The sequence below is a fragment of the Coregonus clupeaformis genome, unplaced genomic scaffold (assembly GCF_020615455.1).
Source record: "Coregonus clupeaformis isolate EN_2021a unplaced genomic scaffold, ASM2061545v1 scaf1449, whole genome shotgun sequence".
In the NCBI taxonomy this organism is placed as follows: domain Eukaryota; kingdom Metazoa; phylum Chordata; class Actinopteri; order Salmoniformes; family Salmonidae; genus Coregonus; species Coregonus clupeaformis.
This window is the reverse complement of record NW_025534903.1, coordinates 83,389-139,653: the sequence shown is the minus strand read 5'-3', so window position 1 is coordinate 139,653 and position 56,265 is coordinate 83,389. Positions and strand designations below refer to the sequence as shown.

The 56,265-nt window shown below is 39.6% G+C and overlaps 1 long non-coding RNA gene and 12 other non-coding genes across 13 annotated transcripts; all 13 read right to left on the bottom strand.

Annotated features, from left to right (window-relative positions):
• Positions 1–3,326: 3,326 nt before the first annotated feature.
• Positions 3,327–3,399, bottom strand: trnav-cac. Its single transcript has one exon. It is a non-coding gene; the product is annotated as a tRNA-Val (tRNA).
• Positions 3,400–9,058: 5,659 nt separating this feature from the next.
• trnav-cac lies at positions 9,059–9,131 on the bottom strand. The gene has a single exon. It is a non-coding gene; the product is annotated as a tRNA-Val (tRNA).
• Positions 9,132–14,776: 5,645 nt separating this feature from the next.
• Positions 14,777–14,849, bottom strand: trnav-cac. The gene has a single exon. It is a non-coding gene; the product is annotated as a tRNA-Val (tRNA).
• A 5,654-nt stretch (positions 14,850–20,503) lies between these two features.
• Positions 20,504–20,576, bottom strand: trnav-cac. Its single transcript has one exon. It is a non-coding gene; the product is annotated as a tRNA-Val (tRNA).
• A 5,655-nt stretch (positions 20,577–26,231) lies between these two features.
• On the bottom strand, positions 26,232–26,304 carry trnav-cac. Its single transcript has one exon. It is a non-coding gene; the product is annotated as a tRNA-Val (tRNA).
• Positions 26,305–31,960: 5,656 nt separating this feature from the next.
• Positions 31,961–32,033, bottom strand: trnav-cac. Its single transcript has one exon. It is a non-coding gene; the product is annotated as a tRNA-Val (tRNA).
• Positions 32,034–36,146: 4,113 nt separating this feature from the next.
• Positions 36,147–38,195, bottom strand: LOC121534564. Its single transcript, XR_006659611.1, has 4 exons — positions 37,816–38,195; positions 37,332–37,538; positions 36,699–36,799; positions 36,147–36,575 (listed from the first exon to the last, which is right to left on the bottom strand). It is a non-coding gene; the product is annotated as an uncharacterized LOC121534564 (long non-coding RNA).
• Positions 38,196–41,865: 3,670 nt separating this feature from the next.
• trnav-cac lies at positions 41,866–41,938 on the bottom strand. Its single transcript has one exon. It is a non-coding gene; the product is annotated as a tRNA-Val (tRNA).
• A 2,397-nt stretch (positions 41,939–44,335) lies between these two features.
• On the bottom strand, positions 44,336–44,408 carry trnav-aac. The gene has a single exon. It is a non-coding gene; the product is annotated as a tRNA-Val (tRNA).
• A 3,203-nt stretch (positions 44,409–47,611) lies between these two features.
• Positions 47,612–47,684, bottom strand: trnav-cac. The gene has a single exon. It is a non-coding gene; the product is annotated as a tRNA-Val (tRNA).
• Positions 47,685–50,079: 2,395 nt separating this feature from the next.
• trnav-aac lies at positions 50,080–50,152 on the bottom strand. Its single transcript has one exon. It is a non-coding gene; the product is annotated as a tRNA-Val (tRNA).
• A 3,202-nt stretch (positions 50,153–53,354) lies between these two features.
• Positions 53,355–53,427, bottom strand: trnav-cac. The gene has a single exon. It is a non-coding gene; the product is annotated as a tRNA-Val (tRNA).
• A 2,394-nt stretch (positions 53,428–55,821) lies between these two features.
• trnav-aac lies at positions 55,822–55,894 on the bottom strand. Its single transcript has one exon. It is a non-coding gene; the product is annotated as a tRNA-Val (tRNA).
• Between the last annotated feature and the right edge of the window lie 371 nt (positions 55,895–56,265).

The window sequence follows — 56,265 nt, the reverse complement described above, 5'->3', positions numbered from 1 at the left end:
TATCTGACCCCGTTCTCTGAATGTCTTCTATTGAGTCTGTCAGCAAAATTCAAATTAAAAAGGCTCACCCTATTTAAAGGGATGGCTTAAGATAAATTACTGAAAAACCCTAAAAAATCCCAGAAAATCTGTTGACCAGCAAGTAGGAGAGTTTTCAGCGGTTTAATTGAATTTATTCAGGCGCTCAAGCGAAACACACCTGCAGAGTGCGTTATGTGACTGAAAAAACTCTTACCACATCTGAAAATGCATAGGGGCATAAATTCCTAAATCCAGGATTCGGCCCTAAGTAATACTCGATTTTCACTGTATTTTTCTGTCATTAGCTTACTATCTAATTTTTAAAATGTGTTTTCCTCGAAGTCTCGAGGGGCCTCTCTTGTGTTAGTACGTATAACCACTACACTCTACGTAACCTTAATTAGTCAAATACTCCAGGGTGTGAGTTTTTCCTGGGTGCATACATTTAGAACTCTCAGAACCTAATGAAGTCAGAAATTACTTAGTCCATTAATTAAGCATAAAAGGCTTGAACCCGGGAATTATCATTTTCCCAATAACTCCTGAATGCTGTTCTTAGGCCTGAGGAAAGCCAAGGGCCGGAAACAGCTCTTAGGACATTTATCATTCCTTTTATAATATTTGCCAACATATTTTTTACAAAGATTAACGACATATATTTCTAAAAACGTTATTGAGTAAATTAATTTAATTTTCATCCTTCCACCATACATTGTCCGCCAAACGGCAGTTGTTAGTTCTGAGATTTTGAAGTTGTTAGCCAAATGGGCTTATAGTTCGTTCTAACCATTGTATTTTTCAATGGTTGCTATACTAAACAAATCATTACCATTTACGAGTGCATTCGGAAAGTATTCAACCCCTTTGTCCACATTTTATGTTACTTACACCTTATTAAATAGTTGTTTTCCCTCATCAATCTACACACAATATCCCATAATGACAAATCCAAAACAGGTTTTTAGAATTTTTTGCTAATTCATTCAAAATAAAAAACTAAAAATCATATTTACATAAGTATTCAACCCTTTACTCAGTACTTTGTTGAAGCTCCTTTGGCTCGATTACACCTCATTCTTCTTGGGTATGATGCTAAAGCTTGGCATCACCTGTATTTGGAGTTTCTCCCATTCCTCTCTGCAGATTCTCTCAAGCTCTGTCAGATTGGATGGGAGCGTTGCTCCACAGCTATTTTCAGTCTCTCCAGGATGTTCGATCGGGATCAAATCCGGGCTCTGGCTGGGCCACTGAAGACATTCAGAGACTTGTCCCAGGACACTCCTGAAGTTGTCTTGGCTGTGTGCTTGGGGACGTTGTCCTGTTGGAGGGTACCTTTGCCCCAGTCTCAGGTCCTGAGCACTCTGGAAAGGTTTTCATCAAGGATTTCTCTGTACTTTGCTCCGTTCATCTTTCCCACGATCCTGTAGTCTCTCATCCCTGCCGCTGAAAAACCATCCCCACAGCATGATCTGCCACCACCATGATTCACCATAGGGGTGGTGCCAGGTTTCCTCCAGACCTACACTTGGCATTCAGGCCAAAGAGTTCAATCTTGGTTTCATCAGACAAAGAATCTTGTTTGTCATGAGTCTGAGAGTCCTTTAGGTGCCTTTTGGCAAACTCCAAGCGGGCTGTCATGTGCCTTTTACTGAGGATTGGCTTCCGTCTGCCACTCTACCATAAATCCTGATTGGTGGTGTGCTGCAGAGATGGTTGTCCTTCTGGAAATTCTCCCATTTCCCGAAACTCTGGAGATCTGTCAGAGTACCATCGGTTCTTTCCCTTCCTGCAGGCCCTTCTCCACCGATTGCTCAGTTTGGCTGGGCGGCCAGCTCTAGGAGGAGTCTTGGTGGTTCCAAACTTCTTCCTTTCAGAATGATGGAAGCCACTGTGTTCTTAGATTCAATCTCATATTTTTTTACCCTTCCCCAGATCTTCTTACACAATCCTGTCTCGGAGCTCTACACAATTCTTCGACCTCATCGCTTGGTTTATGCTCTCGACATGCACTGTCAACTGTGGGACGTATTAGAGCAGACAGGTGTGTGCCTTTCCAAATCATGTAATCATTTAATTTACCACAGGTGGACTCCAATCAGTTGTAGAAACATCTCAAGGATGAGCAATGAAAAATGATGCTCCACCTCCATTTCGAACCTCATAGCCAAGGGTCTGAATACTTATGTAAATAAGGTATTTCTGTTTTGTGTTTTTTATAATACATTTTTTTTTATTAAATGATTCTTGTCATTATACGTCTCGTGTTATTTTTTATTTTTATTTAATCCATTTTAAATAGTATAACTAACAAAATGTGGAAAAAGAAGGGGTCTGAATCTTTGCGATCACTGTAGCTATGCAGCTAGCTCCTTCTCCTTTGCTAGCCACCAACTAAATCTAAACACACAATCACATTTAGCAGCTGAAATGACAGAAAACTATGTGTACTTTCATTGGTTTTACCTTGGATTCTATTCCCATTTCTTTGGATATATCCATTATAATCCCTGATGATGGATTTTCTCAGAGAAGCTGTCAGTCTCTCACTTCATACCATTGCAGGGTGGAGATCACCAAAAATCACAACATTTTTCCACAGGTCAGAGAGGCAACAGCAAGTTTAACCAGACTCCCAACCCTGTTCCTGGAGCTTCTGTAGGTTTTGCTCCACCTTCTACACACCTATTCTTATTGGTTGATATGAATCGGTTATAACACCTGGGGTTGGGCGAAACCCTACGGATCTCTCACAAACCCTTTTAACAAACCCCCTGTTCAAACCATATGCTAGCCTAGTAGCATTGGGAAATATTATCAGCCTTATTTAAGTCGCGGGAACTACAGTGGGGTTATATATATTTATTTTTTATAAAAAATTATGAGTACAATTTTGTATGAACAATTGAAATGTTTGAGAAAATAAAAAATATTGTATTATATTAATGTTTTTGTTATTTTACCATTTTAAAGTTGTATTTGGGGTGGGATCACGAGAAAAAAAAGTCTACCAATTCTGGAGGAAAAAATGGGGTCCCTCTTTTGAATACCACTACCTTTTTTCCAGGAGTAGTTAATAAATTGACTGGCTGGGCTGTGGGACGTGGAAATGGCACCTTAAGCCGGAAATGCGGGGATTGTGGTGCTTTAACTCCCTGCTTCAACCAATCGCCAGGATCCAAACTACGGTTTTATAACATTGCATTGCCTCTGGTTATTGAATGTCCAAGACGTGTCTATTTATGTATGCTGTGGGCCTATCTATTTGTTTAGTTTTTTCGTTACAACATACCTGTTTGAATAAAACATGTTTCCGCCCGGTTTCGAACCGGGGACCTTTCACGTGTGAGGCGAACGTGATAACCACTACACTACGGAAACAGACAGAAAAGGATCAGAAGTCATGGAAATCATTAGGAATGCATACAAGTCTACCACCCATAATATTCCAACTGGATTACCATAGTAAGACTAATAACATCCATAAAAACTAGCGGTCGAACAGGGAAATGGTTCCAATTGTTTTTCCACCATTCATTTTCCCCATAGGTGATTTTAGAAACACTTAAAATAAGGGCTGTGTTTCTTGTAGGCTTACCCTGGCATGGTAACCGTGTAAATCTCTCTAGGACAAAGTTACTTTTATAAATATATTCGCCTGTATTTACCCCCCAAAAATGAAACGCTAATTAGCTGCTAATGTGGCTATCATAAAAAACTACAATTGCCATGATGATCTGGACAAGACTGCCGAATTGAGGCAAAGGTAAGAATCTCTGGATTAACTATCTAATGTTAGCTAAATGAAGTAATGACTCAATTGGCTACATTTCTTTAAATTGACAATTCTGTGAACTGTCTTGTACAAGTTTTAAATTGACACAATACCTGTTAGCAAATGTGTCAGCTAGATATGAAGTGCAGGAGCTTGCAGGGATTTGTAGTTTTGCATGATGTCTACTTTGATGCTCATTAGCATTTTCGAATCTGAGCATGAGAATAGCCTGCTATTCACCCACTATTCATTTGACGTGGAGCTCAAATAAATGAAGTTGTGGCAGAGGTTTGTCTACAGATTCGCTGTATTCTGACCTTGACTTAATTACGTCATAATTCCAACACCTTTACGCGTAAGGAAACCATCCATAAGGTTGAGCGAACATGCCGGTTCCAAGTGGAAAAAGCATCTACTTTCTTTTATCCAATAGAAATAACAGCATTCTCCATGCACTGTAATTTATAAATTGATAAGAGCTATTGATAAGAGCTAGATAAATGAGTTATCCGTTTGGAGAAGGGGATTGCAAATACACATAGCAATTGTTTTAGATAGTTTTTCCTTATGATCCCTGGTGACGAATGTGAAACCAGCCATATGGAAGCAAACTGAAATTCATATCAACATGACATGTATTGCGGCCCCTTTTCCACAGTTAAATTGGATATAAATAGCTTTGCAGGCGGCTCCCACCCGGTTACATAACCCTGCACCTTAGAGGCTGCTGCCCTATACACATAGATTTGAAATCACTGGCCACTTTAATAATGGAACACTAGTCTCTTTAATAATGTTTACATATTTTTGCTTTACTCATCTCATATGTATATACTGTATTATATTCTACTGTATTTTAGTCTATGCCACCTCCGACAATGCTCGTCCTAATATTTACATTTTTACATTAACATTTTAGTCATTTAGCAGACACTCTTATCCAGAGCAACATACACTTAGTGAGTGCATAAAAAAAAATTGTCATACTGATTTTGATTTGATTTGATTTATTTATATATTTCTTAATTCCATTCTTTTACTTTTATATTGTTGTGAATTGTTAGATATCACTGCACTGTTAGAGCTAGAAACACAAGCATTTCGCTACACCCGCAATAACATCTGCTAAACATGTGTATGTGACAAATACCATTTGATATGATTTGATTAGCTGGTTAGAAAGGAATTTTAATTGTGTGCCATCATAATTTGCATAGATGAAATTTGGAGACCCAATCTATAGGCTTCTGTAGGGCTGAACCTGCCGAGTTGATGTATGCGCTTTAAAATGTTTTGATTATATGCCCGGCTTTTCACAGTTTTATTTTACCATTTCTATCATGTTACATTTTAGCCACTATCGGGAGCCACGTCAGTAATTCCCACATACATTTATTATGGTTTGAACTTGAATATGACAACTTTCAGGATGAATCAAACCACTGTATTTTTTATTCATCAATATATGTTGTGTGTAAAGGCTCTCCAAACCATTTTTCATTATTCATACTTACTTTCCTAACCCTAAAATGTGAATATGCCTAAATAATCTACAAGGTCAAAGTATTTTGAAATCTACCAGTTGGTGCTAAAACGGAGACGAATATGCATAGATGGCTTTCCTTCATTGATCCCTATTATCTGACCCCGTTCTCTGAATGTCTTCTATTGAGTCTGTCAACAAAATTCAAATTAAAGGTACACCCTATTTAAAGGGATGGCTTAAGATAAATGTACTGAAAAACCCATTGAAGGAAAACTCCAAGAGAAAATCTGTTGACCAGCAAGTAGGAGAGTTTTCAGCGGTTTAATTGAATTTATTCAGAGCGCCCAAGCGAGCACACCTGCAGAGTGCGTTATGTGACTGAAAAAGGACAGTCTGAATACCAAATACTGAAAATGCATAGGAAAGGCATAAATTCCTAAATCAGGATCGGGCCCTAAGTGAATACTCGATTTTCACTGTATTTTCTGTCATTGGCTTACTGTCTAATTTGTTAAAATGTGTTTCCGCCCGGTCTCGAACCGGGGACCTTTCGCGTGTTAGGCGAACGTGATAACCACTACACTACGGTAACTTAATTAGTCAAATACTCAGGGTGTGAGTTTTCCTGGGTGCGACATTTAGTGCTCTCAGAACCTAATGAAGTCAGAAATTACTTAGTCCATTAATTAAGCAATAAGGCTTGAGAACCCGGGAATTATCGTGTGAATAACTCCTGAATAAGGGCTGTTCTTAGGCCTGAGGGGAAGCCAAGGGCCGGGGAAACAGCTCTTAGGACATTGTTATTCTAGATCATTCCCGGGTTTGAGGGCCTTATTGCTTTTAGAAAATGGTTGCCAACATATTTTTTAAAAAGATTAACGACATGTTTTCATAAAAACGTTATTGAGTAAATTAATTTAATTTCATCCTTCCACCATACAATATAGTCCGGGCAAACGGCAGTTGTTAGTTCTGAGATTTTGAAGTTGTTAGCCAAATGGGCTTATAGTTCGTTCTAACCATTGTATTTTCAATGGTTGCTATGCTAAACAAATCATTACCATTTACAGTGCATTCGGAAAGTATTCAGACCCCTTTGTCCACATTTTGTTACGTTACAGCCTTATTAAATAGTTGTTTTCCCTCATCAATCTACACACAATATCCCATAATGACAAATCCAAAACAGGTTTTTAGAATTTTTTGCTAATTCATTCAAAATAAAAAACTGAAAAATCATATTTACATAAGTATTCAGACCCTTTACTCAGTACTTTGTTGAAGCACCTTTGGCAGCGATTACAGCCTCGATTCTTCTTGGGTATGATGCTACAAGCTTGGCATACCTGTATTTGGGGAGTTTCTCCCATTCCTCTCTGCAGATTCTCTCAAACTCTGTCAGATTGGATGGGGAGCGTTGCTGCACAGCTATTTTCAGGTCTCTCCAGAGATGTTCGATCGGGATCAAATCCGGGCTCTGGCTGGGCCACTGAAGGACATTCAGAGACTTGTCCCGAAGACACTCCTGAGTTGTCTTGGCTGTGTGCTTAGGGACGTTGTCCTGTTGGAAGGTGAACCTTTGCCCCAGTCTGAGGTCCTGAGCACTCTGGAGAAGGTTTTCATCAAGGATTTCTCTGTACTTTGCTCCGTTCATCTTTCCCACGATCCTGACTAGTCTCTCAGTCCCTGCCGCTGAAAAACATCCCCACAGCATGATGCTGCCACCACCATGATTCACCATAGGGGTGGTGCCAGGTTTCCTACAGACCTGACACTTGGCATTCAGGCCAAAGAGTTCAATCTTGGTTTCATCAGACAAGAGAATCTTGTTTGTCATGGTCTGAGAGTCCTTTAGGTGCCTTTTGGCAAACTCCAAGCGGGCTGTCATGTGCCTTTTACTGAGGAGTGGCTTCCGTCTGGCCACTCTACCATAAAGTCCTGATTGGTGGTGTGCTGCAGAGATGGTTGTCCTTCTGGAAGATTCTCCCATTTCCACAGAGAAACTCTGGAGATCTGTCAGAGTGACCATCGGGTTCTTGGTCACCTTCCTGACCAAGGCCCTTCTCCACCGATTGCTCAGTTTGGCTGGGCGGCCAGCTCTAGGAAGAGTCTTGGTGGTTCCAAACTTCTTCCATTTCAGAATGATGGAAGCCACTGTGTTCTTGGGGACCTTCAATGCTGCAGATATTTTTTGGTACCCTTCCCCAGATCTGTGCCTTGACACAATCCTGTCTCGGAGCTCTACGGACAATTCCTTCGACCTCATGGCTTGGTTTATGCTCTGACATGCACTGTCAACTGTGGGACGTATATAGACAGACAGGTGTGTGCCTTTCCAAATCATGTCCAATCAATTTAATTTACCACAGGTGGACTCCAATCAAGTTGTAGAAACATCTCAAGGATGAGCAATGGAAAAATGATGCTCCAGAGCTCCATTTCGAGCCTCATAGCAAAGGGTCTGAATACTTATGTAAATAAGGTATTTCTGTTTTGTGTTTTTATAAATACATTTTTTTTTTATTAAATGATTGCGTTGTCATTATAGCGTATCGTGTGTAGATTTTTTATTTTTATTTAATCCATTTTAGAATAAGGCTGTAACGTAACAAAATGTGGAAAAAAGGAAGGGGTCTGAATACTTTGCGAATGCACTGTAGCTATGCAGGCTAGCTCCTTCTCCTTTGCTAGCCAGCCAACTAAATCTAAACACACAATCACATTTAGCAGCTGAAATGACAGAAAACTATGTGTACTTTCATTGGTTTTACCTTGGATTCTATTGCCATTTCTTTGGATATATCCATTATAATGACCCTGATAGATGAATTTGCCTGGCTCAGAGAAGCTGTCAGTCTCGTCACGTTCATACGCATTGCAGGGTGGAGATCACCAAAAATCAGCAACATTTTTCCACAGGTCAGAGAGGCAGACAGCAAGGTTTAGACCAGGACTGCCCAACCCTGTTCCTGGAGAGCTACCGTCCTGTAGGTTTTTGCTCCAACCCTAATCTAGCACACCTGATTCTAATAATTAGCAGGTTGATAAGATGAATCAGGTTAGTAACACCTGGGGTTGGAGCGAAAACCTACAGGAGGGTAGCTCTCAGGAACAGGGTTTGACAACCCTGGTTTAGACAAACCCCAACTGTTGCAAACCATATGCTAGCCTAGTAGCATTGGGAAATATTGTCTAGACCAGTGGTATTTAAAGTCAGCGGGAACTACAGTGGGGTTATATATATTTATTTTTTTAGGATAAAAAAATTATGAGTACAGATTATTGTATGAGACAATATAGAAATGTTTGAGAAAGAATTAGAAAAAATAATTGTATTGAGTAATTAAATGTTATTTGTTGATTTTACCGATTTTAAAGTTGTATTTGGGGGTGGGATCACGAGAAAAAAAGTCTACCAATTCTGGAGGAAAAAATGGGGTCCCTGCTGAAAAGGTTTGAATACCATTGGCCTAGACGCTTTTTTCCAGGGGAGATTAAGTTAATAAATTGACTGGCTGGGCTGTGGGACAGTGGATGCGCATTTATACATCTAATGGCACCGTTAACAGGCACTACCCGGAGAATGCGGGGAATTGTGGTGCTTTAACTCCCTGCTATCAACCAATTAGCAGCCAGGATCCAAACTACCGGTTTTATAACATTGCATTGCCTCTGGTTATTGAAAGAAATGTCCAAGACGTGTCTATTTATGTATGCTGTAGGCCTATCTATTTGTTTAGTTTTTTTTCAGTTATCAACATACCTGTTTGAATAAAACATGTTTCCGCCCGGTTTCGAACCGGGGACCTTTCGCGTGTGAGGCGAACGTGATAACCACTACACTACGGAAACAGACAGAAAAGGATCGAAGTCATGGAAATCATTAGGAATGCATTCAAGTCTACCACCCATAATATTCCAACTGGATTACCATAGTAAGACTAATAACATCCATAAAAACTAGCGGTCGAACAGGGAAATGGTTCCAATTGTTTTTCCACCATTCATTTTCCCCATAGGTGATTTTAGAAACACTTAAAATAAGGGCTGTGTTTCTTGTAGGCTTACCCTGGCATGGTAACCGTGTAAATCTCTCTAGGACAAAGTTACTTTTATAAATATATTCGCCTGTATTTACCCCCAAAATGAAACGCTAATTAGCTGCTAATGTGGCTATCATAAAAAACTACAATTGCCATGATGATCTGGACAAGACTGCCGAATTGAGGCAAAGGTAAGAATCTCTGGATTAACTATCTAATGTTAGCTAAATGAAGTAATGACTCAATTGGCTACATTTCTTTAAATTGACAATTCTGTGAACTGTCTTGTACAAGTTTTAAATTGACACAATACCTGTTAGCAAATGTGTCAGCTAGATATGAAGTGCAGGAGCTTGCAGGGATTTGTAGTTTTGCATGATGTCTACTTTGATGCTCATTAGCATTTTCGAATCTGAGCATGAGAATAGCCTGCTATTCACCCACTATTCATTTGACGTGGAGCTCAAATAAATGAAGTTGTGGCAGAGGTTTGTCTACAGATTCGCTGTATTCTGACCTTGACTTAATTACGTCATAATTCCAACACCTTTACGCGTAAGGAAACCATCCATAAGGTTGAGCGAACATGCCGGTTCCAAGTGGAAAAAGCATCTACTTTCTTTTATCCAATAGAAATAACAGCATTCTCCATGCACTGTAATTTATAAATTGATAAGAGCTATTGATAAGAGCTAGATAAATGAGTTATCCGTTTGGAGAAGGGGATTGCAAATACACATAGCAATTGTTTTAGATAGTTTTTCCTTATGATCCCTGGTGACGAATGTGAAACCAGCCATATGGAAGCAAACTGAAATTCATATCAACATGACATGTATTGCGGCCCCTTTTCCACAGTTAAATTGGATATAAATAGCTTTGCAGGCGGCTCCCACCCGGTTACATAACCCTGCACCTTAGAGGCTGCTGCCCTATACACATAGATTTGAAATCACTGGCCACTTTAATAATGGAACACTAGTCTCTTTAATAATGTTTACATATTTTTGCTTTACTCATCTCATATGTATATACTGTATTATATTCTACTGTATTTTAGTCTATGCCACCTCCGACAATGCTCGTCCTAATATTTACATTTTTACATTAACATTTTAGTCATTTAGCAGACACTCTTATCCAGAGCAACATACACTTAGTGAGTGCATAAAAAAACTGATTTTGATTTGATTTGATTTATTTATATATTTCTTAATTCCATTCTTTTACTTTTATATTGTTGTGAATTGTTAGATATCACTGCACTGTTAGAGCTAGAAACACAAGCATTTCGCTACACCCGCAATAACATCTGCTAAACATGTGTATGTGACAAATACCATTTGATATGATTTGATTAGCTGGTTAGAAAGGAATTTTAATTGTGTGCCATCATAATTTGCATAGATGAAATTTGGAGACCCAATCTATAGGCTTCTGTAGGGCTGAACCTGCCGAGTTGATGTATGCGCTTTAAAATGTTTTGATTATATGCCCGGCTTTTCACAGTTTTATTTTACCATTTCTATCATGTTACATTTTAGCCACTATCGGGAGCCACGTCAGTAATTCCCACATACATTTATTATGGTTTGAACTTGAATATGACAACTTTCAGGATGAATCAAACCACTGTATTTTTTATTCATCAATATATGTTGTGTGTAAAGGCTCTCCAAACCATTTTTCATTATTCATACTTACTTTCCTAACCCTAAAATGTGAATATGCCTAAATAATCTACAAGGTCAAAGTATTTTGAAATCTACCAGTTGGTGCTAAAACGGAGACGAATATGCATAGATGGCTTTCCTTCATTGATCCCTATTATCTGACCCCGTTCTCTGAATGTCTTCTATTGAGTCTGTCAACAAAATTCAAATTAAAGGTACACCCTATTTAAAGGGATGGCTTAAGATAAATGTACTGAAAAACCCATTGAAGGAAAACTCCAAGAGAAAATCTGTTGACCAGCAAGTAGGAGAGTTTTCAGCGGTTTAATTGAATTTATTCAGAGCGCCAAGCGAGCACACCTGCAGAGTGCGTTATGTGACTGAAAAAGGACAGTCTGAATACCAAATACTGAAAATGCATAGGAAAGGCATAAATTCCTAAATCAGGATCGGGCCCTAAGTGAATACTCGATTTTCACTGTATTTTCTGTCATTGGCTTACTGTCTAATTTGTTAAAATGTGTTTCCGCCCGGTCTCGAACCGGGGACCTTTCGCGTGTTAGGCGAACGTGATAACCACTACACTACGGTAACTTAATTAGTCAAATACTCAGGGTGTGAGTTTTCCTGGGTGCGACATTTAGTGCTCTCAGAACCTAATGAAGTCAGAAATTACTTAGTCCATTAATTAAGCAATAAGGCTTGAGAACCCGGGAATTATCGTGTGAATAACTCCTGAATAAGGGCTGTTCTTAGGCCTGAGGGGAAGCCAAGGGCCGGGGAAACAGCTCTTAGGACATTGTTATTCTAGATCATTCCCGGGTTTGAGGGCCTTATTGCTTTTAGAAAATGGTTGCCAACATATTTTTAAAAAGATTAACGACATGTTTTCATAAAAACGTTATTGAGTAAATTAATTTAATTTCATCCTTCCACCATACAATATAGTCCGGGCAAACGGCAGTTGTTAGTTCTGAGATTTTGAAGTTGTTAGCCAAATGGGCTTATAGTTCGTTCTAACCATTGTATTTTCAATGGTTGCTATGCTAAACAAATCATTACCATTTACAGTGCATTCGGAAAGTATTCAGACCCCTTTGTCCACATTTTGTTACGTTACAGCCTTATTAAATAGTTGTTTTCCCTCATCAATCTACACACAATATCCCATAATGACAAATCCAAAACAGGTTTTTAGAATTTTTTGCTAATTCATTCAAAATAAAAAACTGAAAAATCATATTTACATAAGTATTCAGACCCTTTACTCAGTACTTTGTTGAAGCACCTTTGGCAGCGATTACAGCCTCGATTCTTCTTGGGTATGATGCTACAAGCTTGGCATACCTGTATTTGGGGGAGTTTCTCCCATTCCTCTCTGCAGATTCTCTCAAACTCTGTCAGATTGGATGGGGAGCGTTGCTGCACAGCTATTTTCAGGTCTCTCCAGAGATGTTCGATCGGGGATCAAATCCGGGCTCTGGCTGGGCCACTGAAGGACATTCAGAGACTTGTCCCGAAGACACTCCTGAGTTGTCTTGGCTGTGTGCTTAGGGACGTTGTCCTGTTGGAAGGTGAACCTTTGCCCCAGTCTGAGGTCCTGAGCACTCTGGAGAAGGTTTTCATCAAGGATTTCTCTGTACTTTGCTCCGTTCATCTTTCCCACGATCCTGACTAGTCTCTCAGTCCCTGCCGCTGAAAAACATCCCCACAGCATGATGCTGCCACCACCATGATTCACCATAGGGGTGGTGCCAGGTTTCCTACAGACCTGACACTTGGCATTCAGGCCAAAGAGTTCAATCTTGGTTTCATCAGACAAGAGAATCTTGTTTGTCATGGTCTGAGAGTCCTTTAGGTGCCTTTTGGCAAACTCCAAGCGGGCTGTCATGTGCCTTTTACTGAGGAGTGGCTTCCGTCTGGCCACTCTACCATAAAGTCCTGATTGGTGGTGTGCTGCAGAGATGGTTGTCCTTCTGGAAGATTCTCCCATTTCCACAGAGAAACTCTGGAGATCTGTCAGAGTGACCATCGGGTTCTTGGTCACCTTCCTGACCAAGGCCCTTCTCCACCGATTGCTCAGTTTGGCTGGGCGGCCAGCTCTAGGAAGAGTCTTGGTGGTTCCAAACTTCTTCCATTTCAGAATGATGGAAGCCACTGTGTTCTTGGGGACCTTCAATGCTGCAGATATTTTTTGGTACCCTTCCCCAGATCTGTGCCTTGACACAATCCTGTCTCGGAGCTCTACGGACAATTCCTTCGACCTCATGGCTTGGTTTATGCTCTGACATGCACTGTCAACTGTGGGACGTATATAGACAGACAGGTGTGTGCCTTTCCAAATCATGTCCAATCAATTTAATTTACCACAGGTGGACTCCAATCAAGTTGTAGAAACATCTCAAGGATGAGCAATGGAAAAATGATGCTCCAGAGCTCCATTTCGAGCCTCATAGCAAAGGGTCTGAATACTTATGTAAATAAGGTATTTCTGTTTTGTGTTTTTATAAATACATTTTTTTTTTATTAAATGATTGCGTTGTCATTATAGCGTATCGTGTGTAGATTTTTTATTTTTATTTAATCCATTTTAGAATAAGGCTGTAACGTAACAAAATGTGGAAAAAAGGAAGGGGTCTGAATACTTTGCGAATGCACTGTAGCTATGCAGGCTAGCTCCTTCTCCTTTGCTAGCCAGCCAACTAAATCTAAACACACAATCACATTTAGCAGCTGAAATGACAGAAAACTATGTGTACTTTCATTGGTTTTACCTTGGATTCTATTGCCATTTCTTTGGATATATCCATTATAATGACCCTGATAGATGAATTTGCCTGGCTCAGAGAAGCTGTCAGTCTCGTCACGTTCATACGCATTGCAGGGTGGAGATCACCAAAAATCAGCAACATTTTTCCACAGGTCAGAGAGGCAGACAGCAAGGTTTAGACCAGGACTGCCCAACCCTGTTCCTGGAGAGCTACCGTCCTGTAGGTTTTTGCTCCAACCCTAATCTAGCACACCTGATTCTAATAATTAGCAGGTTGATAAGATGAATCAGGTTAGTAACACCTGGGGTTGGAGCGAAAACCTACAGGAGGGTAGCTCTCCAGGAACAGGGTTTGACAACCCTGGTTTAGACAAACCCCAACTGTTGCAAACCATATGCTAGCCTAGTAGCATTGGGAAATATTGTCTAGACCAGTGGTATTTAAAGTCAGCGGGAACTACAGTGGGGTTATATATATTTATTTTTTAGGATAAAAAAATTATGAGTACAGATTATTGTATGAGACAATATAGAAATGTTTGAGAAAGAATTAGAAAAAAATAATTGTATTGAGTAATTAAATGTTATTTGTTGATTTTACCGATTTTAAAGTTGTATTTGGGGTGGGATCACGAGAAAAAAAGTCTACCAATTCTGGAGGAAAAAATGGGGTCCCTGCTGAAAAGGTTTGAATACCATTGGCCTAGACGCTTTTTTCCAGGGGAGATTAAGTTAATAAATTGACTGGCTGGGCTGTGGGACAGTGGATGCGCATTTATACATCTAATGGCACCGTTAACAGGCACTACCCGGAGAATGCGGGGATTGTGGTGCTTTAACTCCCTGCTATCAACCAATTAGCAGCCAGGATCCAAACTACCGGTTTTATAACATTGCATTGCCTCTGGTTATTGAAAGAAATGTCCAAGACGTGTCTATTTATGTATGCTGTAGGCCTATCTATTTGTTTAGTTTTTTTTCAGTTATCAACATACCTGTTTGAATAAAACATGTTTCCGCCCGGTTTCGAACCGGGGACCTTTCGCGTGTGAGGCGAACGTGATAACCACTACACTACGGAAACAGACAGAAAAGATCGAAGTCATGGAAATCATTAGGAATGCATACAAGTCTACCACCCATAATATTCCAACTGGATTACCATAGTAAGACTAATAACATCCATAAAAACTAGCGGTCGAACAGGGAAATGGTTCCAATTGTTTTTCCACCATTCATTTTCCCCATAGGTGATTTTAGAAACACTTAAAATAAGGGCTGTGTTTCTTGTAGGCTTACCCTGGCATGGTAACCGTGTAAATCTCTCTAGGACAAAGTTACTTTTATAAATATATTCGCCTGTATTTACCCCCCCCAAAATGAAACGCTAATTAGCTGCTAATGTGGCTATCATAAAAAACTACAATTGCCATGATGATCTGGACAAGACTGCCGAATTGAGGCAAAGGTAAGAATCTCTGGATTAACTATCTAATGTTAGCTAAATGAAGTAATGACTCAATTGGCTACATTTCTTTAAATTGACAATTCTGTGAACTGTCTTGTACAAGTTTTAAATTGACACAATACCTGTTAGCAAATGTGTCAGCTAGATATGAAGTGCAGGAGCTTGCAGGGATTTGTAGTTTTGCATGATGTCTACTTTGATGCTCATTAGCATTTTCGAATCTGAGCATGAGAATAGCCTGCTATTCACCCACTATTCATTTGACGTGGAGCTCAAATAAATGAAGTTGTGGCAGAGGTTTGTCTACAGATTCGCTGTATTCTGACCTTGACTTAATTACGTCATAATTCCAACACCTTTACGCGTAAGGGAAACCATCCATAAGGTTGAGCGAACATGCCGGTTCCAAGTGGAAAAAGCATCTACTTTCTTTTATCCAATAGAAATAACAGCATTCTCCATGCACTGTAATTTATAAATTGATAAGAGCTATTGATAAGAGCTAGATAAATGAGTTATCCGTTTGGAGAAGGGGATTGCAAATACACATAGCAATTGTTTTAGATAGTTTTTCCTTATGATCCCTGGTGACGAATGTGAAACCAGCCATATGGAAGCAAACTGAAATTCATATCAACATGACATGTATTGCGGCCCCTTTTCCACAGTTAAATTGGATATAAATAGCTTTGCAGGCGGCTCCCACCCGGTTACATAACCCTGCACCTTAGAGGCTGCTGCCCTATACACATAGATTTGAAATCACTGGCCACTTTAATAATGGAACACTAGTCTCTTTAATAATGTTTACATATTTTTGCTTTACTCATCTCATATGTATATACTGTATTATATTCTACTGTATTTTAGTCTATGCCACCTCCGACAATGCTCGTCCTAATATTTACATTTTTACATTAACATTTTAGTCATTTAGCAGACACTCTTATCCAGAGCAACATACACTTAGTGAGTGCATAAAAAAAAATTTCATACTGATTTTGATTTGATTTGATTTATTTATATATTTCTTAATTCCATTCTTTTACTTTTATATTGTTGTGAATTGTTAGATATCACTGCACTGTTAGAGCTAGAAACACAAGCATTTCGCTACACCCGCAATAACATCTGCTAAACATGTGTATGTGACAAATACCATTTGATATGATTTGATTAGCTGGTTAGAAAGGAATTTTAATTGTGTGCCATCATAATTTGCATAGATGAAATTTGGAGACCCAATCTATAGGCTTCTGTAGGGCTGAACCTGCCGAGTTGATGTATGCGCTTTAAAATGTTTTGATTATATGCCCGGCTTTTCACAGTTTTATTTTACCATTTCTATCATGTTACATTTTAGCCACTATCGGGAGCCACGTCAGTAATTCCCACATACATTTATTATGGTTTGAACTTGAATATGACAACTTTCAGGATGAATCAAACCACTGTATTTTTTATTCATCAATATATGTTGTGTGTAAAGGCTCTCCAAACCATTTTTCATTATTCATACTTACTTTCCTAACCCTAAAATGTGAATATGCCTAAATAATCTACAAGGTCAAAGTATTTTGAAATCTACCAGTTGGTGCTAAAACCGAGACGAATATGCATAGATGGCTTTCCTTCATTGATCCCTATTATCTGACCCCGTTCTCTGAATGTCTTCTATTGAGTCTGTCAACAAAATTCAAATTAAAGGTACACCCTATTTAAAGGGATGGCTTAAGATAAATGTACTGAAAAACCCATTGAAGGAAAACTCCAAGAGAAAATCTGTTGACCAGCAAGTAGGAGAGTTTTCAGCGGTTTAATTGAATTTATTCAGAGCGCCCAAGCGAGCACACCTGCAGAGTGCGTTATGTGACTGAAAAAGGACAGTCTGAATACCAAATACTGAAAATGCATAGGAAAGGCATAAATTCCTAAATCAGGATCGGGCCCTAAGTGAATACTCGATTTTCACTGTATTTTCTGTCATTGGCTTACTGTCTAATTTGTTAAAATGTGTTTCCGCCCGGTCTCGAACCGGGGACCTTTCGCGTGTTAGGCGAACGTGATAACCACTACACTACGGTAACTTAATTAGTCAAATACTCAGGGTGTGAGTTTTCCTGGGTGCGACATTTAGTGCTCTCAGAACCTAATGAAGTCAGAAATTACTTAGTCCATTAATTAAGCAATAAGGCTTGAGAACCCGGGAATTATTGTGTGAATAACTCCTGAATAAGGGCTGTTCTTAGGCCTGAGGGGGAAGCCAAGGGCCGGGAAACAGCTCTTAGGACATTGTTATTCTAGATCATTCCCGGGTTTGAGGGCCTTATTGCTTTTAGAAAAATGGTTGCCAACATATTTTTTAAAAGATTAACGACATGTTTTCATAAAAACGTTATTGAGTAAATTAATTTAATTTCATCCTTCCACCATACAATATAGTCCGGGCAAACGGCAGTTGTTAGTTCTGAGATTTTGAAGTTGTTAGCCAAATGGGCTTATAGTTCGTTCTAACCATTGTATTTTCAATGGTTGCTATGCTAAACAAATCATTACCATTTACAGTGCATTCGGAAAGTATTCAGACCCCTTTGTCCACATTTTGTTACGTTACAGCCTTATTAAATAGTTGTTTTCCCTCATCAATCTACACACAATATCCCATAATGACAAATCCAAAACAGGTTTTTAGAATTTTTGCTAATTCATTCAAAATAAAAAACTGAAAAAATCATATTTACATAAGTATTCAGACCCTTTACTCAGTACTTTGTTGAAGCACCTTTGGCAGCGATTACAGCCTCGATTCTTCTTGGGTATGATGCTACAAGCTTGGCATACCTGTATTTGGGGGAGTTTCTCCCATTCCTCTCTGCAGATTCTCTCAAACTCTGTCAGATTGGATGGGGAGCGTTGCTGCACAGCTATTTTCAGGTCTCTCCAGAGATGTTCGATCGGGATCAAATCCGGGCTCTGGCTGGGCCACTGAAGGACATTCAGAGACTTGTCCCGAAGACACTCCTGAGTTGTCTTGGCTGTGTGCTTAGGGACGTTGTCCTGTTGGAAGGTGAACCTTTGCCCCAGTCTGAGGTCCTGAGCACTCTGGAGAAGGTTTTCATCAAGGATTTCTCTGTACTTTGCTCCGTTCATCTTTCCCACGATCCTGACTAGTCTCTCAGTCCCTGCCGCTGAAAAACATCCCCACAGCATGATGCTGCCACCACCATGATTCACCATAGGGGTGGTGCCAGGTTTCCTACAGACCTGACACTTGGCATTCAGGCCAAAGAGTTCAATCTTGGTTTCATCAGACAAGAGAATCTTGTTTGTCATGGTCTGAGAGTCCTTTAGGTGCCTTTTGGCAAACTCCAAGCGGGCTGTCATGTGCCTTTTACTGAGGAGTGGCTTCCGTCTGGCCACTCTACCATAAAGTCCTGATTGGTGGTGTGCTGCAGAGATGGTTGTCCTTCTGGAAGATTCTCCCATTTCCACAGAGAAACTCTGGAGATCTGTCAGAGTGACCATCGGGTTCTTGGTCACCTTCCTGACCAAGGCCCTTCTCCACCGATTGCTCAGTTTGGCTGGGCGGCCAGCTCTAGGAAGAGTCTTGGTGGTTCCAAACTTCTTCCATTTCAGAATGATGGAAGCCACTGTGTTCTTGGGGACCTTCAATGCTGCAGATATTTTTGGTACCCTTCCCCAGATCTGTGCCTTGACACAATCCTGTCTCGGAGCTCTACGGACAATTCCTTCGACCTCATGGCTTGGTTTATGCTCTGACATGCACTGTCAACTGTGGGACGTATATAGACAGACAGGTGTGTGCCTTTCCAAATCATGTCCAATCAATTTAATTTACCACAGGTGGACTCCAATCAAGTTGTAGAAACATCTCAAGGATGAGCAATGGAAAAATGATGCTCCAGAGCTCCATTTCGAGCCTCATAGCAAAGGGTCTGAATACTTATGTAAATAAGGTATTTCTGTTTTGTGTTTTTATAAATACATTTTTTTTTTATTAAATGATTGCGTTGTCATTATAGCGTATCGTGTGTAGATTTTTTATTTTTATTTAATCCATTTTAGAATAAGGCTGTAACGTAACAAAATGTGGAAAAAGGAAGGGGTCTGAATACTTTGCGAATGCACTGTAGCTATGCAGGCTAGCTCCTTCTCCTTTGCTAGCCAGCCAACTAAATCTAAACACACAATCACATTTAGCAGCTGAAATGACAGAAAACTATGTGTACTTTCATTGGTTTTACCTTGGATTCTATTGCCATTTCTTTGGATATATCCATTATAATGACCCTGATAGATGAATTTGCCTGGCTCAGAGAAGCTGTCAGTCTCGTCACGTTCATACGCATTGCAGGGTGGAGATCACCAAAAATCAGCAACATTTTTCCACAGGTCAGAGAGGCAGACAGCAAGGTTTAGACCAGGACTGCCCAACCCTGTTCCTGGAGAGCTACCGTCCTGTAGGTTTTGCTCCAACCCTAATCTAGCACACCTGATTCTAATAATTAGCAGGTTGATAAGATGAATCAGGTTAGTAACACCTGGGGTTGGAGCGAAAACCTACAGGAGGGTAGCTCTCCAGGAACAGGGTTTGACAACCCTGGTTTAGACAAACCCCAACTGTTGCAAACCATATGCTAGCCTAGTAGCATTGGGAAATATTGTCTAGACCAGTGGTATTTAAAGTCAGCGGGAACTACAGTGGGGTTATATATATTTATTTTTTAGGATAAAAAAATTATGAGTACAGATTATTGTATGAGACAATATAGAAATGTTTGAGAAAGAATTAGAAAAAAATAATTGTATTGAGTAATTAAATGTTATTTGTTGATTTTACCGATTTTAAAGTTGTATTTGGGGTGGGATCACGAGAAAAAAAGTCTACCAATTCTGGAGGAAAAAATGGGGTCCCTGCTGAAAAGGTTTGAATACCATTGGCCTAGACGCTTTTTCCAGGGGAGATTAAGTTAATAAATTGACTGGCTGGGCTGTGGGACAGTGGATGCGCATTTATACATCTAATGGCACCGTTAACAGGCACTACCCGGAGAATGCGGGGATTGTGGTGCTTTAACTCCCTGCTATCAACCAATTAGCAGCCAGGATCCAAACTACCGGTTTTATAACATTGCATTGCCTCTGGTTATTGAAAGAAATGTCCAAGACGTGTCTATTTATGTATGCTGTAGGCCTATCTATTTGTTTAGTTTTTTTTCAGTTATCAACATACCTGTTTGAATAAAACATGTTTCCGCCCGGTTTCGAACCGGGGACCTTTCGCGTGTGAGGCGAACGTGATAACCACTACACTACGGAAACAGACAGAAAAGATCGAAGTCATGGAAATCGTTAGGAATGCATACAAGTCTACCACCCATAATATTCCAACTGGATTACCATAGTAAGACTAATAACATCCATAAAAACTAGCGGTCGAACAGGGAAATGGTTCCAATTGTTTTTCCACCATTCATTTTCCCCATAGGTGATTTTAGAAACACTTAAAATAAGGGCTGTGTTTCTTGTAGGCTTACCCTGGCATGGTAACCGTGTAAATCTCTCTAGGACAAAGTTACTTTTATAAATATATTCGCCTGTATTTACCCCCCCCAAAATGAAACGCTAATTAGCTGCTAATGTGGCTATCATAAAAAACTACAATTGCCATGATGATCTGGACAAGACTGCCGAATTGAGGCAAAGGTAAGAATCTCTGGATTAACTATCTAATGTTAGCTAAATGAAGTAATGACTCAATTGGCTACATTTCTTTAAATTGACAATTCTGTGAACTGTCTTGTACAAGTTTTAAATTGACACAATACCTGTTAGCAAATGTGTCAGCTAGATATGAAGTGCAGGAGCTTGCAGGGATTTGTAGTTTTGCATGATGTCTACTTTGATGCTCATTAGCATTTTCGAATCTGAGCATGAGAATAGCCTGCTATTCACCCACTATTCATTTGACGTGGAGCTCAAATAAATGAAGTTGTGGCAGAGGTTTGTCTACAGATTCGCTGTATTCTGACCTTGACTTAATTACGTCATAATTCCAACACCTTTACGCGTAAGGAAACCATCCATAAGGTTGAGCGAACATGCCGGTTCCAAGTGGAAAAAGCATCTACTTTCTTTTATCCAATAGAAATAACAGCATTCTCCATGCACTGTAATTTATAAATTGATAAGAGCTATTGATAAGAGCTAGATAAATGAGTTATCCGTTTGGAGAAGGGGATTGCAAATACACATAGCAATTGTTTTAGATAGTTTTTCCTTATGATCCCTGGTGACGAATGTGAAACCAGCCATATGGAAGCAAACTGAAATTCATATCAACATGACATGTATTGCGGCCCCTTTTCCACAGTTAAATTGGATATAAATAGCTTTGCAGGCGGCTCCCACCCGGTTACATAACCCTGCACCTTAGAGGCTGCTGCCCTATACACATAGATTTGAAATCACTGGCCACTTTAATAATGGAACACTAGTCACTTTAATAATGTTTACATATTTTTGCTTTACTCATCTCATATGTATATACTGTATTATATTCTACTGTATTTTAGTCTATGCCACCTCCGACAATGCTCGTCCTAATATTTACATTTTTACATTAACATTTTAGTCATTTAGCAGACACTCTTATCCAGAGCAACATACACTTAGTGAGTGCATAAAAAAAAATGTCATACTGATTTTGATTTGATTTGATTTATTTATATATTTCTTAATTCCATTCTTTTACTTTTATATTGTTGTGAATTGTTAGATATCACTGCACTGTTAGAGCTAGAAACACAAGCATTTCGCTACACCCGCAATAACATCTGCTAAACATGTGTATGTGACAAATACCATTTGATATGATTTGATTAGCTGGTTAGAAAGGAATTTTAATTGTGTGCCATCATAATTTGCATAGATGAAATTTGGAGACCCAATCTATAGGCTTCTGTAGGGCTGAACCTGCCGAGTTGATGTATGCGCTTTAAAATGTTTTGATTATATGCCCGGCTTTTCACAGTTTTATTTTACCATTTCTATCATGTTACATTTTAGCCACTATCGGGAGCCACGTCAGTAATTCCCACATACATTTATTATGGTTTGAACTTGAATATGACAACTTTCAGGATGAATCAAACCACTGTATTTTTTATTCATCAATATATGTTGTGTGTAAAGGCTCTCCAAACCATTTTTCATTATTCATACTTACTTTCCTAACCCTAAAATGTGAATATGCCTAAATAATCTACAAGGTCAAAGTATTTTGAAATCTACCAGTTGGTGCTAAAACGGAGACGAATATGCATAGATGGCTTTCCTTCATTGATCCCTATTATCTGACCCCGTTCTCTGAATGTCTTCTATTGAGTCTGTCAACAAAATTCAAATTAAAGGTACACCCTATTTAAAGGGATGGCTTAAGATAAATGTACTGAAAAACCCATTGAAGGAAAACTCCAAGAGAAAATCTGTTGACCAGCAAGTAGGAGAGTTTTCAGCGGTTTAATTGAATTTATTCAGAGCGCCCAAGCGAGCACACCTGCAGAGTGCGTTATGTGACTGAAAAAGGACAGTCTGAATACCAAATACTGAAAATGCATAGGAAAGGCATAAATTCCTAAATCAGGATCGGGCCCTAAGTGAATACTCGATTTTCACTGTATTTTCTGTCATTGGCTTACTGTCTAATTTGTTAAAATGTGTTTCCGCCCGGTCTCGAACCGGGGACCTTTCGCGTGTTAGGCGAACGTGATAACCACTACACTACGGTAACTTAATTAGTCAAATACTCAGGGTGTGAGTTTTCCTGGGTGCGACATTTAGTGCTCTCAGAACCTAATGAAGTCAGAAATTACTTAGTCCATTAATTAAGCAATAAGGCTTGAGAACCCGGGAATTATCGTGTGAATAACTCCTGAATAAGGGCTGTTCTTAGGCCTGAGGGGGAAGCCAAGGGCCGGGAAACAGCTCTTAGGACATTGTTATTCTAGATCATTCCCGGGTTTGAGGGCCTTATTGCTTTTAGAAAAATGGTTGCCAACATATTTTTAAAAAGATTAACGACATGTTTTCATAAAAACGTTATTGAGTAAATTAATTTAATTTCATCCTTCCACCATACAATATAGTCCGGGCAAACGGCAGTTGTTAGTTCTGAGATTTTGAAGTTGTTAGCCAAATGGGCTTATAGTTCGTTCTAACCATTGTATTTTCAATGGTTGCTATGCTAAACAAATCATTACCATTTACAGTGCATTCGGAAAGTATTCAGACCCCTTTGTCCACATTTTGTTACGTTACAGCCTTATTAAATAGTTGTTTTCCCTCATCAATCTACACACAATATCCCATAATGACAAATCCAAAACAGGTTTTTAGAATTTTTTGCTAATTCATTCAAAATAAAAACTGAAAAATCATATTTACATAAGTATTCAGACCCTTTACTCAGTACTTTGTTGAAGCACCTTTGGCAGCGATTACAGCCTCGATTCTTCTTGGGTATGATGCTACAAGCTTGGCATACCTGTATTTGGGGAGTTTCTCCCATTCCTCTCTGCAGATTCTCTCAAACTCTGTCAGATTGGATGGGGAGCGTTGCTGCACAGCTATTTTCAGGTCTCTCCAGAGATGTTCGATCGGGATCAAATCCGGGCTCTGGCTGGGCCACTGAAGGACATTCAGAGACTTGTCCCGAAGACACTCCTGAGTTGTCTTGGCTGTGTGCTTAGGGACGTTGTCCTGTTGGAAGGTGAACCTTTGCCCCAGTCTGAGGTCCTGAGCACTCTGGAGAAGGTTTTCATCAAGGATTTCTCTGTACTTTGCTCCGTTCATCTTTCCCACGATCCTGACTAGTCTCTCAGTCCCTGCCGCTGAAAAACATCCCCACAGCATGATGCTGCCACCACCATGATTCACCATAGGGGTGGTGCCAGGTTTCCTACAGACCTGACACTTGGCATTCAGGCCAAAGAGTTCAATCTTGGTTTCATCAGACAAGAGAATCTTGTTTGTCATGGTCTGAGAGTCCTTTAGGTGCCTTTTGGCAAACTCCAAGCGGGCTGTCATGTGCCTTTTACTGAGGAGTGGCTTCCGTCTGGCCACTCTACCATAAAGTCCTGATTGGTGGTGTGCTGCAGAGATGGTTGTCCTTCTGGAAGATTCTCCCATTTCCACAGAGAAACTCTGGAGATCTGTCAGAGTGACCATCGGGTTCTTGGTCACCTTCCTGACCAAGGCCCTTCTCCACCAATTGCTCAGTTTGGCTGGGCGGCCAGCTCTAGGAAGAGTCTTGGTGGTTCCAAACTTCTTCCATTTCAGAATGATGGAAGCCACTGTGTTCTTGGGGACCTTCAATGCTGCAGATATTTTTTGGTACCCTTCCCCAGATCTGTGCCTTGACACAATCCTGTCTCGGAGCTCTACGGACAATTCCTTCGACCTCATGGCTTGGTTTATGCTCTGACATGCACTGTCAACTGTGGGACGTATATAGACAGACAGGTGTGTGCCTTTCCAAATCATGTCCAATCAATTTAATTTACCACAGGTGGACTCCAATCAAGTTGTAGAAACATCTCAAGGATGAGCAATGGAAAAATGATGCTCCAGAGCTCCATTTCGAGCCTCATAGCAAAGGGTCTGAATACTTATGTAAATAAGGTATTTCTGTTTTGTGTTTTTATAAATACATTTTTTTTTTTATTAAATGATTGCGTTGTCATTATAGCGTATCGTGTGTAGATTTTTTATTTTTATTTAATCCATTTTAGAATAAGGCTGTAACGTAACAAAATGTGGAAAAAAGGAAGGGGTCTGAATACTTTGCGAATGCACTGTAGCTATGCAGGCTAGCTCCTTCTCCTTTGCTAGCCAGCCAACTAAATCTAAACACACAATCACATTTAGCAGCTGAAATGACAGAAAACTATGTGTACTTTCATTGGTTTTACCTTGGATTCTATTGCCATTTCTTTGGATATATCCATTATAATGACCCTGATAGATGAATTTGCCTGGCTCAGAGAAGCTGTCAGTCTCGTCACGTTCATACGCATTGCAGGGTGGAGATCACCAAAAATCAGCAACATTTTTCCACAGGTCAGAGAGGCAGACAGCAAGGTTTAGACCAGGACTGCCCAACCCTGTTCCTGGAGAGCTACCGTCCTGTAGGTTTTTGCTCCAACCCTAATCTAGCACACCTGATTCTAATAATTAGCAGGTTGATAAGATGAATCAGGTTAGTAACACCTGGGGTTGGAGCGAAAACCTACAGGAGGGTAGCTCTCCAGGAACTGGGTTTGACAACCCTGGTTTAGACAAACCCCAACTGTTGCAAACCATATGCTAGCCTAGTAGCATTGGGAAATATTGTCTAGACCAGTGGTATTTAAAGTCAGCGGGAACTACAGTGGGGTTATATATATTTATTTTTTAGGATAAAAAAATTATGAGTACAGATTATTGTATGAGACAATATAGAAATGTTTGAGAAAGAATTAGAAAAAAATAATTGTATTGAGTAATTAAATGTTATTTGTTGATTTTACCGATTTTAAAGTTGTATTTGGGGTGGGATCACGAGAAAAAAGTCTACCAATTCTGGAGGAAAAAATGGGGTCCCTGCTGAAAAGGTTTGAATACCATTGGCCTAGACGCTTTTTTCCAGGGGAGATTAAGTTAATAAATTGACTGGCTGGGCTGTGGGACAGTGGATGCGCATTTATACATCTAATGGCACCGTTAACAGGCACTACCCGGAGAATGCGGGGATTGTGGTGCTTTAACTCCCTGCTATCAACCAATTAGCAGCCAGGATCCAAACTACCGGTTTTATAACATTGCATTGCCTCTGGTTATTGAAAGAAATGTCCAAGACGTGTCTATTTATGTATGCTGTAGGCCTATCTATTTGTTTAGTTTTTTTTCAGTTATCAACATACCTGTTTGAATAAAACATGTTTCCGCCCGGTTTCGAACCGGGGACCTTTCGCGTGTGAGGCGAACGTGATAACCACTACACTACGGAAACAGACAGAAAAGATCGAAGTCATGGAAATCATTAGGAATGCATACAAGTCTACCACCCATAATATTCCAACTGGATTACCATAGTAAGACTAATAACATCCATAAAAACTAAGCGGTCGAACAGGGAAATGGTTCCAATTGTTTTTCCACCATTCATTTTCCCCATAGGTGATTTTAGAAACACTTAAAATAAGGGCTGTGTTTCTTGTAGGCTTACCCTGGCATGGTAACCGTGTAAATCTCTCTAGGACAAAGTTACTTTTATAAATATATTCGCCTGTATTTACCCCCCCCAAAATGAAACGCTAATTAGCTGCTAATGTGGCTATCATAAAAAACTACAATTGCCATGATGATCTGGACAAGACTGCCGAATTGAGGCAAAGGTAAGAATCTCTGGATTAACTATCTAATGTTAGCTAAATGAAGTAATGACTCAATTGGCTACATTTCTTTAAATTGACAATTCTGTGAACTGTCTTGTACAAGTTTTAAATTGACACAATACCTGTTAGCAAATGTGTCAGCTAGATATGAAGTGCAGGAGCTTGCAGGGATTTGTAGTTTTGCATGATGTCTACTTTGATGCTCATTAGCATTTTCGAATCTGAGCATGAGAATAGCCTGCTATTCACCCACTATTCATTTGACGTGGAGCTCAAATAAATGAAGTTGTGGCAGAGGTTTGTCTACAGATTCGCTGTATTCTGACCTTGACTTAATTACGTCATAATTCCAACACCTTTACGCGTAAGGAAACCATCCATAAGGTTGAGCGAACATGCCGGTTCCAAGTGGAAAAAGCATCTACTTTCTTTTATCCAATAGAAATAACAGCATTCTCCATGCACTGTAATTTATAAATTGATAAGAGCTATTGATAAGAGCTAGATAAATGAGTTATCCGTTTGGAGAAGGGGATTGCAAATACACATAGCAATTGTTTTAGATAGTTTTTCCTTATGATCCCTGGTGACGAATGTGAAACCAGCCATATGGAAGCAAACTGAAATTCATATCAACATGACATGTATTGCGGCCCCTTTTCCACAGTTAAATTGGATATAAATAGCTTTGCAGGCGGCTCCCACCCGGTTACATAACCCTGCACCTTAGAGGCTGCTGCCCTATACACATAGATTTGAAATCACTGGCCACTTTAATAATGGAACACTAGTCTCTTTAATAATGTTTACATATTTTTGCTTTACTCATCTCATATGTATATACTGTATTATATTCTACTGTATTTTAGTCTATGCCACCTCCGACAATGCTCGTCCTAATATTTACATTTTTACATTAACATTTTAGTCATTTAGCAGACACTCTTATCCAGAGCAACATACACTTAGTGAGTGCATAAAAAAAAATGTCATACTGATTTTGATTTGATTTGATTTATTTATATATTTCTTAATTCCATTCTTTTACTTTTATATTGTTGTGAATTGTTAGATATCACTGCACTGTTAGAGCTAGAAACACAAGCATTTCGCTACACCCGCAATAACATCTGCTAAACATGTGTATGTGACAAATACCATTTGATATGATTTGATTAGCTGGTTAGAAAGGAATTTTAATTGTGTGCCATCATAATTTGCATAGATGAAATTTGGAGACCCAATCTATAGGCTTCTGTAGGGCTGAACCTGCCGAGTTGATGTATGCGCTTTAAAATGTTTTGATTATATGCCCGGCTTTTCACAGTTTTATTTTACCATTTCTATCATGTTACATTTTAGCCACTATCGGGAGCCACGTCAGTAATTCCCACATACATTTATTATGGTTTGAACTTGAATATGACAACTTTCAGGATGAATCAAACCACTGTATTTTTTATTCATCAATATATGTTGTGTGTAAAGGCTCTCCAAACCATTTTTCATTATTCATACTTACTTTCCTAACCCTAAAATGTGAATATGCCTAAATAATCTACAAGGTCAAAGTATTTTGAAATCTACCAGTTGGTGCTAAAACGGAGACGAATATGCATAGATGGCTTTCCTTCATTGATCCCTATTATCTGACCCCGTTCTCTGAATGTCTTCTATTGAGTCTGTCAACAAAATTCAAATTAAAGGTACACCCTATTTAAAGGGATGGCTTAAGATAAATGTACTGAAAAACCCATTGAAGGAAAACTCCAAGAGAAAATCTGTTGACCAGCAAGTAGGAGAGTTTTCAGCGGTTTAATTGAATTTATTCAGAGCGCCCAAGCGAGCACACCTGCAGAGTGCGTTATGTGACTGAAAAAGGACAGTCTGAATACCAAATACTGAAAATGCATAGGAAAGGCATAAATTCCTAAATCAGGATCGGGCCCTAAGTGAATACTCGATTTTCACTGTATTTTCTGTCATTGGCTTACTGTCTAATTTGTTAAAATGTGTTTCCGCCCGGTCTCGAACCGGGGACCTTTCGCGTGTTAGGCGAACGTGATAACCACTACACTACGGTAACCAATTAGTCAAATACTCAGGGTGTGAGTTTTCCTGGGTGCGACATTTAGTGCTCTCAGAACCTAATGAAGTCAGAAATTACTTAGTCCATTAATTAAGCAATAAGGCTTGAGAACCCGGGAATTATCGTGTGAATAACTCCTGAATAAGGGCTGTTCTTAGGCCTGAGGGGGAAGCCAAGGGCCGGGAAACAGCTCTTAGGACATTGTTATTCTAGATCATTCCCGGGTTTGAGGGCCTTATTGCTTTCAGAAAAATGGTTGCCAACATATTTTTAAAAAGATTAACGACATGTTTTCATAAAAACGTTATTGAGTAAATTAATTTAATTTCATCCTTCCACCATACAATATAGTCCGGGCAAACGGCAGTTGTTAGTTCTGAGATTTTGAAGTTGTTAGCCAAATGGGCTTATAGTTCGTTCTAACCATTGTATTTTCAATGGTTGCTATGCTAAACAAATCATTACCATTTACAGTGCATTCGGAAAGTATTCAGACCCCTTTGTCCACATTTTGTTACGTTACAGCCTTATTAAATAGTTGTTTTCCCTCATCAATCTACACACAATATCCCATAATGACAAATCCAAAACAGGTTTTTAGAATTTTTGCTAATTCATTCAAAATAAAAAACTGAAAAATCATATTTACATAAGTATTCAGACCCTTTACTCAGTACTTTGTTGAAGCACCTTTGGCAGCGATTACAGCCTCGATTCTTCTTGGGTATGATGCTACAAGCTTGGCATACCTGTATTTGGGGAGTTTCTCCCATTCCTCTCTGCAGATTCTCTCAAACTCTGTCAGATTGGATGGGGGAGCGTTGCTGCACAGCTATTTTCAGGTCTCTCCAGAGATGTTCGATCGGGGATCAAATCCGGGCTCTGGCTGGGCCACTGAAGGACATTCAGAGACTTGTCCCGAAGACACTCCTGAGTTGTCTTGGCTGTGTGCTTAGGGACGTTGTCCTGTTGGAAGGTGAACCTTTGCCCCAGTCTGAGGTCCTGAGCACTCTGGAGAAGGTTTTCATCAAGGATTTCTCTGTACTTTGCTCCGTTCATCTTTCCCACGATCCTGACTAGTCTCTCAGTCCCTGCCGCTGAAAAACATCCCCACAGCATGATGCTGCCACCACCATGATTCACCATAGGGGTGGTGCCAGGTTTCCTACAGACCTGACACTTGGCATTCAGGCCAAAGAGTTCAATCTTGGTTTCATCAGACAAGAGAATCTTGTTTGTCATGGTCTGAGAGTCCTTTAGGTGCCTTTTGGCAAACTCCAAGCGGGCTGTCATGTGCCTTTTACTGAGGAGTGGCTTCCGTCTGGCCACTCTACCATAAAGTCCTGATTGGTGGTGTGCTGCAGAGATGGTTGTCCTTCTGGAAGATTCTCCCATTTCCACAGAGAAACTCTGGAGATCTGTCAGAGTGACCATCGGGTTCTTGGTCACCTTCCTGACCAAGGCCCTTCTCCACCAATTGCTCAGTTTGGCTGGGCGGCCAGCTCTAGGAAGAGTCTTGGTGGTTCCAAACTTCTTCCATTTCAGAATGATGGAAGCCACTGTGTTCTTGGGGACCTTCAATGCTGCAGATATTTTTTGGTACCCTTCCCCAGATCTGTGCCTTGACACAATCCTGTCTCGGAGCTCTACGGACAATTCCTTCGACCTCATGGCTTGGTTTATGCTCTGACATGCACTGTCAACTGTGGGACGTATATAGACAGACAGGTGTGTGCCTTTCCAAATCATGTCCAATCAATTTAATTTACCACAGGTGGACTCCAATCAAGTTGTAGAAACATCTCAAGGATGAGCAATGGAAAAATGATGCTCCAGAGCTCCATTTCGAGCCTCATAGCAAAGGGTCTGAATACTTATGTAAATAAGGTATTTCTGTTTTGTGTTTTTATAAATACATTTTTTTTTTATTAAATGATTGCGTTGTCATTATAGCGTATCGTGTGTAGATTTTTTATTTTTATTTAATCCATTTTAGAATAAGGCTGTAACGTAACAAAATGTGGAAAAAAGGAAGGGGTCTGAATACTTTGCGAATGCACTGTAGCTATGCAGGCTAGCTCCTTCTCCTTTGCTAGCCAGCCAACTAAATCTAAACACACAATCACATTTAGCAGCTGAAATGACAGAAAACTATGTGTACTTTCATTGGTTTTACCTTGGATTCTATTGCCATTTCTTTGGATATATCCATTATAATGACCCTGATAGATGAATTTGCCTGGCTCAGAGAAGCTGTCAGTCTCGTCACGTTCATACGCATTGCAGGGTGGAGATCACCAAAAATCAGCAACATTTTTCCACAGGTCAGAGAGGCAGACAGCAAGGTTTAGACCAGGACTGCCCAACCCTGTTCCTGAGAGCTACCGTCCTGTAGGTTTTTGCTCCAACCCTAATCTAGCACACCTGATTCTAATAATTAGCAGGTTGATAAGATGAATCAGGTTAGTAACACCTGGGGTTGGAGCGAAAACCTACAGGAGGGTAGCTCTCCAGGAACAGGGTTTGACAACCCTGGTTTAGACAAACCCCAACTGTTGCAAACCATATGCTAGCCTAGTAGCATTGGGAAATATTGTCTAGACCAGTGGTATTTAAAGTCAGCGGGAACTACAGTGGGGTTATATATATTTATTTTTTAGGATAAAAAAATTATGAGTACAGATTATTGTATGAGACAATATAGAAATGTTTGAGAAAGAATTAGAAAAAAATAATTGTATTGAGTAATTAAATGTTATTTGTTGATTTTACCGATTTTAAAGTTGTATTTGGGGTGGGATCACGAGAAAAAAAGTCTACCAATTCTGGAGGAAAAAATGGGGTCCCTGCTGAAAAGGTTTGAATACCATTGGCCTAGACGCTTTTTTTCCAGGGGAGATTAAGTTAATAAATTGACTGGCTGGGCTGTGGGACAGTGGATGCGCATTTATACATCTAATGGCACCGTTAACAGGCACTACCCGAGAATGCGGGGATTGTGGTGCTTTAACTCCCTGCTATCAACCAATTAGCAGCCAGGATCCAAACTACCGGTTTTATAACATTGCATTGCCTCTGGTTATTGAAAGAAATGTCCAAGACGTGTCTATTTATGTATGCTGTAGGCCTATCTATTTGTTTAGTTTTTTTTCAGTTATCAACATACCTGTTTGAATAAAACATGTTTCCGCCCGGTTTCGAACCGGGGACCTTTCGCGTGTGAGGCGAACGTGATAACCACTACACTACGGAAACAGACAGAAAAGATCGAAGTCATGGAAATCATTAGGAATGCATACAAGTCTACCACCCATAATATTCCAACTGGATTACCATAGTAAGACTAATAACATCCATAAAAACTAGCGGTCGAACAGGGAAATGGTTCCAATTGTTTTTCCACCATTCATTTTCCCCATAGGTGATTTTAGAAACACTTAAAATAAGGGCTGTGTTTCTTGTAGGCTTACCCTGGCATGGTAACCGTGTAAATCTCTCTAGGACAAAGTTACTTTTATAAATATATTCGCCTGTATTTACCCCCAAAATGAAACGCTAATTAGCTGCTAATGTGGCTATCATAAAAAACTACAATTGCCATGATGATCTGGACAAGACTGCCGAATTGAGGCAAAGGTAAGAATCTCTGGATTAACTATCTAATGTTAGCTAAATGAAGTAATGACTCAATTGGCTACATTTCTTTAAATTGACAATTCTGTGAACTGTCTTGTACAAGTTTTAAATTGACACAATACCTGTTAGCAAATGTGTCAGCTAGATATGAAGTGCAGGAGCTTGCAGGGATTTGTAGTTTTGCATGATGTCTACTTTGATGCTCATTAGCATTTTCGAATCTGAGCATGAGAATAGCCTGCTATTCACCCACTATTCATTTGACGTGGAGCTCAAATAAATGAAGTTGTGGCAGAGGTTTGTCTACAGATTCGCTGTATTCTGACCTTGACTTAATTACGTCATAATTCCAACACCTTTGCGCGTAAAGGAAACCATCCATAAGGTTGAGCGAACATGCCGGTTCCAAGTGGAAAAAGCATCTACTTTCTTTTATCCAATAGAAATAACAGCATTCTCCATGCACTGTAATTTATAAATTGATAAGAGCTATTGATAAGAGCTAGATAAATGAGTTATCCGTTTGGAGAAGGGGATTGCAAATACACATAGCAATTGTTTTAGATAGTTTTTCCTTATGATCCCTGGTGACGAATGTGAAACCAGCCATATGGAAGCAAACTGAAATTCATATCAACATGACATGTATTGCGGCCCCTTTTCCACAGTTAAATTGGATATAAATAGCTTTGCAGGCGGCTCCCACCCGGTTACATAACCCTGCACCTTAGAGGCTGCTGCCCTATACACATAGATTTGAAATCACTGGCCACTTTAATAATGGAACACTAGTCACTTTAATAATGTTTACATATTTTTGCTTTACTCATCTCATATGTATATACTGTATTATATTCTACTGTATTTTAGTCTATGCCACCTCCGACAATGCTCGTCCTAATATTTACATTTTTACATTAACATTTTAGTCATTTAGCAGACACTCTTATCCAGAGCAACATACACTTAGTGAGTGCATAAAAAAATGTTTCATACTGATTTTGATTTGATTTGATTTATTTATATATTTCTTAATTCCATTCTTTTACTTTTATATTGTTGTGAATTGTTAGATATCACTGCACTGTTAGAGCTAGAAACACAAGCATTTCGCTACACCCGCAATAACATCTGCTAAACATGTGTATGTGACAAATACCATTTGATATGATTTGATTAGCTGGTTAGAAAGGAATTTTAATTGTGTGCCATCATAATTTGCATAGATGAAATTTGGAGACCCAATCTATAGGCTTCTGTAGGGCTGAACCTGCCGAGTTGATGTATGCGCTTTAAAATGTTTTGATTATATGCCCGGCTTTTCACAGTTTTATTTTACCATTTCTATCATGTTACATTTTAGCCACTATCGGGAGCCACGTCAGTAATTCCCACATACATTTATTATGGTTTGAACTTGAATATGACAACTTTCAGGATGAATCAAACCACTGTATTTTTTATTCATCAATATATGTTGTGTGTAAAGGCTCTCCAAACCATTTTTCATTATTCATACTTACTTTCCTAACCCTAAAATGTGAATATGCCTAAATAATCTACAAGGTCAAAGTATTTTGAAATCTACCAGTTGGTGCTAAAACGGAGACGAATATGCATAGATGGCTTTCCTTCATTGATCCCAATTATCTGACCCCGTTCTCTGAATGTCTTCTATTGAGTCTGTCAACAAAATTCAAATTAAAGGTACACCCTATTTAAAGGGATGGCTTAAGATAAATGTACTGAAAAACCCATTGAAGGAAAACTCCAAGAGAAAATCTGTTGACCAGCAAGTAGGAGAGTTTTCAGCGGTTTAATTGAATTTATTCAGAGCGCCCAAGCGAGCACACCTGTATGGAGGACTAAAAGTGCCACAATTAAATAAATAAATACACCATTAAATAATTACTTAAATGTGTCATTAATTAATTAAATGTGTCATTAATTAATTAAAATTAGAATTAAATACATAAATGTGTAATTAAATGTATCATTAATTAATTCAAATACCGATTCATTTTATGTAAAATACATATATAATTATTTCACTATTTACATTTACATTTCATGATCCTGCATTGCAGTGATTCATGAATTACTTAAAACTGTCAAACTGACCCATCAAAGTCAGTGGGCGGGGCTAACGCGAATCTAGTCTGATCCATTGCTTTGGTCTGAAGTAGAGTAGGCCAACCTGGATAGAGACAATGGAGGATCTCCGTGAACTTTCCAGGGAGTTGGTTAGAGACATTTTAAACTTAGCAGAGGATGTAGAAGCAGGACCTGCTGACCCAGAGCATGTAGCTAGTAAAGCAGAGGAACTTATTGAAGTTGTTGGAGTCATTTCCGCACTTTCCGACGAAGATATCGACCACAGAGTGATTGCAAATCTAGAAGAAGTTGTCCACCGCTTCTCTGGTACCAGGGCACTTCAGGCCCAACACACACAGGGACCGGGGCGTTTGGCGTTTGACATACCGGAGTGCAGTTCTGGAGCATCAACTTCTTTGTGGAGTTCCCGCAGTTCAAATTGCAGCGATGTTCGGTGTGTCAAAGAGGACCATCAGGAGGCGCATGCAACAATACAGTTTAAGGTATTTACACTAAATTCATGAGTTTTCTGTTTATGAATTGCTGCTCTCATACACTCGGAAAGAATATGACGTTTAAGGTAACATTACTTGATGTTGTGTTTTTCTTGTTTGTACAGAAAGACAGATCTCTATTCAGCTGTGAATGATGAGGAGTTAGACCCGTATTGTAAGTGAAATTCACAGAAGTCATCCAAACACCGGCTACAAGCTAATGCGTGGTCACCTGAATGCAAGAGGTGTGCATGTTCCAAGTGAGTAGATAATAATATGGGCATTATTTAAATGTATTTTTAATTTGGAGCTCTGCCCCTTTGAAAGGTGAAGGAAGCCCGCTTATGGAAAGACATCGCCTCTGAGATGTAGAATGTGATGGTGCTAAATGTGATACTTTAAATGAAACATTTACTATAGATTATTGTCTCTTTAAAATCTCCCGAGCTTTTAAAGATCAACCTGTGAGCTGTAGTTTCTACAGTGCATACTATGCAAAGCTGTATTATTTTAAAAAACTGAATAAGTAACATTTCATTTCTCACTGCCTTGGTGACCAAAAATAACAATCTTGTGTAAGGACATGTCAAACTAGTTTTAAGTACAAGACTGATTATGCTTGTCATCCATTCAGGTTCCTGAAGAATATGGGATCGATTGGAACGGACCTCACTGCCTTCATCGAGGCACTGTGTCAGTCCCCGAGGTTCAGCTGGCCCGTGAGCTCTCAGATGAAGAGGTTGCAATTTTGCCAGCTCCAGGAGTTTCTGTTACTGATGCACTTAGACTATATGTAGAGACTGTGGAAGTGTTATCAAGAATCTTAGACTGATGTCCAACCCATGTTTTTATTTGTTGTGTTAGAACAAGCAAGGAAAAACTGAAAGTTTACTTTCCTTTTAAAAGAAAGGAAAAAAAGCTGTTTCTTTGAAGCTTCCTGTCTCATTATGGTCCACAGAATGACTAACATGAATGCTGTACTGTTAGCACTGAAGGTGCAGAACAGTTTGATTTTAGTAAATGGAAGAAAAAAAGTCAACTACTGCACAGTGTGTTAATGTTTTCAAAGACACTGAACTTGTGTCAATTCATCTGAACTGTGTATGCATTGACATTAGGGCTGGGCAATATGGAGAAAATCAAATATCACATTTTTGACCTAACACCTTGATGTCGATATTGCAACGATATTGTAAGGTTGACAATTGGTGCATTCACAAAATATCTTCCACATTTAGATTTCGGATAAATAACTATCATATTGTGGATATAATGACTAAGTGGTTAGTTGTCTGTAACTGTATTATCTTATCTAATTATATCCTACAGGTGTTATCTTTCTATTAACTTTTCAGTTACACACAATCTTATAGCAACACTATTGTGATGACACAAACCACTGTCTGTTTCTTTGCGATCCAACTCCTCGTTGACAATCACTGCCGGTACTACTGCACTCTCAGCTGATGTTTCAGGCCTCACTGGAACACTGTCACTGACTAGGGCTGTCTCACTATCATTTTCTTCACTTTGGCCTCCCTCTTGTTCTCTTTCTGATTCCTGCATGGGTGTCCTTGAAGTTAACACAATTGAAATGATGGTCATACTCGCTTATTTGTGTGCACAACAATAAGAGAGACATATTCCCAAAGAAAATAAATTATGCTACCCTTGCATTGCTTTAAGAAGTACATACCCATTGCAGCTCAATCTGTGCAGCTTCATCTCTGAAAAGGGAACTTCCTTCTGACAAGTGATGCAGGGGATGACTGGACCAGAGGCAGGACGTGAGCTCTCCTAACAACAACAACAAATGGCTTTTAATTAATGATTAAAAGTCACCAGTAATCTTTGTTTTGATTATGTATTAAACTAAGTCTCTGTAAATGTATGTACACAATCTAAGGGTAGATCCTGTTGAAGTGGACGTATGTAGATTGTAGCCTGTCCAATCATCGCCGATGGATCTTTCAGATAGGCAAGGGTGTATCCAGTGCTGGGACACTGAAGCAACGCAAGATTTCGACTGCAGTAGATCCTACAAGTTTTAGAAATTCAAAGCCTCCCCCTTGTTGGAGCTTCGGAAACACTTCCATCAGTTTATTTGTTATAACCATGGGATCGTGGTCATTCCCTGGAGAAAAAAACAAAACAAAATCATAACTCACCTCACCTTAAATTAAGCAAATAAGCCTGTGATAACTATTATTGACACTATGAACACCAATTAAGTTTGAGTCACTATAAAAAGAAATGCAAATAATTTCAACAAGCCACAGACAGTACAAACTTTTTTTTACTTTTGGTAAATGCCTAGTTTCGCACTGACCTGAAAATGTTACTTTTTGCTCTCCAAGTCCTGAAGTAAGAAGTTCAGCTTTAAACAGTACGCTTGGAATTTTATCCGCATTGTGGTCAGCCAAACAACAGACAGTGTGTGTGTAGCTTCTTCGGCTAACTTGGACTTGTGCTGGTCGTCTCGTCATATTCCTTCTGGCTCCAATGTTATATGGCGCAAAGAGCCTTGCTACCTCCGCTGCAACACAGAAAAACGTAACAGCTCAATGGTCACCAGTCAGCTAAAACAGCCTCTACTTCTATCTTGGGATGCTCAAGCCAGCTAACACCATTTAGCCGATTAGCGAACTAGCTAGGTTTATGCTTCCCCCCCCATTAACAATAAACGTGTCACGCACGAAGCATCATAATACCGCATGCAAATACATGTTCGAGTCGATCTAATTTAACCTACACGTGTGTCCCGAATCATTAAATAGTAGCACACCTGGCTAACATGAAATTACTTAGCTTACCTTGGACAGGTGTACGTGATTGAGCGGCCGGTATCTGCTGTGACTGAGCTGCCGGAGTCACCGGTGCCGCGGGAGCCGTTGGACTTCTGCTCAGAGCTTCCTCAATCAAATTCCCGGGCAACTTTTAGACATTTTGTCCTGCACCTCACACAGCGTCTCAACATTGGGGCTAGCAGGACCGAGTCTTCTCTTGATGTTTAGCCGTTGCAATGAAAGTTCTGTTTAACCGTGTAACTAAACCAACGTAGAGGTGAATAGCGCCACCCAGTGTATTGGAATGTGTTCAGTAGCTCTGCATCAATCCATTATCCGGAATTGATTTGTCTTGGCTTGATGCAGAGGGTAACCAATCAGGCGTTAGGTTCCGCCTACCAACTTTTGATGGGTCAGTTTGACAGTTTTAAGTAATTCATGAATCACTCCAACGCAGGACCATGAAATGTAAATGTAAATAGTGAAATAATTATATATGTATTTTACATAAAATGAATCGGTATTTGAATTAATTAATGACACATTTAATAACACATTTATGTATTTAATTCTAATTTTAATTAATTAATGACACATTTAAGTAATTATTTAATGGTGTATTTATTTATTTAATTGTGGCACTTTTAGTCCTCCATACACCTGCAGAGTGCGTTATGTGACTGAAAAAGGACAGTCTGAATACCAAATACTGAAAATGCATAGGAAAGGCATAAATTCCTAAATCAGGATCGGGCCCTAAGTGAATACTCGATTTTCACTGTATTTTCTGTCATTGGCTTACTGTCTAATTTGTTAAAATGTGTTTCCGCCCGGTCTCGAACCGGGGACCTTTCGCGTGTTAGGCGAACGTGATAACCACTACACTACGGTAACTTAATTAGTCAAATACTCAGGGTGTGAGTTTTCCTGGGTACGACATTTAGTGCTCTCAGAACCTAATGAAGTCAGAAATTACTTAGTCCATTAATTAAGCAATAAGGCTTGAGAACCCGGGAATTATCGTGTGAATAACTCCTGAATAAGGGCTGTTCTTAGGCCTGAGGGGAAGCCAAGGGCGGGAAACAGCTCTTAGGACATTGTTATTCTAGATCATTCCCGGGTTTGAGGGCCTTATTGCTTTTAGAAAATGGTTGCCAACATATTTTTAAAAAGATTAACGACATGTTTTCATAAAAACGTTATTGAGTAAATTAATTTAATTTCATCCTTCCACCATACAATATAGTCCGGGCAAACGGCAGTTGTTAGTTCTGAGATTTTGAAGTTGTTAGCCAAATGGGCTTATAGTTCGTTCTAACCATTGTATTTTCAATGGTTGCTATGCTAAACAAATCATTACCATTTACAGTGCATTCGGAAAGTATTCAGACCCCTTTGTCCACATTTTGTTACGTTACAGCCTTATTAAATAGTTGTTTTCCCTCATCAATCTACACACAATATCCCATAATGACAAATCCAAAACAGGTTTTTAGAATTTTTTGCTAATTCATTCAAAATAAAAAACTGAAAAATCATATTTACATAAGTATTCAGACCCCTTTACTCAGTACTTTGTTGAAGCACCTTTGGCAGCGATTACAGCCTCGATTCTTCTTGGGTATGATGCTACAAGCTTGGCATACCTGTATTTGGGGAGTTTCTCCCATTCCTCTCTGCAGATTCTCTCAAACTCTGTCAGATTGGATGGGGAGCGTTGCTGCACAGCTATTTTCAGGTCTCTCCAGAGATGTTCGATCGGGATCAAATCCGGGCTCTGGCTGGGCCACTGAAGGACATTCAGAGACTTGTCCCGAAGACACTCCTGAGTTGTCTTGGCTGTGTGCTTAGGGGACGTTGTCCTGTTGGAAGGTGAACCTTTGCCCCAGTCTGAGGTCCTGAGCACTCTGGAGAAGGTTTTCATCAAGGATTTCTCTGTACTTTGCTCCGTTCATCTTTCCCACGATCCTGACTAGTCTCTCAGTCCCTGCCGCTGAAAAACATCCCCACAGCATGATGCTGCCACCACCATGATTCACCATAGGGGTGGTGCCAGGTTTCCTACAGACCTGACACTTGGCATTCAGGCCAAAGAGTTCAATCTTGGTTTCATCAGACAAGAGAATCTTGTTTGTCATGGTCTGAGAGTCCTTTAGGTGCCTTTTGGCAAACTCCAAGCGGGCTGTCATGTGCCTTTTACTGAGGAGTGGCTTCCGTCTGGCCACTCTACCATAAAGTCCTGATTGGTGGTGTGCTGCAGAGATGGTTGTCCTTCTGGAAGATTCTCCCATTTCCACAGAGAAACTCTGGAGATCTGTCAGAGTGACCATCGGGTTCTTGGTCACCTTCCTGACCAAGGCCCTTCTCCACCGATTGCTCAGTTTGGCTGGGCGGCCAGCTCTAGGAAGAGTCTTGGTGGTTCCAAACTTCTTCCATTTCAGAATGATGGAAGCCACTGTGTTCTTGGGGACCTTCAATGCTGCAGATATTTTTTTGGTACCCTTCCCCAGATCTGTGCCTTGACACAATCCTGTCTCGGAGCTCTACGGACAATTCCTTCGACCTCATGGCTTGGTTTATGCTCTGACATGCACTGTCAACTGTGGGACGTATATAGACAGACAGGTGTGTGCCTTTCCAAATCATGTCCAATCAATTTAATTTACCACAGGTGGACTCCAATCAAGTTGTAGAAACATCTCAAGGATGAGCAATGGAAAAATGATGCTCCAGAGCTCCATTTCGAGCCTCATAGCAAAGGGTCTGAATACTTATGTAAATAAGGTATTTCTGTTTTGTGTTTTTATAAATACATTTTTTTTTTATTAAAATGATTGCGTTGTCATTATAGCGTATCGTGTGTAGATTTTTTATTTTTATTTAATCCATTTTAGAATAAGGCTGTAACGTAACAAAATGTGGAAAAAGGAAGGGGTCTGAATACTTTGCGAATGCACTGTAGCTATGCAGGCTAGCTCCTTCTCCTTTGCTAGCCAGCCAACTAAATCTAAACACACAATCACATTTAGCAGCTGAAATGACAGAAAACTATGTGTACTTTCATTGGTTTTACCTTGGATTCTATTGCCATTTCTTTGGATATATCCATTATAATGACCCTGATAGATGAATTTGCCTGGCTCAGAGAAGCTGTCAGTCTCGTCACGTTCATACGCATTGCAGGGTGGAGATCACCAAAAATCAGCAACATTTTTCCACAGGTCAGAGAGGCAGACAGCAGGTTTAGACCAGGACTGCCCAACCCTGTTCCTGGAGAGCTACCGTCCTGTAGGTTTTTGCTCCAACCCTAATCTAGCACACCTGATTCTAATAATTAGCAGGTTGATAAGATGAATCAGGTTAGTAACACCTGGGGTTGGGCGAAAACCTACAGGAGGGTAGCTCTCAAGAACAGGGGTTTGACAACCCTGGTTTAGACAAACCCCAACTGTTGCAAACCATATGCTAGCCTAGTAGCATTGGGAAATATTGTCTAGACCAGTGGTATTTAAAGTCAGCGGGAACTACAGTGGGGTTATATATATTTATTTTTTAGGATTAAAAAATTATGAGTACAGATTATTGTATGAGACAATATAGAAATGTTTGAGAAAGAATTAGAAAAAAATAATTGTATTGAGTAATTAAATGTTATTTGTTGATTTTACCGATTTTAAAGTTGTATTTGGGGTGGGATCACGAGAAAAAAGTCTACCAATTCTGGAGGAAAAAATGGGGTCCCTGCTGAAAAGGTTTGAATACCATTGGCCTAGACGCTTTTTTCCAGGGGAGATTAAGTTAATAAATTGACTGGCTGGGCTGTGGGACAGTGGATGCGCATTTATACATCTAATGGCACCGTTAACAGGCATTACCCGGAGAATGCGGGGATTGTGGTGCTTTAACTCCCTGCTATCAACCAATTAGCAGCCAGGATCCAAACTACCGGTTTTATAACATTGCATTGCCTCTGGTTATTGAAAGAAATGTCCAAGACGTGTCTATTTATGTATGCTGTAGGCCTATCTATTTGTTTAGTTTTTTTTCAGTTATCAACATACCTGTTTGAATAAAACATGTTTCCGCCCGGTTTCGAACCGGGGACCTTTCGCGTGTGAGGCGAACGTGATAACCACTACACTACGGAAACAGACAGAAAAGATCGAAGTCATGGAAATCGTTAGGAATGCATACAAGTCTACCACCCATAATATTCCAACTGGATTACCATAGTAAGACTAATAACATCCATAAAAACTAGCGGTCGAACAGGGAAATGGTTCCAATTGTTTTTCCACCATTCATTTTCCCCATAGGTGATTTTAGAAACACTTAAAATAAGGGCTGTGTTTCTTGTAGGCTTACCCTGGCATGGTAACCGTGTAAATCTCTCTAGGACAAAGTTACTTTTATAAATATATTCGCCTGTATTTACCCCCCCCAAAATGAAACGCTAATTAGCTGCTAATGTGGCTATCATAAAAAACTACAATTGCCATGATGATCTGGACAAGACTGCCGAATTGAGGCAAAGGTAAGAATCTCTGGATTAACTATCTAATGTTAGCTAAATGAAGTAATGACTCAATTGGCTACATTTCTTTAAATTGACAATTCTGTGAACTGTCTTGTACAAGTTTTAAATTGACACAATACCTGTTAGCAAATGTGTCAGCTAGATATGAAGTGCAGGAGCTTGCAGGGATTTGTAGTTTTGCATGATGTCTACTTTGATGCTCATTAGCATTTTCGAATCTGAGCATGAGAATAGCCTGCTATTCACCCACTATTCATTTGACGTGGAGCTCAAATAAATGAAGTTGTGGCAGAGGTTTGTCTACAGATTCGCTGTATTCTGACCTTGACTTAATTACGTCATAATTCCAACACCTTTACGCGTAAGGAAACCATCCATAAGGTTGAGCGAACATGCCGGTTCCAAGTGGAAAAAGCATCTACTTTCTTTTATCCAATAGAAATAACAGCATTCTCCATGCACTGTAATTTATAAATTGATAAGAGCTATTGATAAGAGCTAGATAAATGAGTTATCCGTTTGGAGAAGGGGGATTGCAAATACACATAGCAATTGTTTTAGATAGTTTTTCCTTATGATCCCTGGTGACGAATGTGAAACCAGCCATATGGAAGCAAACTGAAATTCATATCAACATGACATGTATTGCGGCCCCTTTTCCACAGTTAAATTGGATATAAATAGCTTTGCAGGCGGCTCCCACCCGGTTACATAACCCTGCACCTTAGAGGCTGCTGCCCTATACACATAGATTTGAAATCACTGGCCACTTTAATAATGGAACACTAGTCACTTTAATAATGTTTACATATTTTTGCTTTACTCATCTCATATGTATATACTGTATTATATTCTACTGTATTTTAGTCTATGCCACCTCCGACAATGCTCGTCCTAATATTTACATTTTTACATTAACATTTTAGTCATTTAGCAGACACTCTTATCCAGAGCAACATACACTTAGTGAGTGCATAAAAAAATTTTCATACTGATTTTGATTTGATTTGATTTATTTATATATTTCTTAATTCCATTCTTTTACTTTTATATTGTTGTGAATTGTTAGATATCACTGCACTGTTAGAGCTAGAAACACAAGCATTTCGCTACACCCGCAATAACATCTGCTAAACATGTGTATGTGACCAATACCATTTGATATGATTTGATTAGCTGGTTAGAAAGGAATTTTAATTGTGTGCCATCATAATTTGCATAGATGAAATTTGGAGACCCAATCTATAGGCTTCTGTAGGGCTGAACCTGCCGAGTTGACGTATGCGCTTTAACATGTTTTGATTATATGCCCGGCTTTTCACAGTTTTATTTTACCATTTCTATCATGTTACATTTTAGCCACTACCGGGAGCCACGTCAGTAATTCCCACATACATTTATTATGGTTTGAACTTGAATATGACAACTTCCAGGACGAATCAAACCACTGTATTTTTTATTCATCAATATATGTTGTGCGTAAAGGCTCTCCAAAACATTTTTCATTATTCATACTTACTTTCCTAACCCTAAAATGTGAATATGCCTAAATAATCTACAAGGTCAAAGTATTTTGAAATCTACCGGTTGGTGCTAAAACGGAGACGAATATGCATAGATGGCTTTCCTTCATTGATCCCTATTATCTGACCCCGTTCTCTGAATGTCTTCTATTGAGTATGTCAACAAAATTCAAATTAAAGTTACACCCTATTTAAAGGGATGGCTTAAGATAAATGTACTGAAAAACCCATTGAAGGAAAACTCCAAGAGAAAATCTGTTGACCAGCAAGTAGGAGAGTTTTCAGCGGTTTAATTGAGTTTATTCAGAGCGCCCAAGCGAGCACACCTGCAGAGTGCGTTATGTGACTGAAAAAGGACAGTCTGAATACCAAATACTGAAAATGCAAAGGAAAGGCACAAATTCATAAATCAGGATCGGGACCTAAGTGAATACTCGATTTTTACTGTATTTTCTGTCATTGGCTTACTGTCTAATTTGTTAAAATGTGTTTCCGCCCGGTCTCGAACCGGGGACCTTTCGCGTGTTAGGCGAACGTGATAACCACTACACTACGGAAACTTAATTAGTCGAATACTCAGGGTGTGAGTTTTCCTGGGTGCGACATTTAGTGCTCTCAGAACCTAATGAAGTCAGAAATTACTTAGTCCATTAATTAAGCAATAAGGCTTGAGAACCCGGGAATTATCGTGTGAATAACTCCTGAATAAGGGCTGTTCTTAGGCCTGAGGGGAAGCCAAGGGCCGGGGAAACAGCTCTTAGGACATTGTTATTCTAGATCATTCCCGGGTTTGAGGGCCTTATTGCTTTTTAGAAAATGGTTGCCAACATATTTTTAAAAAGATTAACGACATGTTTTCATAAAAACGTTATTGAGTAAATTAATTTAATTTCATCCTTCCACCATACAATATAGTCCGGGCAAACGGCAGTTGTTAGTTCTGAGATTTTGAAGTTGTTAGCCAAATGGGCTTATAGTTCGTTCTAACCATTGTATTTTCAATGGTTGCTATGCTAAACAAATCATTACCATTTACAGTGCATTCGGAAAGTATTCAGACCCCTTTGTCCACATTTTGTTACGTTACAGCCTTATTAAATAGTTTTTTTCCCTCATCAATCTACACAATATCCCATAATGACAAATCCAAAACAGGTTTTTAGAATTTTTTGCTAATTCATTCAAAATAAAAAAACTGAAAAATCATATTTACATAAGTATTCAGACCCTTTACTCAGTACTTTGTTGAAGCACCTTTGGCAGCGATTACAGCCTCGATTCTTCTTGGGTATGATGCTACAAGCTTGGCATACCTGTATTTGGGGAGTTTCTCCCATTCCTCTCTGCAGATTCTCTCAAACTCTGTCAGATTGGATGGGGAGCGTTGCTGCACAGCTATTTTCAGGTCTCTCCAGAGATGTTCGATCGGGATCAAATCCGGGCTCTGGCTGGGCCACTGAAGGACATTCAGAGACTTGTCCCGAAGACACTCCTGAGTTGTCTTGGCTGTGTGCTTAGGGACGTTGTCCTGTTGGAAGGTGAACCTTTGCCCCAGTCTGAGGTCCTGAGCACTCTGGAGAAGGTTTTCATCAAGGATTTCTCTGTACTTTGCTCCGTTCATCTTTCCCACGATCCTGACTAGTCTCTCAGTCCCTGCCGCTGAAAAACATCCCCACAGCATGATGCTGCCACCACCATGATTCACCATAGGGGTGGTGCCAGGTTTCCTACAGACCTGACACTTGGCATTCAGGCCAAAGAGTTCAATCTTGGTTTCATCAGACAAGAGAATCTTGTTTGTCATGGTCTGAGAGTCCTTTAGGTGCCTTTTGGAAAACTCCAAGCGGGCTGTCATGTGCCTTTTACTGAGGAGTGGCTTCCGTCTGGCCACTCTACCATAAAGTCCTGATTGGTGGCGTGCTGCAGAGATGGTTGTCCTTCTGGAAGATTCTCCCATTTCCACAGAGAAACTCTGGAGATCTGTCAGAGTGACCATCGGGTTCTTGGTCACCTTCCTGACCAAGGCCCTTCTCCACCGATTGCTCAGTTTGGCTGGGCGGCCAGCTCTAGGAAGAGTCTTGGTGGTTCCAAACTTCTTCCATTTCAGAATGATGGAAGCCACTGTGTTCTTGGGGACCTTCAATGCTGCAGATATTTTTTGGTACCCTTCCCCAGATCTGTGCCTTGACACAATCCTGTCTCGGAGCTCTACGGACAATTCCTTCGACCTCATGGCTTGGTTTATGCTCTGACATGCACTGTCAACTGTGGGACGTATATAGACAGACAGGTGTGTGCCTTTCCAAATCATGTCCAATCAATTTAATTTACCACAGGTGGACTCCAATCAAGTTGTAGAAACATCTCAAGGATGAGCAATGGAAAAATGATGCTCCAGAGCTCCATTTCGAGCCTCATAGCAAAGGGTCTGAATACTTATGTAAATAAGGTATTTCTGTTTTGTGTTTTTATAAATACATTTTTTTTTTATTAAATGATTGCGTTGTCATTATAGCGTATCGTGTGTAGATTTTTTATTTTTATTTAATCCATTTTAGAATAAGGCTGTAACGTAACAAAATGTGGAAAAAAGGAAGGGGTCTGAATACTTTGCGAATGCACTGTAGCTATGCAGGCTAGCTCCTTCTCCTTTGCTAGCCAGCCAACTAAATCTAAACACACAATCACATTTAGCAGCTGAAATGACAGAAAACTATGTGTACTTTCATTGGTTTTACCTTGGATTCTATTGCCATTTCTTTGGATATATCCATTATAATGACCCTGATAGATGAATTTGCCTGGCTCAGAGAAGCGGTCAGTCTCGTCACGTTCATACGCATTGCAGGGTGGAGATCACCAAAAATCAGCAACATTTTTCCACAGGTCAGAGAGGCAGACAGCAAGGTTTAGACCAGGACTGCCCAACCCTGTTCCTGGAGAGCTACCGTCCTGTAGGTTTTTTGCTCCAACCCTAATCTAGCGCACCTGATTCTAATAATTAGCAGGTTGATAAGATGAATCAGGTTAGTAACACCTGGGGTTGGAGCGAAAACCTACAGGAGGGTAGCTCTCCAGGAACAGGGTTTGACAACCCTGGTTTAGACAAACCCCAACTGTTGCAAACCATATGCTAGCCTAGTAGCATTGGGAAATATTGTCTAGACCAGTGGTATTTAAAGTCAGCGGGAACTACAGTGGGGTTATATATATTTATTTTTAGGATAAAATAATTATGAGTACAGATTATTGTATGAGACAATATAGAAATGTTTGAGAAAGAATTAGAAAAAAATAATTGTATTGAGTAATTAAATGTTATTTGTTGATTTTACCGATTTTAAAGTTGTATTTGGGGTGGGATCACGAGAAAAAAAGTCTACCAATTCTGGAGGAAAAAATGGGGTCCCTGCTGAAAAGGTTTGGAATATCATTGGCCTAGACGCTTTTTTCCAGGGGAGATTAAGTTAATAAATTGACTGGCTGGGCTGTGGGACAGTGGATGCGCATTTATACATCTAATGGCACCGTTAACAGGCACTACCCGGAGAATGCGGGGATTGTGGTGCTTTAACTCCCTGCTATCAACCAATTAGCAGCCAGGATCCAAACTACCGGTTTTATAACATTGCATTGCCTCTGGTTATTGAAATAAATGTCCAAGACATTTTTATGTATGCTGTAGGCCTATTTATGTATGCTGTAGGCCTATATATTTGTTTAGTTTTATTTCAGTTATCAACATACCTGTTTGAATAAAACATGTTTCCGCCCGGTTTCGAACCGGGGACCTTTCGCGTGTGAGGCGAACGTGATAACCACTACACTACGGAAACAGACAGAAAAGGGACGAAGTCATGGAAATCATTAGGAATGCATACAAGTCTACCACCCATAATATTCCAACTGGAGTACCATAGTAAGACTAATAACATCCATAAAAACTAGCGGTCGAACAGGGAAATGGTTCCAATTGTTTTTCCACCATTCATTTTCCCCATAGGTGATTTTAGAAACACTTAAAATAAGGGCTGTGTTTCTTGTAGGCTTACCCTGGCATGGTAACCGTGTAAATCTCTCTAGGACAAAGTTACTTTTATAAATATATTCGCCTGTATTTACCCCCCCAAAATGAAACGCTAATTAGCTGCTAATGTGGCTATCATAAAGAACTACAATTGCCATGATGATCTGGACAAGACTGCCGAATTGAGGCAAAGGTAAGAATCTCTGGATTAACTATCTAATGTTAGCTAAATGAAGTAATGACTCAATTGGCTACATTTCTTTAAATTGACAATTCTGTGAACTGTCTTGTACAAGTTTTAAATTGACACAATACCTGTTAGCAAATGTGTCAGCTAGATATGAAGTGCAGGAGCTTGCAGGGATTTGTAGTTTTGCATGATGTCTACTTTGATGCTCATTAGCATTTTCGAATCTGAGCATGAGAATAGCCTGCTATTCACCCACTATTCATTTGACGTGGAGCTCAAATAAATGAAGTTGTGGCAGAGGTTTGTCTACAGATTCGCTGTATTCTGACCTTGACTTAATTCCGTCATAATTCCAACACCTTTACGCGTAAGGAAACCATCCATAAGGTTGAGCGAACATGCCGGTTCCAAGTGGAAAAAGCATCTACTTTCTTTTATCCAATAGAAATAACAGCATTCTCCATGCACTGTAATTTATAAATTGATAAGAGCTATTGATAAGAGCTAGATAAATGAGTTATCCGTTTGGAGAAGGGGATTGCAAATACACATAGCAATTGTTTTAGATAGTTTTTCCTTATGATCCCTGGTGACGAATGTGAAACCAGCCATATGGAAGCAAACTGAAATTCATATCAACATGACATGTATTGCGGCCCCCTTTTCCACAGTTAAATTGGATATAAATAGCTGTGCAGGCGGCTCCCACCCGGTTACATAACCCTGCACCTTAGAGGCTGCTGCCCTATACACATAGATTTGAAATCACTGGCCACTTTAATAATGGAACACTAGTCACTTTAATAATGTTTACATCTTTTTGCTTTACTCATCTCATATGTATATACTGTATTCTATTCTACTGTATTTTAGTCTATGCCACCTCCGACAATGCTCGTCCTAATATTTACATTTTTACATTTACATTTTAGTCATTTAGCAGACACTCTTATCCAGAGCAACATACACTTAGTGAGTGCATACCTTTTTTTTTCATACTGATTTTGATTTGATTTGATTTATTTATATATTTCTTAATTCCATTATTTTACTTTTATATTGTTGTGAATTGTTAGATATCACTGCACTGTTAGAGCTAGAAACACAAGCATTTCGCTACAACCGCAATAACATCTGCTAAACATGTGTATGTGACCACCATTTGATATGATTTGATTAGCTGGTTAGAAAGGAATTTTAATTGTGTGCCATCATAATTTGCATAGATGAAATTTGGAGACCCAATCTATAGGCTTCTGTAGGGCTGAACCTGCCGAGTTGATGTATGCGCTTTAACATGTTTTGATTATATGCCCGGCTTTTCACAGTTTTATTTTACCATTTCTATCATGTTACATTTTAGCCGCTACCGGGAGCCACGTCAGTAATTCCCACATACATTTATTATGGTTTGAACTTGAATATGACAACTTTCAGGACGAATCAAACCACTGTATTTTTTATTCATCAATATATGTTGTGCGTAAAGGCTCTCCAAACCATTTTTCATTATTCATACTTACTTTCCTAACCCTAAAATGTGAATATGCCTAAATAATCTACAAGGTCAAAGTATTTTGAAATCTACCAGTTGGTGCTAAAACGGAGACGAATATGCATAGATGGCTTTCCTTCATTGATCCCTATTATCTGACCCCGTTCTCTGAATGTCTTCGATTGAGTATGTCAACAAAATTCAAATTAAAGTTACACCCTATTTAAAGGGATGGCTTAAGATAAATGTACTGAAAAACCCATTGAAGGAAAACTCCAAGAGAAAATCTGTTGACCAGCAAGTAGGAGAGTTTTCAGCGGTTTAATTGAGTTTATTCAGAGCGCCCAAGCGAGCACACCTGCAGAGTGCGTTATGTGACTGAAAAAGGACAGTCTGAATACCAAATACTGAAAATGCAAAGGAAAGGCACAAATTCCTAAATCAGGATCGGGCCCTAAGTGAATACTCGATTTTCACTGTATTTTCTGTCATTGGCTTACTGTCTAATTTGTTAAAATGTGTTTCCGCCCGGTCTCGAACCGGGGACCTTTCGCGTGTTAGGCGAACGTGATAACCACTACACTACGGAAACTTAATCAGTCAAATACTCAGGGTGTGAGTTTTCCTGGGTGCGACATTTAGTGCTCTCAGAACCTAATGAAGTCAGAAATTACTTAGTCCATTAATTAAGCAATAAGGCTTGAGAACCCGGGAATTATCGTGTGAATAACTCCTGAATAAGGGCTGTTCTTAGGCCTGAGGGAAGCCAAGGGCCGGGGAAACAGCTCTTAGGACATTGTTATTCTAGATCATTCCCGGGTTTGAGGGCCTTATTGCTTTTAGAAAATGGTTGCCAACATATTTTTAAAAAGATTAACGACATGTTTTCATAAAAACGTTATTGAGTAAATTAATTTAATTTCATCCTTCCACCATACAATATAGTCCGGGCAAAGCGGCAGTTGTTAGTTCTGAGATTTTGAAGTTGTTAGCCAAATGGGCTTATAGTTCGTTCTAACCATTGTATTTTCAATGGTTGCTATGCTAAACAAATCATTACCATTTACAGTGCATTCGGAAAGTATTCAGACCCCTTTGTCCACATTTTGTTACGTTACAGCCTTATTAAATAGTTTTTTTCCCTCATCAATCTACACACAATATCCCATAATGACAAATCCAAAACAGGTTTTTAGAATTTTTGCTAATTCATTCAAAATAAAAAACTGAAAAATCATATTTACATAAGTATTCAGACCCTTTACTCAGTACTTTGTTGAAGCACCTTTGGCAGCGATTACAGCCTCGATTCTTCTTGGGTATGATGCTACAAGCTTGGCATACCTGTATTTGGGGAGTTTCTCCCATTCCTCTCTGCAGATTCTCTCAAACTCTGTCAGATTGGATGGGGAGCGTTGCTGCACAGCTATTTTCAGGTCTCTCCAGAGATGTTCGATCGGGATCAAATCCGGGCTCTGGCTGGGCCACTGAAGGACATTCAGAGACTTGTCCCGAAGACACTCCTGAGTTGTCTTGGCTGTGTGCTTAGGGACGTTGTCCTGTTGGAAGGTGAACCTTTGCCCCAGTCTGAGGTCCTGAGCACTCTGGAGAAGGTTTTCATCAAGGATTTCTCTGTACTTTGCTCCGTTCATCTTTCCCACGATCCTGACTAGTCTCTCAGTCCCTGCCGCTGAAAAACATCCCCACAGCATGATGCTGCCACCACCATGATTCACCATAGGGGTGGTGCCAGGTTTCCTACAGACCTGACACTTGGCATTCAGGCCAAAGAGTTCAATCTTGGTTTCATCAGACAAGAGAATCTTGTTTGTCATGGTCTGAGAGTCCTTTAGGTGCCTTTTGGCAAACTCAGCGGGCTGTCATGTGCCTTTTACTGAGGAGTGGCTTCCGTCTGGCCACTCTACCATAAAGTCCTGATTGGTGGCGTGCTGCAGAGATGGTTGTCCTTCTGGAAGATTCTCCCATTTCCACAGAGAAACTCTGGAGATCTGTCAGAGTGACCATCGGGTTCTTGGTCACCTTCCTGACCAAGGCCCTTCTCCACCGATTGCTCAGTTTGGCTGGGCGGCCAGCTCTAGGAAGAGTCTTGGTGGTTCCAAACTTCTTCCATTTCAGAATGATGGAAGCCACTGTGTTCTTGGGGACCTTCAATGCTGCAGATATTTTTTGGTACCCTTCCCCAGATCTGTGCCTTGACACAATCCTGTCTCGGAGCTCTACGGACAATTCCTTCGACCTCATGGCTTGGTTTATGCTCTGACATGCACTGTCAACTGTGGGACGTATATAGACAGACAGGTGTGTGCCTTTCCAAATCATGTCCAATCAATTTAATTTACCACAGGTGGACTCCAATCAAGTTGTAGAAACATCTCAAGGATGAGCAATGGAAAAATGATGCTCCAGAGCTCCATTTCGAGCCTCATAGCAAAGGGTCTGAATACTTATGTAAATAAGGTATTTCTGTTTTGTGTTTTTATAAATACATTTTTTTTTTATTAAATGATTGCGTTGTCATTATAGCGTATCGTGTGTAGATTTTTTTATTTTTATTTAATACATTTTAGAATAAGGCTGTAACGTAACAAAATGTGGAAAAAAGGAAGGGGTCTGAATACTTTGCGAATGCACTGTAGCTATGCAGGCTAGCTCCTTCTCCTTTGCTAGCCAGCCAACTAAATCTAAACACACAATCACATTTAGCAGCTGAAATGACAGAAAACTATGTGTACTTTCATTGGTTTTACCTTGGATTCTATTGCCATTTCTTTGGATATATCCATTATAATGACCCTGATAGATGAATTTGCCTGGCTCAGAGAAGCGGTCAGTCTCGTCACGTTCATACGCATTGCAGGGGTGGAGATCACCAAAAATCAGCAACATTTTTCCACAGGTCAGAGAGGCAGACAGCAAGGTTTAGACCAGGACTGCCCAACCCTGTTCCTGGAGAGCTACCGTCCTGTAGGTTTTTGCTCCAACCCTAATCTAGCACACCTGATTCTAATAATTAGCAGGTTGATAAGATGAATCAGGTTAGTAACACCTGGGGTTGGAGCGAAAACCTACAGGAGGGTAGCTCTCCAGGAACAGGGTTTGACAACCCTGGTTTTAGACAAACCCCAACTGTTGCAAAACCATATGCTAGCCTAGTAGCATTGGGAAATATTGTCTAGACCAGTGGTATTTAAAGTCAGCGGGAACTACAGTGGGGTTATATATATTTATTTTTTAGGATAAAATAATTATGAGTACAGATTATTGTATGAGACAATATAGAAATGTTTGAGAAAGAATTAGAAAAAAATAATTGTATTGAGTAATTAAATGTTATTTGTTGATTTTACCGATTTTAAAGTTGTATTTGGGGTGGGATCACGAGAAAAAAAGTCTACCAATTCTGGAGGAAAAAATGGGGTCCCTGCTGAAAAGGTTTGAATACCATTGGCCTAGACGCTTTTTTCCAGGGGAGATTAAGTTAATAAATTGACTGGCTGGGCTGTGGGACAGTGGATGCGCATTTATACATCTAATGGCACCGTTAACAGGCACTACCCGGAGAATGCGGGATTGTGGTGCTTTAACTCCCTGCTATCAACCAATTAGCAGCCAGGATCCAAACTACCGGTTTTATAACATTGCATTGCCTCTGGTTATTGAAATAAATGTCCAAGACATTTTTATGTATGCTGTAGGCCTATTTATGTATGCTGTAGGCCTATATATTTGTTTAGTTTTATTTCAGTTATCAACATACCTGTTTGAATAAAACATGTTTCCGCCCGGTTTCGAACCGGGGACCTTTCGCGTGTGAGGCGAACGTGATAACCACTACACTACGGAAACAGACAGAAAAGGGACGAAGTCATGGAAATCATTAGGAATGCATACAAGTCTACCACCCATAATATTCCAACTGGAGTACCATAGTAAGACTAATAACATCCATAAAAACTAGCGGTCGAACAGGGAAATGGTTCCAATTGTTTTTCCACCATTCATTTTCCCCATAGGTGATTTTAGAAACACTTAAAATAAGGGCTGTGTTTCTTGTAGGCTTACCCTGGCATGGTAACCGTGTAAATCTCTCTAGGACAAAGTTACTTTTATAAATATATTCGCCTGTATTTACCCCCCCCAAAATGAAACGCTAATTAGCTGCTAATGTGGCTATCATAAAGAACTACAATTGCCATGATGATCTGGACAAGACTGCCGAATTGAGGCAAAGGTAAGAATCTCTGGATTAACTATCTAATGTTAGCTAAATGAAGTAATGACTCAATTGGCTACATTTCTTTAAATTGACAATTCTGTGAACTGTCTTGTACAAGTTTTAAATTGACACAATACCTGTTAGCAAATGTGTCAGCTAGATATGAAGTGCAGGAGCTTGCAGGGATTTGTAGTTTTGCATGATGTCTACTTTGATGCTCATTAGCATTTTCGATTCTGAGCATGAGAATAGCCTGCTATTCACCCACTATTCATTTGACGTGGAGCTCAAATAAATGAAGTTGTGGCAGAGGTTTGTCTACAGATTCGCTGTATTCTGACCTTGACTTAATTCCGTCATAATTCCAACACCTTTACGCGTAAGGAAACCATCCATAAGGTTGAGCGAACATGCCGGTTCCAAGTGGAAAAAGCATCTACTTTCTTTTATCCAATAGAAATAACAGCATTCTCCATGCACTGTAATTTATAAATTGATAAGAGCTATTGATAAGAGCTAGATAAATGAGTTATCCGTTTGGAGAAGGGGATTGCAAATACACATAGCAATTGTTTTAGATAGTTTTTCCTTATGATCCCTGGTGACGAATGTGAAACCAGCCATATGGAAGCAAACTGAAATTCATATCAACATGACATGTATTGCGGCCCCTTTTCCACAGTTAAATTGGATATAAATAGCTGTGCAGGCGGCTCCCACCCGGTTACATAACCCTGCACCTTAGAGGCTGCTGCCCTATACACATAGATTTGAAATCACTGGCCACTTTAATAATGGAACACTAGTCACTTTAATAATGTTTACATCTTTTTGCTTTACTCATCTCATATGTATATACTGTATTCTATTCTACTGTATTTTAGTCTATGCCACCTCCGACAATGCTCGTCCTAATATTTACATTTTTACATTTACATTTTAGTCATTTAGCAGACACTCTTATCCAGAGCAACATACACTTAGTGAGTGCATACCTTTTTTTTTCATACTGATTTTGATTTGATTTGATTTATTTATATATTTCTTAATTCCATTATTTTACTTTTATATTGTTGTGAATTGTTAGATATCACTGCACTGTTAGAGCTAGAAACACAAGCATTTCGCTACAACCGCAATAACATCTGCTAAACATGTGTATGTGACCACCATTTGATATGATTTGATTAGCTGGTTAGAAAGGAATTTTAATTGTGTGCCATCATAATTTGCATAGATGAAATTTGGAGACCCAATCTATAGGCTTCTGTAGGGCTGAACCTGCCGAGTTGATGTATGCGCTTTAACATGTTTTGATTATATGCCCGGCTTTTCACAGTTTTATTTTACCATTTCTATCATGTTACATTTTAGCCACTACCGGGAGCCACGTCAGTAATTCCCACATACATTTATTATGGTTTGAACTTGAATATGACAACTTTCAGGACGAACCAAACCACTGTATTTTTTATTCATCAATATATGTTGTGCGTAAAGGCTCTCCAAACCATTTTTCATTATTCATACTTACTTTCCTAACCCTAAAATGTGAATATGCCTAAATAATCTACAAGGTCAAAGTATTTTGAAATCTACCAGTTGGTGCTAAAACGGAGACGAATATGCATAGATGGCTTTCCTTCATTGATCCCTATTATCTGACCCCGTTCTCTGAATGTCTTCTATTGAGTATGTCAACAAAATTCAAATTAAAGTTACACCCTATTTAAAGGGATGGCTTAAGATAAATGTACTGAAAAACCCATTGAAGGAAAACTCCAAGAGAAAATCTGTTGACCAGCAAGTAGGAGAGTTTTCAGCGGTTTAATTGAGTTTATTCAGAGCGCCCAAGCGAGCACACCTGCAGAGTGCGTTATGTGACTGAAAAAGGACAGTCTGAATACCAAATACTGAAAATGCAAAGAAAAGGCACAAATTCCTAAATCAGGATCGGGCCCTAAGTGAATACTCGATTTTACTGTATTTTCTGTCATTGGCTTACTGTCTAATTTGTTAAAATGTGTTTCCGCCCGGTCTCGAACCGGGGACCTTTCGCGTGTTAGGCGAACGTGATAACCACTACACTACGGAAACCTAATTAGTCGAATACTCAGGGTGTGAGTTTTCCTGGGTGCGACATTTAGTGCTCTCAGAACCTAATGAAGTCAGAAATTACTTAGTCCATTAATTAAGCAATAAGGCTTGAGAACCCGGGAATTATCGTGTGAATAACTCCTGAATAAGGGCTGTTCTTAGGCCTGAGGGGAAGCCAAGGGCCGGGGAAACAGCTCTTAGGACATTGTTATTCTAGATCATTCCCGGGTTTGAGGGCCTTATTGCTTTTAGAAAAATGGTTGCCAACATATTTTTTAAAAAGATTAACGACATGTTTTCATAAAAACGTTATTGAGTAAATTAATTTAATTTCATCCTTCCACCATACAATATAGTCCGGGCAAACGGCA